We start from the raw sequence: 52,071 nt of genomic DNA on the forward strand, positions 1-52,071 counted from the left end.
TTTATGCTAGCACGTAGATATTAAATGTTTGGAAAGTATTTAAACCACAATATTTTAAGCAAAGCATGAATTAGTATGAAGTTTTGTTTTAATAACTACAATTTTCCACGAAAGAGCTGAGTAAAGTTTGAGCTTTGTGTAAAATTTATAAGCAGGCATGTTTTAATATTTTATGATGATTTATGAAATTTTCATTAACTACATGACTGAGATCTTGAGCCTGAGGCTAGAGATTACCGTGTGCACACTGGTTAGATTTCGTTGTTTACGTTGAGTGTACTCCGTAACAACGATGCTGTCGTGAGTGCTGGGCGGGCCCCACTACGACAAAGACGATGGGAGTGCTGGGCGGGCCTCACTACATCGTAGTGCTTGTAAACGTTGTTGTACTAGGTGTACCCTACACAACGTAGATTCGTCATGTTAGTTAAAATGCTTCGATATACTTGATATGCCTTGCTAGATTTCAATGATGAACATGCTGAGTATTTAAGAAAGCTATTCTTACTATTACACATTTACATTTACGACTTGTATAAACAGATTTATATGTGTAAAGTTTTCACGTGCTCTTATCTTTAAATTCATAGTTTTAAACTGAGTCACTCACTGAGCTCCATAGCTCACCCTTTCCAAAATGTTTTACCCATTTTCCAGGTAGAGATCGACTTCCCGGTGCCTGATAGACTGCCTTAGTCTGCGGAAGCTTCATTATCGATTGCCAGTACGTGTTTTGAGTTGGGCATAAAGTCTGTTGTGTTGTGATGTATTCACACCATTGTATGTTATAGATACTCCACAGTTTGTATAAGCTTTAGGAGCTGTAGTTGTGTAAATTTTGTTGGTTATATTTTGATTAAGGTGTCTTTAGGTTTACTCGTGAAATTGGTAAATTTTGAGGTACACTTCATGTATGTGTTTGACTAGCTGTGTTTGACTAGCCTAGGATCCGATGTGTTTTGTGGCATGTACAATAGTTTATATACTAGATTGGCAAGTTCATCACATGAAAGTTTTAAGCAGAGTCGACAGATACAGGTACAGAATAACGTTGTTCGTCGGCTTCACGCCATCTTTCGGTCTAAGGTAGTAGGTAGTCCGGGAGGGGGGTGTGACAGTTGGAGAGGGGGTGTGACATAACAAACGTCTCATCACAACCAAACTTTCTCAGACCAAGGATACACATTCAACCAGCGCCTCCTTACCACCTCGCCAAGACTTAGGATTCACACTCAACCAGTGTCTCGCAAGTTACCTAAGATTTCCACTAGTGTCTAGCATTAAGAACACATCATAATTCGCTCCAACCTGGAATTTTCCCCTCGCCTAGACCTGGAATTCACATTCGACCAGCATCACGTGAGTTATTTGAGATTTCCACCAACATCTTACTCAAAGTGAATTACTTAAAATCTTTGAAAAATTTTAATTCTTTAGTAACTGAACACTAGGTAAAAATAGCTCTAAAAAATGGTAGGACTCTTATATTTATAAGCCTCTCCAGGAAACTTCCCATGTCAAAATGATTGCTTCTATTGGAATTTATGTCCTAAAACTCGTACTTTGTTATTTGATTCAATAAAATTTATTATTGAATACTATAATCTTAAAACCAATAAATTAAGGTCCCGATGCTATTTTACTAAGTTTGTCAATACACTTGAACTTTATGTAGAGACATAAACATGGATTAAGTTCGAGTTGATAGCCCAAATAGTCTATAGTGTATGAATAAGGTTGGGCGCCTTATTCTGGAAAAATACTATGGATGTGGCCCGCTCCGTAGTTAGTACAAACGATGTAATCCTGAATCGTTCATGTAGGGACATGGGAGTGGGGGCGTCCTATGTAAATGGTTTGCATAAGACTTGAACCACGAAATAGTCACTTTTAGTTATGACACCGTAAACTACATAAACTGGCTATTTCAATTATGATGACCTAGGTAACTTGATCTTAATCTTGAGTTAACTATGAACTTCTGTTCATTCGGTAGTATCCTTATATCTGCATAGGTGATGGCAACTCTTCATCGCTGGCCAATAAGCCTCCTATTTCAGGGATAAGATCGAGTGGATAGCTAAAGACATATGGTGCAAGACGAAATTCACTCCTACCCACTTTTGGGATAGTAGATAGGTTTTTCCCTTAAGGACTGAATCCAAGTCTTGAACAAGGGGCCCCACCTTCTCATTGACCCGAGAAGGATTCAGGTTTATAGGTTGGACCTTAAACCAATTGTTCAATAGTGGATCAGTGGGTCTCAAGGAGCAAGATTTAATCTCGGGGGTAAAACGGTATTTTGATCCAGCCAAGATTACAAACAACCTGTGAAGGATTAACTTACCCATCATGGTTATATCAGGTGGACAAAAATATATCTATAGTGAGGGGAGTGCAACTATGAGTCTTTAGTGGAATGACTCATTAGTTAATGAATGTTGATTCAGCTTGGTCTAAAAGAGTTTAGCCAATTGATCTCAAATCATTGGAGCCCATGATCTATAGGTCCATTAGGTTCCCCTACTAGCTCATATGAATTCAACTAAGAACAATATGTTGAAGTAACTTGAATTGTTCGAATTATGAAAAGAGATAGAAATCGACAAATATATATATGATATAAGTCGGTAGATATAAACTTTAAGTTTTGTGTTTGAATATGATTTAAATAAATATGAATATAGATTCATATTTAAAAGCTTGGAAAGTTTTGAAATGGTCAAAATTGTAAAAGTCAACATGTTAATTTTTTACTTTGAAAAATAAAATTTTGACTTGATTTATATTAAAATGTGATTTGAATTTTAGAAAAATAAATGCGGATTCATACTCGAGAGGTTGAAATTAGTCAAGATGGGTAAAATAGCAAAAAGTCAAAAGTTGACTTTTGACTTTTTGACCAAATTGCCCTTTGACTAATTTCCTTATTAACTAATTGTTAGTGAGAAATGTTGCAGCTTATAATGAATTCAAAAGCCACTAATTCCATTAATAGTTAATGGATTAATTAGGTGTTGAGATTATATGAAATAAGTTGCATGCATTTTGCATGTAATTTTTCTATATATATACTTCTCATTTTAGAATGAAAAGATGATGATGATTCTCATAAAATTATCTAAACGATACACCTACCTCCATCCTTCTCTCTAAAGTTCTTCTTCACAAAAAACGAGTCCCACAACTCGGTTCTTAGTCCTGAGAATCGTAGGTCAACATAGTGGTTGTCCTTGCTCGTGATCTTCAGATAGAGAATTTTTTTTTTTTGGAACAAAGAAGAAGTTGTGAACTACAAAGGTAAGCTCATTGTTTACCTTCTATTTTCTTCATTTAGGTCTATTGTTTATTCGCAGCATGTTAATTTCTAAATTGTTTAGATGCATATAGAGTAATCCATGATCCTAGTTTCCGCTGCATGTTTCTCTGATGTTTTTTTTCCATCAGCTTCTACCCAGCGGTGAGAATCATCCAACATCAAATGCCATGTGTCACTTATCACATCTTATCCTAAATTTAGTTGGGATCATATCTTCGTCGGAATCTTAAGTTTTGTGCAATAGATGGTCTAAAAATCATCTCTTTCATAGTGGTGAAAGTATATTTGGAGTTTTAGACCATTATCCATCGTGTTCAAGTTTGGTTTAAGTGAGAATTATGGTAAGTGATGGGAGGATTTTGGGCGTTCACTAAAATATTGTTTTAATTATTGAATCAATTATGATAATTGTGTAGGTTGGAATTTAAGGTTGTTTGGTTTAATTTATGGAGGAAAACTCAAATTTTGGAACTAGGTATTGAAGCTAATTCTTTGGATTGGAGAATGGAATTTAACTCTTAAATTAAAGATATTAAAGATAAATTAAATATAACTCTTAAATTAACTAGGTATTAAAGATAAATTAAAAATTTGGGTTTTTATGTGTAGGTTTTATTTTTGCACACTTTATCTTATTCTTAATTGTTTGCTTGGAAAGCGTTTTCAATCTTAGATTTGAGGATAAGCGATTCTTCTATTGGATACCTTTGAGTTGGACACTCAAAATTAAGTAAATATTTTTAGTTTATTGTAACATATAAGCATGTTGTCGTATGATGAAATAATTTATGTATGCATTGTAAGGACATTATTTACATTTAAAAACTTTGGACTATGACATTATGCTAAAGCCTCTTGACTTAGAGATGACTACTAACGCTCTTGATATGCTTATGTACACCTTATATTTTTTTTGCTCCTTTAGGACCACTACTTATGTTATGATTTGTGTGCCCTCAAGTGCACTACCTACGTCATGTATGATTTGTACATTATGTCTATGCTGAAACAAGTTTAACAACTCTCCCAAAAAGGTCTGAATAGGTGGATTACCTACCGAGTATTCTTATACTCATCCTTGCTTATTTCATGTTTTCCATGTAACGTAAAAGCAAACTAGCGTGTGACGAATGGGTCCCATGACCGTGTCATATGGAACTAGAGGATTGCTTCCGCTCAATATATGTTTTCAAATTATTTTAAATGTTTTCATATATAGGAAACTTGATGTTAGGATTATTACATTTTATTTTATCTTATTGTTATTCTTTATATATATATATATATATAACTCTCTAGGGTCCCAAACAAAAGTTCTATTTATTAATTAATTATTTATTTCAAAAATTGTTTTTTTCTGTGTCGCTAATCTTGTTTTAAAATAAAAATTTATACTTTAATAGTCAAAATGTTTCTATTTTAATTTTACAGTTATGAAATAACGACCTTAGAGATCTCGAAGGTTGGGTTGTTAAAAGAAAATTTTAAAATTTGCTCAAAATCATACTTTTTTTTCTTCATACAGTGCCTCACGCATGCATAACTCTAAGAGTTTATCATAGGCAAGTCATAACAAACAACATAAGGCACACACAATAGTTAAAGCTCGGATTTTCAAAAGCACTAGCTAAAACACAGGCATTCCCCACCCCCCAACTGAAGATCTAACATTGTCCATAATGTAATAAAAACAAGAAAAATAAAGGACAAATAAAAGCGAAACAGAAAACTTCCCGAGAATTTAGGCATAAAGATGGACAGGTGTTTGGCTCCACAAGAAAGTATTTCTTTCCATTTATTCCTAAGACCAGAAATGATAGGAAAAATTAGATCAAATAAAAGTAAAAATAGTAAAAAGGAAATATACACTACGGAAGAAATAAAAATCCAAGTTGCCTTTAGGTAATGCAATCTTTTAAGGTCATTACGCTCGACCATATTCGACTTCGTCAACCATATCCATCATGAAAAATTGAGTCGTTAACCTCCACCCTCAACTTAGGAGGTGGTTTACTGTAGAATGGAGGAACTAAAACATGCAGGATGAGTAGAAGAATTATCAGAAATCATATAAACATTTCAAACTTCCCTCCATGTTTAATTTGTATGGACCCTTTATCCACATCAATTACAATTTTCGATGTCGTTAAGGAGGGTCTCCCTAATAGAATAGATATATTATAGGGAAAGGAAAAAGAATTCACATTATCGCATAAAAAAATGAGTAAGAAAAATGAGATCATTCACTCACAACAAAACCTCTTTAACCAAATCTAGATGTCTAACCAAGAAAAAAATCAGCTAACTGCACTAATATATTAGCAAAATAAAGGATTTCGAATTGAAATTCATAATAAATAGGGACAGGCATGATATTTACAGCAGACCCTAATTCTAACATTGCATGCTCAAATTTTCTACATGTGAGTGAATTAGGAACCCTTGACTTCATTACTCTTATGATGAGTGTGAGGCCCTGATCACGTACCACCAGCACGTAAAAGGCCCTATGGTAGGAATGTTGTACAAAGATATTTCTGACAATAGAACATGTTTTACGAAAGAATTATGTGATGGAAGGTCACTACGCAAATAAGGTACGTGGCGGACAACTGGACAAGTTGAGGATACTTCACCTAAGAACAGTGAAGTGACCCTGATGTTAGTAGACCAGTGATTGATTAGACCTTGCCGCTCAATACAAATTCAGGATAAGGGTTGGACAGAGACATGTGGCACTTTGAGTTTTCCCATGTTGGAACGATTACCCTTGTTGGGAAACTCACCAGAGAGACCTATAAATAGAAAATTTATTTCAGTTTAAAGTTCCTTTACCTTGAACTCACTTAAGAGAGAATTAATAAAAAAAATTCTAAGGTTTTTAAAAATCCAAAACAAGCCTAAATCAGACAAGAATTACAGGAAAATGCAAAGTAAACTTTTGGCCGAGGAAGCTAGGCTAAGAAGTTAGCTGGCTATGACTGTAAGTTGTTCTTTTTACAAATTTTTTGAAATTAAAAAAGATTTCTAAAATGTGTTTGAATCCTTGAACGTATTTCTATTAAGACGATGAATTATATGATTTCCCTTATGCTTTCAAATTATTAAAATGCATATGACTTACAAACGTAGAATTTATTGTACACTGGAATGATGTGATGAAACGTGTGTCCAAGAGAATGTATGAGAACTAATAAAGGTTGAAATGGAATAATCTTTATACTCTGTACGATATAATGACTCATACTTGTTATGTGTTCTAGTGTGGGATGCCTTATCCTTGTTGTGTGATCTAGAATAAGATGCTCTATTCCTGCTGTGTAATCTGTAATAGAATTCCATATGCATGTTGTATGATCTCGAATAGGATGCCTTATGCTTGCTTTGTAATCTAGTATGGGATGTCCTTTGCTTGATGTATGATTTGGCATTGGAAGACGCGTTATGTGCACTGGAATTGATGAAACTTGTTAAATGTGTCGGATTACTTCGCATAGCTCAACTTGACAAAAGAGTAGTAAACACTTGAGTTGAGGAAAGGGGTATAGAGACATAATTAAACATACAGAATGATTTTGCAAGATGATTATGTGGTATGCAAGAAGCATACGACGCAATAGGACTTACAGCAAAAGAATTGAAAAGACACAGACTTTTATATGATTTGTGATGAGTGATAAAATGAGTGATTCTCTCTTGAGATTTATGAATTGTTGATAAAATGGAACTGTTGAGAAATGCTTAATGCCTTGGAATAAGTGTTTAAACTCAAAGATGTAATGTTGGACTTACATGTTATTTATATCGCGTATTTGGATAAAATGTCTTTTGTGTTTATGCGAACTTGATTTATTAAAGTGTTCATAAAAGATCCCACTCACTAGACGTTTTGGCCTAAAATTTTAAATGTTTTGTTTTATTCCCTTGCCCCCAGGTAGTGAAGGACATCTAGTGTTAAACTTGCAGCTTTGATCTCCTACAATGCCTTCTTGATCGCATCATTTTGGTAGTGGTCATTGTCTGTTTGCATAGCTTATAGTAGATAGGCGAAGAAAGACCAAGTATTCTTTTGAGTCATGTTTAATGGTTTGTACTGAATGTTGTAACATTATTAAAAGTACTTCAATCGAAATATCAATAAAATCCAAATTCCAAATTAAATTTCTTTGCGACTACTTTTCTTTAATTTCGCTTACAATCGTTCAACGTGTTACTTTGCAGAGAATATCACATAGAATGTTTAGGCGGTAGAGTCTCCATTCCATCGCATAGAGTGAATTGGAGCAAGATGTGACAATGAGTCAACTAATTAAGGCACTCTTCTAATCAAATGCAACTTGCAAAAACTTCACCTACTTTCACCCTCTAGCTGTTACTTCCTAACATTAGAATAATGTCACTAATTTGATGCAATCACGATCATATAACATAATGATAACGTGTAGAATTACAAGTTATTATGACCTTTTTGGTAAAACAATGTAGTCAAAGCATGAGATACAGGATCGAAATGTGTAGTTTTTAGTGCAAATTTATAATATTAAGAGAATGCACTTTACATAAGTCTTCACGCCTGATTAATTATGTTTTTAAGTGTTTTATACTTAAGATGGCCAAAATAAGAAATGAAGTGAGGATTGCACACATGAACTCAGTGAGAAGAAGTTGTATGACGAGTTATAAGTCGAGATGCCAGTATATCATTACGCAAGATGAGTCGCTAGAAGATAAGAGTTGTAGTTGGAGATGATGTGACAAGGAACAGCTACTTTCTGCATTAATATTTTGTAGGCAAGGACAAATGTGCAGCATAATGCAATTAATTTCTTGCCTAAAGTATACCTATAAAAAAAGCCAACTCCGCCATGAACAAAGACAGAGAGGGCCTCCCTTAAGGAGGCTAGTGAAAGGATGAGTTTCAGGTTCCTTCACCATTTGTAGTAGTAGTTCTTCCTCCACTTCTCTTTAGTCAACTTATGAATGAAAGCTTAGAGAGAGATTAGAGATAGAAGCTCACCATCCATTTTTTCTAACTTGTAAAAGAGCCAAGGAATGCATGACAATGCATTTTACTGCTCGATTCACCTTATTACTTTCCATTTTCGATATTTTTGTAATGTGTTGTATGAATATTCTTATTCTTACAGTCAAAAGGTCTACATTATCAATGCAATGCATGTTTATCCATTGTCTTTTTTTCATATCTTTACTATTCATCTTATTAGTGTGTTATAAGTATTTTAAGTATGTATTACGTGTTTGATAAGGGTTCTTCAAGTATAAGACTCATCATGTTTAGCTTGAGCTTAACTCATTGCTTGGCCAGTGCTCGTTGCTAGCTGGTCGAGAGAGTAAGTAACAAAGACACAGCTAAACACACGCAAAAGGAGTTTGAAAACAAACTTTGTTCGGGCATTTTGTCTCCAAATATTTGTGTCTCGAAAGGAGAACAAGCGTGGTGTTTAGGCGCCAAGAGGTTGCTCGTCTTAAATATCGAGGTAAATGTGAAGTTTATAAATAAACAAGTCTAAATATATTGCTTGGTTATTTATAATTTGTCCGGAAAAGAGAACAAGTGTGGTGTTTAGGTGTCAAATGGTTGCTCACCTTAAATATAAGATGATTAAGTGATCTATATCGCATCAAGCCGTATATCGCATTTACATCGCCTACAATGCAAAGACTTTACTTCGTTTTTCTCATCGAAAGTTAGTTCATGATCCATCAACGTTCCATTCCATTCCCCTTTACAGACTCCTCTGTGTAAATATTTAGGTTAGCATATTTTTATACTTATATTGTATAGAATTTATACCTCCTGGTTTAGAAGTAGACCTTATAACTAAGGTTTGATAGAAATTTCATATGTTCGACACCCTGGCTTACCTAGAAAACCCCTCGCTTCGCTTACACTTGGACAAGTACTTGTTATATTATGTGCATATACAATGGTTCGAGGATATGTCATGTTTACACTCTAATTGAGCAACCTATTAGACGGCTAGACTGGGATAATACATTAAAAGGAGTAAATCTTGTATATACGTTGCTAAATGTCTCAATATATGCGTGCAATACAAGTTTTTCTCTCTATCGCCCAAGTGTAAGCGAAGAGCGGTTTTCTAGTAAGTCTAGGGTCAGACATAGGAACTTAATGTTCCTAATGATCTTTTCGCGCAACTAAACTCATGTTGTATAATCTATACAGTATTAGTATGGACAGTATAATATCCCTAATTATTTACACTACGGTGCCTTTGGTGGTGCAAGGTGGTCATGGCGATGGGGTTTCTTGGTAAATTAACTCAATTTACAGGCATGGCATGAAAGAATATTTAATTCACTAATCATAATGTATTGTGCTTTAATAGTTCGAGGTGATATAAAACATTTATAACTTTAAAATTAAGGCAAGCTACCTCTCGACGCCTTAGCGATACTTGCTCGCCACTCGGGATCCAAATACTTGAAGTTAAGCTATGATTTGTATCTAATCAGTTTGTTTGCATTACAAGTAATTTATCCTAAATTAAGGCAAGCAACCTCTCGGTGCTTTCGTCGAACACGTTAACATCTCTGCAACTTATGCAAAGGATGAACTCGGCAATGAGATTGTATATCTACCCTCTCTTCATCGCTTGTTTAGTTAAATATGTGCTTTCACTTGTCAGGTGATTGCTATCAATGCAATTGTCCTTCTCTCGAGTGAAAAATGCTTTGACATTCATATTTGACTAAGCAAAACATATAAAACATGCATTCTTATTCTCTAATACTAATAACACATTGCATTACTTCATACTTAATTAAACAGATTGGAAATGGATAGCAACAGAAAAATTAGAGAATGGTAGAAGAAATATACTAATTTTATACCTATAAACTTAGGTCTTTCAACCATGGAGTGCATATCGTTGAAAGCAATAAACACAAAACTGAGGCTTACGTGGAAACCCGAGAACCGGGAGAAAAACCACGATGTTTTTAGTTTTATTATTTTTATGATAATAATACAATAGATACAGAGGGGAATAAATAGAAAAGTACAAATAGATAATAATAAAAATAATAAAAGAAATAAAAAGAGGAAAGAAAGAATGTTTAGGGCAAATCTCCCCGATGGGCTAAGCCCACTAATTCTAACACTCCCTTCAAGTTGGGACGTAAATATCAATGAGGTCCAACTTGCTAATACAAAAATTGAAGTTTGGTCTAAGAAGTACCTTGGTAAGAACATCACTAACTTGTCGGCTCGAAGGGATGTATGGAATGCATATACTCCCACTGTCAAGTCTTTCTTTAATGAAATGTCGATCAATCTCAACATGTTTAGTTCTATCATGCTTAACTGGGCTATTAGCAATAATAATAGTCGCTTTATTATCACAAAAGATCTTTAATGGAATCTCATATTCCTAATGAAGATCAGACATGACTTTCTTGAGTCAAATTTCCTCACATATTCTCAAACTAGCTCTATATTCGGCCTCAGCACTACTCCTAGCCACAACACTTTGCTTCTTACTCCTCCAAATTACAAGATTACCCCAAACAAAGATACAATAACCGAAGGTAGACTTTCTGTCAACAACAAATCCTGTCTAGTCCGAGTCAGTATATGCCTCAATGGTCTTTCTGTCTGTCTTTCTAAACATCAACTCTTTACCCGGTGTCATTTTTAAGTACCTCGTACTTCTTTTGATAGCTTCCATGTGTTTCTCATAGGGAGCCTGCATAAACTGGCTTACAACGCTCACACCAAAGGAAATATCAAGACGAGTATGGGATAAGTAAATCAATTTACCCACAAGGCGCTAATATTGTTTTTTATTAACTAGAACTTGATCATCAGAGTTTCTTAGTTTATAGTTAAATTTAATAGGAGTGTCAGCAGGACGACATCCAACATACCTTTCCCGGTTAGCAAATCAAGGGTGTATTTTCTCTAAGACACAGAGATGCTTTCTTTAGATCTGGCCACCTCCATCCTAAGGAAATATTTCAGATTTTCCAAATCCTTGATTTCAAATTCATAACCCATTCTCTACTTAAGTTGACTGATTTCTTCCTAATCATCTAAAAAAAAAAAAACGATGTCATCCACATAAAGTATTAAAACTGCAATCTTCCCTGTCTTGGAAACTTTTGTAAATAAAGTATGATTCGAGTGTCCCTAACTGTATCCTTGGGACTTGACAAAGGTAGTAAATCTGTCAAACCACGCTATGGGTGACTATTTCAGACCATATAATGATTTTTGGAATTTACAAACCTACTAACCAAACTGGGCATCAAAGCTAAGTGGGGGCTCATGTAGACCTCCTTTACTAGATCTCCATTAAAAAAAACATTCTTAACATCCAACTGATATAGAAGCCAATCTTTGTTTACAGCAACAGAAAGAAGGACTCTGACAGTATTCAACTTAGCAACGGGAGAAAAAGTTTTTAAATAATCAACACCATAGGTCTAGGTAAAGCCTTTTACAACTAACCTTATCTTGTGTCTGTCAAGTTTTCTGTCTACTTTTTATTTGAGATTGAACAACCATTTGCATCTCATAAGCTTGTGTCCCTTGGGTAGAGATCTCCCAAGTGTTATTCTTTTCAAGAGCTTTCATCTCTTCCATGACAGCATTCTTCCATTCAGGACACTCAAAAGCAATGTGTAAATATTTTTTGGTATTGTGGTAGAGTCAAGGCGAGCAGTAAAAGCTTTAAACTGTGGTGAGAGATTCTTGTACGACACATAATTAGACATGGAGTGCTTTGTACAGGACCTAGTACCTTTTCTTAGTGCAATAGGAAGATCAAAATAAGGATCATACTTATTAAGTTTCCTTGTATGACCATGTTCAGCTTCATTGATACCAGTTTCTGTTCTGACCTCAGTCTCATCACCACGATTCTTCTCTTCCATATTTTCAAGAATAACAACATCAAACCTATCATTCTCACTCATTGTATTATTAGTACAAGGTTCAGTATGATTTTCCATATCTTGATCTCGAGGAGGTTCAAAGTCTTAGACTAGAGCCAACGACTGACTAGTAGGAGACTTGACTTCCTTTCTGAGATTCTTCTTGTAATACGTTTTCCAGAAAACTTGGTTTGTGGGTAGGATTATAAGATGATGATCAATGTCAGACACAGTACTGGGAGTAAGTTCGATAAATCCAGAGCTATTGTTAGACTATTCACTCAAACTCTCCTCTTGAAGATGGCTAACAAGAAAATAGGATCGATCCTCACAGAAAGTAACATCCATAGTGATAAAGTATTTCATAGGCGACGATGAAAATATTTATAGTTGCGCTAGTGAAGAGGATACCCAACAAACACACAAGCATGAGCCCGATGGGTAAATTTGGTCTAATTAGGGTCAAAATTATAGACATAAGCGGTACACCTAAACACACGAAGAGGAACCTCATAAACAAGACAAGTAGAGGGGTAGGACTTCTTAAGACAATCTAAGGGAGTATGAAGATGGAGGATACGAGAAGGTATTCAATTTATTAAATGAGTTGCTGTAAGAATAGCATCTTCCCACAGGTATGAAGGAAGGGAAGTGGACATCATAAGGGAACGGACTACTTCCAAAAGGTGACAATTTTTTTGCTCGACCAGTTTATTTTGTTGAGTGTAAGTGCACGAGTTTTTGTGAACAATCCCCTTAAAGACTAGAAATTCACTAAGGTTAAGATTTTGGAATTTCCGACCATTATCACTCTGAAAAATAGTGATTTTTTTTATGGAATTGTGTTTCAATAGTGTGATAAAAGTTTTAAAAAATAGAGGAAACCTCATATTTATTGGTGATAAGGTAGACCCAGGTAAGGTGGGTATGATCATCAATGAAACTTACAAACCACCGTTTCCCAAATGAGGTGGTAACCTTGGAGGGACCTCAAACGTCACTATGGATAAAGGTAAACGGTTGTGTGGGTTTATATAGTTGTGTAGGAAAAGAAACCCAATATTGTTTTACCCGAATGCACACATCATAAGATAACAAGAAGACATCTATTTTAGGAAAAAGATAGGGAAACAAATATATAAGTAAAGTTTGGGTGACCCAATTGAAAATGCCACAACATAAAGTTATGTTCAAAAGTGCAAAAATATGAAGACAATAAACTAGTCCTAGAGATACTACTATCGGAGGTATCATCATCAAGGATGTAAGTGATAGGGGAAAAAAAACCATCAGAGAAACATGTAGCGGAAGACTAGGATCATGCTTTACTCTATATGCATCTAAACGATTTAGAAATTAACATGCTGTAACTAAACAACAAACCTAAACGAAGAATATTGAAGGTAAACGATGAGCTTACCTTTGTAGTTCTCAACTTCTTCTTCGTTCTAAAACTTCTTCTCTGCCTGAAGATCACGAGCAAAGGACAACCACTATGTTGACCTACTAATTTCATGACTAAGAACCGAGTTGTGGAACTCGTTTTTGTCAAGAAAATCTTTAGAGAGATGGACAGAGGTAGGTGTATCGTTTAGAGATTTTTCATCATAATCATCATCTTCTCATTCTGTAAATGGAAGTTTATATATAGAAAAATTACATGCAAAATGCATGCAATTTATTTCATAAAATCCCAACACCTAATTAATCCATTAACTATTAATGGATTTAGTGGCTTTTAAATACATTATAAGCTGCCACATTTCCCACTAACATTTAGTTAATGAGTATATTAGTCAAAGGGCAATTTGGTCATTTGACCAATTAAGTAAAAGTCAAACTTTGACTTTTCTTCGTCAAAAGTCAACGTTTGGACTTTTTGCTATTTTATCCATCTTGACTAATCTCAACCTCCCGAATATGAATCCGCATTCATTTTTCTAAAATATAAATCCGGTCAAAGTTTTTGTTTTTCAAAGTGAAAAGTCAACATGTTGACTTTACAGCTTTGACCGTTTCAAAACTTTCCAAGCTTCTAAATATGAATCCATATTTATTATTTAAATCATATTTAAACGTAAAGCTTAAAGTTTTTATTTATCGACTTATATCATATACGCTTGTCGGTTTCTCTCTCCGTACCTAATTCAAGCAATTCGAATTATTCCAACATATTGTTCTTAGTTGAATCCATATGAGCTAGTAGGGGAACTTAATGGACCTATAGATCATGGGCTCCAACGATTCGAGATTAACTGGCTAAACTCTTTTAGACCAAGCTTAATTAACATTCGTTAACTAAAGAGTCATTCCACTAAAGACTCTTAGTTGCACTCCCCTCACTATAGATATATTTCTGTCCACCTAATATAACCATGATGAGTAAGTTGATCATTCACAGGTTGTTCGTAATCTTGGCTGGGTCAAAATACCATTTTACCCCTGAGATTACATCTTGTTCCTTAAGACCCATTGATCCACTATTGAACAATTGGTTTAAGGTCTAATCTATAAATCTAAATCCTTATCGGGCCAATGAGAAGGTGGGGTCTCTTGTTCAAGACTTGGATTCAGTCCTTAAGGGAACAACCTATCTACTATCCCAAAAGTGGGTAGGAACGAATTCCATCTTGCACCCTATGTCTCTAGCTATCCACTCGATCTTATCCCTTAAATGGGAGGCTTATTGGGCCAGCGATGATTAGCTGCCCTCACCTATGCAGGTCTAAGGATACTACCGAATGAACAAAACTTAATCCATGTTTATGTCTCTACATAAAGTTCAAGTGTATTTGACAAACTCAATAAAATAGCCTCGTGACCTTAACTTATTGGTTTTAAGATTATAGCATTCAATAATAAATTTTATTGAATCAAATAACAAAGTACGAGTTTTAGGACACAAATTCCAACAGTAAGTCTCCTGCTATGTCGGGCAGTGCCAATCATCCTCCCCAAACTCAAGTCCTAAAGCAAACAGATTAAAGTAAGAAAGTAGCTTTACAGTGCAGCTCACAGGTGATTTTACTGATAGATAACAAATTGTAAGAAAGCTTAGGCACATGCAAAACATTTTAGAAAGAGAAACCGTCAAAGAGAACTATTTGTCCTTTGCCAACAATTAGGGCTAAAAAGCCATCGGCTATCTAGATTTTCTCATTACCGACACAGGGGATATAAAAGTTAAATTGCTTCGAAAACCTATCAAGTGATTATTGCCCTTGAGTCCAATATCCAGGGATTCTTCCCATCAACACTAATAAGGCCAAGGGACTGAGATATACCTGACTGAGTAATGGCGCTTTGAGTAAGAAAGTTAGTCTGGCAAGCAGTAGGGCCAGTTGGCTGAGAGGGGCTAGCAATCTCCCTAACATCGGTACACCCTAAGTTTTGTTGCTCGTTGGAGGAATGTTTGTTACCTCTTAGGGACCGACTGTGGAGTTTCCAACACTGATCCTTGGTATTCCATTGTTTCTTGCAGTGCTCACAAACCAAAATTGTTATCCCATTATTCTTCTCATTATCATGGGTTAAGGATCAAATACTAAAGGAAACAGAGTTAATTATATAATTTGAAGGCACATTAGAAAGCAAAATTATCGAGTTCTTAGAATACATCGGTAGATCGATCAATTTAGACTATGTCAAGGATGCACCAACTTCAAAAACAGCTCTTCTGTAGGTTTGGTTAATCTCAAGACCACAAACATATGGTTGTCCATAACCGGAGGGTGCCAATGGCTCGTCCGCTTCAATCCACAATCTGTTATTAAGTTGGTCAGCCTCTTTCCTATTGAAGAAAGGTTGTTGTAAAAGATCGATGGACATATTTGCATTGCTGTACAGATTTGACAGCTTTTCAGGTTATTTTCCGACAATGATAGGCGACGCATATGGTGACGGATGATCGAAAGTGTGAGACGATTGGATAGGCGACGATGCATAGAAGCGGATGGGATGGGCGGTGAGATGAATGGATGGCAGCGGCAGCACTGACGGCAGCTATTGTTTTGGTTTAGGTGTTTCCTAAAAATTTTCTAGCATTTCGTTGTTACTTCACTCTGATACCTTATTGAAAGCAATAAACATGAAACCAAGGCTTATATGGAAACCCGAGAACCAATAGAAAAACCATGATATTTTTTGTTTTATTATTTTTCTAATAATAATATAATAGGTACAAGAGGGAAATAAATAGAAAAGTACAAAGAGATAAAAAAAAAAAAGAATATTTAGGGCAAATCTCCCCAATGGGCTAAGCCCACAAATTCTAACACATATTATAAATTAATACAATAAAATCAAAAACCAGTATACAAGGAAATGTATCGAGCCTCAAAATATGATTTTTCATACTCCTTAGCTCTGATTTTTGCCTGAATGTTGAGGAAAAAATAGTGGGGAAAGAACTCTCTCTCTTTCTTTTACTCTAAGTTGTCACCTAAAACTTAAAAAGAAAGAATGGAAGACAATGAACTTGCTCTCCATCCAAAGGTTGCAGACCCAATTCTGAAGTAGAGACTTCTGAAAAGATGCATCAGTGCCGCACAGACGTCCTTTTGTCAGTTTTTCTAACATTTACACCAACCAAATTTGTTTGCTAGTGCATCATCGGATCGCCTAGCTTGATTGCTTGTCGCCGTGTTGGTCAGACACGTCTCCTCACGCAACGTTCTATTGCGAAGCTCTACTTCTTTTTGCTTATTATTCTGTGATAAAACATGTAAAACGTGATAAAACAGGGATGAAGTTCTTTTGTAACATGTGATATACAAATTAATCAAATTCTATACTTTTTCCCATGTTTTCTTTTATTCTTATGCAATAAGACCTCATTATTTTACATAAAAGGATAGAATAACTTTATTTCTACAAGTTATCAGCAAGCGTGAGAAAACCTTGTACTAAACATAGATCATCATGAATTTAGCGATGCATAGGTAGGACATGCATCTTTTATCACGTAATTCTAACCTAGACGACCGATTAGTCAGATTATTAGAACCTATCATGATATATACACAAATGAGTTTAATAACAAAAACAACAAAAACAAAACAAGCACATAAGCCTTCAACACACTTTCTTAAAGCATGTCGATGAACACAATGCGGAAAACAACAAATACCACAAAGCCTAGCATGCTTAGCTTGGAGCAATTCTATGTTGGATGACCTAGGAATTTTTCTAGGAAGCATGTGAGTAAAAACAAATGATGCTGAAAGAACCGTATTGGTTTATGGAGATAATTTTCACTCTTTGAATCATTTAAGACAACTAGGATGACATAGTCGAGTCATAGAAGACACAGAGGAATAACAGGACCATCAGCTCCCGAATCCAAATTATGAATCATGGCCCTAGGATGCTACAATTAATTGATAATTTCCTGTTGTTTTGGGTGATTTTGTCAACATTTTTGTTGGTGTTACTGTTGGGTAACTATTTCCGTTGGAATACATCAAATATACATCTTTCCTTTTCTGATTTGGATGTCATGTATGACTAAAAATTGTACTATAAATGTCTTCAGTGATTCAAAGCTCTTTTTTAGTGTAAATACTAACTGAATGAAAATTTTGTTTGATTTAAAGTATTGATCATTTTGAAAACCGGAAAATTGTGTTTAGAAAAGTATAAATACTTTGTTTATTAAAGTTCTGAAAGCTTATTTGAACTCTTTGGTTTTGATGAAAATTTGTTTTAAAGTTTCTTAATTTTTTTTTTTTTTTTTTTGGGAAGATTTTGATTTCAAAAGTATTGTTTTGTAGTATTTAATTGAAAGTTCTGAAATGATTTGTTTTACGATTTCCAAGTTCTAAAAGAAGATGAATTTGAAAGCTTGACGTGAAAATTGCTAATCGATTCTTTTTGTGATCAACTTTGTTTTCTAAAATGCTTCCGGATTAAGAATCAGATTAAGAGTCTTTCTGACTTTCTGGCGTAGGACATCAAAGGATGTTTCTTCTAGTATTTAATAGGTTGAATTATATAGTATTTGTAATAAGTTACTTCCTTGAATTGTATAAGCAGTTGAAGAAGAGTAATTCTATACATTTCAACAATAATGGGACTCATATTCTTATAGTCGCTATCCCTTTACTTGGTGGTCTATTGTGATAGACTTGACGACCCATGACCCTATTATTCGAATGATCATCTATAGTGATAGGTTAGCTTGACGACTCATAGCCCTTTTTTTGGACAGTTGTAGTATGGATTTGATGGATATAGGTCTAAATTAATCTTTAAATTTCATAACCTTTTTTTGGATGGTCGTGATTTAGACTTGATAGATAAATGTAAAATCTTCATAGCTTAGTTTTTTAATGGCTTATCTTTGAAAGTCTTGGTGAAGTTGATCTTCGTATGGACTAGATGTCCTGATAAACTTGATGAAACAATTAACATGATTGTGAAAGTGTGATCGACTTCTATGGAATAATTTAAGTGTCTTTTTCTAAAATATTCATGCTAAATCAATGAAAATTTGAGTAATATGTTGTGGGGTCACAACTATATTATTGAGGGGTCACAACTATATTATTGAAAGTTTAAGAGGTAACTTACTCTATCTAACAAAGTTATTATCCTATTTCATTATGCATCAACTCAAATCGTCAAGACGTTGGTGTTTAAGTTTGGTCTTCTAACTTTGCTCAAGAAAAATAAGTTTTTTAAAATATCTTATTGTTTTGTTTGTTATACCAATCATTATTCATAGGAGATTGTTGGAAATTATGACTAAATTATCAAAAGAAAAGACACGAAAAACTAGTTTTATTACTGTTTGAAATTAATTCCAATAATTAGTTATTGCTGATTAATTCTAAGAATTAATTTCGGTTAATTCTAAAATTGTTTTTAAAACTAATTTCGAAATATTTTTTTTTTCAATACTGATCTTATTTTTTCTTTAAATGCTCTTAGTGTTTGGAGAAAGTATAGAGAACATTTGCCTTTCTTCTTCCTGTACTTCTCTCTAGATCTACTATTTTCTAAGCATTTACCATTTATTTTACTTTCAAGACAATAATTTTCAAGACACAACAATGATTGACATTATCATGGTGCCATTAGTGCATAACTAAGATATTCATATGATCTTACTTGTTTCAAAGTAGTTCTTTTAGTATTTTTGTCATGGTCACTCATAACCCTTTGATTGCCATACTTAGGATTTTTTCAAACCAATCACACATGTATATGTTGACTTTCCTTCCATAAATTCACATTATCCAAAAAAAAAATAGAAATAAAAGCTAAAGGTGGAGTAAATAATCCTATGGCGAATAAGAAGAAAAAGAAATAAGGGTTAGGAAATGGAAAAGGTAATGTGTTTGGTCGACCCAAAAACCAATTGAACGATGAGAGAGTGTTTAATAAGAGTGTCAATATAGAGGTAAACAACTTTTGTGGAGCTTCATTTATCACTCTCCACATATGGACTGCCCCACCATTATATTCTTCTTTATTGCTCCATTAATTTCCACTCTTCTTTTCTTGTTCTAAATTTGAAAATAATAATAATAATAATAATAATAATAATAATAATATACATCTGATTTCATTATTTTTTTTCTAATTATTTCAACACTTACCCACAAAGATAGGAAATGTATGAATGATGACATAAATTTGCTAAAGAATCAGCTGCTTTATACAATGGAAATGTTATTTTCTTAATTACAAGCCTATATTTTGAATTTGAAGAAGTAATTTTAATATGGTTTTTCTTTTTCATTCAAAGTCTATAATTGCATTTAAAAATTACTACAAAAATTTGAATATTTTTAAATATATATATATATATATATATAATAAAATGGCAAAATATTTACACTATATAAAACAATTTCGAAAACGGAAAAAGTGCACAAGCTCAAAATGAAAAATATCAAAAATGTCCCATCAACAATGCTCGCAATATATTTGGTACACGATCGTTTAAATTTGGTTATACAATCATTTAGATTTGGTTATACGATCGTTTAAATTTGATTGTTTAGATTTGAATAGTCAAATCAATACGATTTTTTTCAAGATTTTTGGTACACGATCGTTTAGATTTGGCTACATGATCGTTTAGATTTGACTAAACAATTTTTTTCAAAATTCTTTTGGTATACGATTGTTTATTTTTTCTACACAATCATTTAGATTTGGCTACCCAAATCTAAACGATTTTTTTAAAATTTTTTTGTACACAATCGTTTATATTTGACTATTTTTTTTGTACACGATCATCTAAGTTTGGTCTTTTAGATTTTGTTACCTGAATCTAAACGACATTTTTTTCAAGATATTTTATGTTTAGTACACGATTTCTTGAACAACCAAATAACTCTTTGAAAAAAAGTAAAAAAAAAAATAGATCGTTTATATTTAGTGCACGGTTTTAAATCAAATAACAGTTTGGAAAAAAATTGAAAAAAAAAAGAAGAAAGACGATGGAAATAAAAAAATCACAGATAAGGAAGAGAAGAAAGACGATGAAGAGGAAGAGCAAACCTCGAATATTTTTAGAAAATTATTATCTTCATGAACTTTTTCATTTTGCTACCCGAACTATAAATATTTTGGTCGTTTGTCATATTTATGAAAATTTATCAAAAAAAAGAAATGACATTTTGAATTAGAATATTGGTTTCCTTGTTAAAAAGAAAAAAAATCATTTTTCATTTAAAATGTCGTATAACCACACAATATTAGTCATTGAAGAACCCTAGGAAGATTTAAGGATTCTATTTATTACTCTACTACTTGGAGCAAAACCTAGAGCCAAGATTTGTAACATTTTAGAGAACCTTAACAAATGCTAAAATCAAACAGATCTAAAAATACACTTTGCTTCTGAATATTTAATTCTGAGGCGACACCCACATTTGAACTCTGAGAAAAAGGCATTTGCAACTGCATGATCATGCCACCAAAACGATACAACCATTTAAAATGATAAAATAGTCCAATAACCTTTTAAACATATTATTAAAAACACTTGAAACAAAAAGTTGTATTTTGAAAACGTAAAAAACTAATACATCAATTTTAAAAATTCAAAAACTAAAAATTTACATTTTAAAAACTCAACAACTAAAATAAGTCTTTAAAACTTAATTATTGACATAATTAGAGTATTTTTAGGAAATATTATTCTTAGGAAATATTATATTATTCTTTTATATTCTTTTCTTCAGTGTGTTTTAATATGGTTATATATAGGGCTGTAATCTGTCATTATTATCAATGAATCATCAATGAAATATCGATATTCCATACAATTTAACATGGTATCAGAGCTTTAGGTTTTAATCGATCTCTATTTTCGTGTTCGATCTCTACCTCCGTCTATCGTCAATGACTAGCCATAGACGGAGGTAGACCCAGCAGCCCCAAATGTAAATCTCTCACTTTCACTCTTTGTTTTTACTTAAAAAAAAAAAAAATCTGCCCCCACAATTCCCTAAAAATCCATCCGCCACTAGTCGCTTGCGACCCACGTCCGTTGCCGCCCCCAACTTCAGACGCCGCTGCCGCTGCCTTCAGATCTGCCATTCCTCGCCCGTTCCTTTGCAAACCCACGTCAGCTGCACGAAGCTTCTCGCATCAGCCGCTGTCGCCGCCCTTCAAATCCGCTCCGCCCCACCTCCGTTCAGATCTCCGATCCAAGCCGTCAACTCCAAGTCGTCGTGGAACAGCCGGAATATCCTCACCACCCTCTTTCCTCTTCAGGATCAAATCCCATTACTTGTTTATGCTTCATGTTTGCATTTAGGGTTTGGCTACTCTCCACTGACGTTCCCTCCTCAACATTATAACACTCCGTCTCTATCTCGATCCTTTTCTTCGCTATCTCGATCTATATATATATATATATATATATATATATATATATATATATATATATTTATTTATTCTGTTTTCAAATCAGTAATTATTTCTCCGACCCAGAAGTTCAGTATGTTCTTCGTAGGTTCTGTTATAGATCGAGGATCTATGTCTCCATCCCATAAGTTCTTCCTTTTGTTCTTCGTGGGATCTATCTCCATCCCAGAAGTTCTTCGTTTTGTTCTTTGTGGGATCTGTCTCCAACCTAGAAGTTCCTTGTGTTTTTCTTCTTCGTGGGTTCTTGATATCCTAGATTTACTGATTTGTTTAGTAAGTTTTTCTAACAAACTCAAGTTTGTGATAACCTTGAGTTTGAGGAAGGATATTGACATAATTAGAGTATTTTTAGGAAATATTATTCTTAGGAAATATTATATTATTCTTATATATTCTTTCCTTTAGTGTGTTTTAATATGGTTATATATAAGGCTGTAATCTGTCATTATTATCAATGAATCATCAATGAAATATCGATATTCTATACAATTTAACATTAATAATTAAGATCGATTCTCTTTATTTTTCTTTTTTAGAATATATGTTACTTTTTCAACAATTTTAGAGAGAATTTGATTTCCTTTCCTAACTCAATTTGTTTTATCATAAATTTAAGGACAATATACATTTTTAATCTTTAAGATTCAGAATTAATATCTATTTGATCCTTACAAAACAAACATTTTAGCTTCCGAGTTTGAAAAATACTCTCAGTCTCTGATTTAAAATTCACTAACCGATGTGACAACTATTTTATTTTTAAATTAATTTACGTGGCATTTTCCCCTTCTCTCTGGTCATCTCCTCCCTTCCCTCTCTTCACGTCGTTCTTCCCCGCCCCCGGTGAGTACTTGCCTAAGCTGGTTCAAATGTCGGAACATTGATTCACAAGCAATTCAATAAATAAATTGTAATTAACAGAAACGTCAAATTGAAGCAACAACAAAAACAATTGAAGGATTGGCTAAAAAGAGATGTAAAAGAAAGAATGATTGAACGTGAGAATTAGAAGAGAAATACACTTAAAATGATGGTTTTATCAGCTGCTTCATTGTCCAATCCAAGATTTGTAGGAACAACAAAGTAGAACTGAGATTGTAAGAAAGAAAAATGTTGGGGCGATGGTAGGGGATGGCAAGAGAGAACGGTAGAGATTTCCCTAGCTTTTATCAAGAAATACAAGCAAATTGATGTCACTCACGTTCAGCGACAGATCCGCATACCACGTGACCCGTCAAATTACAGATTTTTGTATTTTTACTGTAAAATATAAATAATACTTAATAATATCTATCAATAAATACATTTTAATGAATGCAATATTTGTGTGGTTCATTAACACATCCCATCATGGGATTTTGGATTCAAATCTCATCCGGCTTATTTTATAATTTTTTTTTTATAGAATCAAAAGAGGTTATCGTAAAAATAGCAAAAAAAAAATAAGTTAATAACCATCAAGATATCTAATTATTTGCAATATGTAAAAAAAATATGTCATGGACTGCTTTTTTTTTAAAAAGAATTGTCATCTAATATAATTTTCCTATTAAAATGATTACGATCATCTAACAAAACTCATATAGTTAGCCGTTTTTTAAATATTCTATTTCTATTCTACCTTTTATCATCTTTTACCGTCTTTCATCTCTTCGTATGCAAATTTTATCGTCTTTCTTTCCATCATCTTTCTTTTCATCATCTTTCTTCTTTTCTTTCTCTTTTTCTTCAAACTGTTATTTGGTTCAAGATTGTGTATCAAATATAAATTTTTTTTTCAAACTTTTATTTGATTGTTCACAAGATCGTGTACTAAATATAAATATAAAAGATTTGAAAAAAAACATCCTTTAGGTTTGACAAAATCTAAACGACCGTGTACAAAAGAATAGCAAAATTTAAAAGATCGTGTATAAAAAATCTTGAAAAAAAACTCATTTAGATTGAAATAGTCAAATGTAGACAATCGTGTAAAAAAAAAGTAAACAATCGTGTAAAAAAAAATAAATTATCATGTAGACAAATCTAAACGATCATATATCAAAAGAATTAAAAAAAATCGTTTAACCAAATTTAAACGATCGTATACCAAATTTTAATATAAATCTAAACGATTGTGTACCAAATTTTGAAAAAAAAAATTTGTTTAAATTTATGTTTAAATCTAAACGATCGTGTAACCAAATTAAACAATCGTGTACCAAATAATAGTCAAATCTAAATGATCGTGTATTAAATATATTATGCGCACACGTTGTTGATGACATGGTTGTCGAGCCATTTTTAGTATTTTTCACGATAAGCTTGTGGGTTTTTTCCATTTTCGAAATTGTTTTATACGAAATAACAAATATATAATATTTAAAAAATAACTAACTTTATTACGCAGATCGTAAATAATTTAGTTTTTTATTACATTTATGAAAGTTAACTTTTTTCTTTATATACTTTTTAGTTCTTATACGGTTATATTTATTAAATATTTTGTTATTTTAAATACTTGGGTAGAATTAACTCTAATTCAATATAGAAGGATATTATAAAAGGAAAACAACAATATAGTCTAGATATAAAAACAATAAAGTATTGATTTTCAAACAAGAGGAGTACATCTAATTCTAATAAAGAACGGTTGTTGTGTACTTACATTAGTTAAAATATGAATCAATAAATATTATTTTACGTTTTCTTAACAAATAAAATTTTCAATTACATTTATATGTACAATGTCGTGTACATAAAAAGAAAATTGCATCAAATGACAAAAAAAGTTTAGCAAAAACTATAACACCTCTTCTTTTGCATATTGCAAATATGACAAATATGATAAGTAATTGATGATATCAGACAGCTATCAGATCGTTATCCGCTTTTAAATTTGTTACTTTTTTGCAATTTAAAAAATGTAGTGACATAACTCCTATTATTATAAAATTTTTTTACTACTTTTACAAATAGCCCTACATAAAATTCTTCGATCTGTCAGCTAAAGTTTCAAATGTTACATTTTTACCTTTTGGATTTCGAGTCTAGTTTTCATTTGACTTTTAGGGTGCGTTTGGGGGAAGGGTTGATTTAAGGAAGGGTTAGTGTTATGATAAAACTAGTGTTATGATAAAACTAGTGTTATCATAACCCTTGTTTGGGGGAAAGGTTTAGAAATGTAGTTTTATGATAATATATGTTTGGGGGAAGGGTTAGGTGGGAAGAGTTAATGAGGATTTTATGATAAGATGTGTTTGGGGGAAGGGTTAGGTAAGAAGGGTTAATGAGGATTTTATGATAATATGTGTTTGGGGGAAGGGTTAGGTAAGAAGGGTTAATGAGGATTTTATGATAATATGTGTTTGGGGGAAGGGTTAGTTGGGTAGTTTTATGGAGATTTTATGATAAAATTTATTTGGGGAAAGTGTTATGTGAGTTGGATTATTATTATTATTATTATTTTGTTTTATGTAGTATAATTTTTTTTAAATGACATTGTAAATATGAGAAAAAATTATTATTACATATTTTTTTACGAAAGCGTCAAACCCCTCTTATTGTAAATAATTTGTTAACAAATTGTACATGATTATATGGAAACTAATGATGTATATTTCTTTTCTTTTTTAGATAAGATAATAATATATATCTTTTCGAGATAGGTAACATCTTCATTTAAACATTGGAGGAAAGTTTCTTAGACTTCCATATAATGATTATATCTTTCTTGGCAATATTTCTTTTTTTTTTTTTTTGGACAAAAATTTAGAGGATGTTTGGACATTGTAACGAGATTGGAATGCATTGCAATTCAAAATTCATGTTTGAATCAACCGTTTTGAGTCCAATATTACACCAATTTTGTTAATGCAATTTTAATTAAACTCAATTTTGCATCATTTTCATTTTTTTTATGATATCATTTACTCATTATTGTTCTATTCAATTTTCACATATGTTTTAATACTTCTTTGATTTTTAACAATCCTAATTACATTATAATTCGTCAAATATTGACCATTTTCATTGATTTTCTTACGTGTATTCATTTTGATTATTAGTCCTCCCTAAATCTTTTTTTCTTTTTGTAAATATATAATGAAAACATTATTAATTAACTAAAAAGAAAAATATACTTCAGGCTGGTCAAAAATAAGAATAAACGGACTTCAATGAGTCTAATTAGGCGTACCAATTCAATTTTTTTCTCTTAATTAATTAAGATTTGCAGCAGCAATTCCCTATTTCAAGATCAACTACCATTCAAACTTTAAACAATCGATAATAAGCAGAATAGAATCAACCAAAATATGAAAAATAAATTATGTAAATTACAGAACTTCAATGTACTTCACATAGAGCTACAAGAAAGGTGATGAGTTCCACAGAATTTAAGTTCAAGACACACAACCACCAATCAGAATTTCATCAAATCCCCAAACCCAGAAAATCAAACCAAGTGATATTACACTATTTAGTAAATTGGAATGTCATTAAAAAGGATATCTCATAACCTAGTTAAAAATCATACAACTTTTTCTCTAACCGTCAGCTTTTTGGCTTTACTAACTGCACTAACTTCATTCTATAAACTTCATTCTTCCAACATTCTCAACCATGTTGTACAAACCATCAAAAAAACCACTTCCTATACACGATACCACTACTTAATAATACAATTACCTCCTAAAAAAACCATATCAGACCAATTGTTAAGGACTTGATGATGATGCAACTTGTCTTGGTTATCTTATATACCTAGAAGTGTTTCTGCCTGCAAAAATTAACAATTTTTCATCAAGGTGTTCATTTCATAGAATCAGCTAACCAAATCGTGTAATAATTAACGACTAATCAGTTTCTGGTAATCACCTTATGCTTTGCTTGAACGCTTCCGGTCTGAGAAAGTGCAACTAAATGGGGAATTCCACCTTCACTCACGAGCAACCCTCAATTTCTCACCTCTCAACACACAATTGCAAGAGTGTCAACATTGCAAATTCTTTCCCTTTCACCGACCCATCTTCAATTGCTTCTACAAGCGCAACAATTCCACCCTCTTCCACAATCGCATTCTTTCCCTCTTGAATCCTAGCCAGGCTACTCAGAACCACCATCGCCTTCTCTGCTAAACCAGTACCTTCCGGTTCCTTTTCAAATTATCCAACACTCCACCTTTGCAGGATTCTCAATCAAAGCACAACTTTTCAGGTCTATTATCCCACAAACCACAATCCGGATTCGAAAAACTTGAAACATTCGCCGGTTTTTCCCACTGAGTCGGTGCCTTGTACGTGAAATTACACTCATCTGCCGGTTTGCAACACCCAAACTACAGAAAAATTCACACACAAACTCTCGTTACTTATGAAATTATTTATGGGGTGGTTTATTTAAAATTTAAATTGGAATTAAATCGTACCTGAATTGAAGATAAGTGTTCTTGGTAGAATTGCGCAATGGTTTCAGAAGCGATTTTCTAGTTGAATTCGACACACACCTTGTCGTCGACAGTTTTTTATTCTGTTCCAATCTTTGTTGTTCCTGACGCGATTCTGTAGCCAGTTGGAGTAATCACCGAGTCTGTACTCTTTATATCCTTTGTTTGAGAGAACTTTTCCGGCGGCTTTGTTGGTGACGGTGAACGCAGAGATGGTGAAGACGAAGAGAAGAAGGATGAGAATGAACATAACGAAAAAGGTAAATCCAGAGAAGCCATCTCACGCGACAACACGCGCCGATGAAACTCGCGAATGAGACAAGTAGAAGAAAAACACCGAATTCAACCAGAAAAGAAGGAGGCCTGAATCGAAAGAAATACACATAATAATGTTTGTTCGGCGGAAGTGAAGGAAGAAGATTGACGAACCTTGGGGTAAACAAAGGAAGAAGATTAACGAACGTTGGGGTAAACACGGCGGAAACACGGGTTCAACGAGGAGGCAACACGGGTTCATTGGAGGGACAACGCGGATTGAAAACGAAATGCGGCGGATAGGGTTTCATTTTGAAGATGGCATTAAACCCGGTTTATGAAAACCCTAAAACTAGGGTTTCCATAAACCGTGGGCCAAACGGGGGTTAGGGTTGGGCTAACCCAAGCCCACAGTAATAACCCTAACCCCAAACAGCCCCTTAGGGTTTTCCAATGTCTTACACTTTTACCTCATGTGTTGGCTAAAGCTCATTTTGTACTGTCTCACTCACTTGCATTTAATTAATTCAAAATAACCATGAGGGTAAATGTTGTAATTAATTTTAATGTCAGTGAAAAATTACTTAAAAATTATTTGTGTGAATTTTTTAAATTGATTAATTGATGTTAATTTTAAGTACCGAGAATGTAAACGTGCATAGTAAAAAAAAACTAACTTAAAAATGTAAAATTTTGAAGCTTAGAGATCAAAAGCAGGTAAAAGTATAATATTTTATAACTTAGAGGTAACTTTATGTAACCTTATATACAATTTTGCCCCCCTAACCTGGATATCTGGATTTACCACTACTCAAGTTGAGATTTATTGTTCGATATCACCGATTTCCCTATTTTTACTATTTTAAGTAAACAGTAGAGATTTCCATCATTTTTGTCCAATCTCCATGACAGTGGGACGAACCCACCGGTGGGAGAAGGAGAGAGGGAAGGAGGAGATCACAAGAAAGAAGGAAAAAAGCCACACAAGCATAAATTAATTTAAAAATTAGTAAAAAATTATCACTTTAATATCATCTTATTTATTCTGATGGTTAATTTCAAATCAATGACTATTTAAAACTATTTTCTAAATTTGGAGACTAAAATGTTTATTTTGAAATTTAAAAAATAATAAAAAAAAAACATCAACTTCAAACCTCAAGAATCTTGAAAAATCAAAAATCTTGAAAAATCAAAAGAGTATTGTATCCTAAATTTAAAATTTTAAAAAGAGTACACTCTTCGTTGTAAGAGTCGAGAGTTAGCATTGAATGAAAAATATAAAAAAAAAAATTAAGATAGGAAAAACATTTATGAAATAGAAATGAATGTTATATGTAATGAAATTATTAGATGGTTTTACATAGCAACTTTAGAGGAGGATGAGAAGTAATTAATGAATAACTACAAAAACAAATGGGGAGAGCATTAAGCAAAAGAATTGATAAATTGTGAAGAGAAAAAAAAGTAAAGGAAATTTTCGAAGAAAGTTCTAAAAATTGAAATTCCATGGCTCCGTACCAAAGCACATTTTACTTTTTTTTTTTATTAAAAAAAATATTATTCTGTCTCTCTACTAGTTATCAAAAATACAGCGGTAGACATGATTTTTGCTTCAAAAATTAGGTACCAAAGAATGGCCTGGGTATTTGAAATTATTAGTTGATATTAGGAAAACTTTCATAAATGTAACAAAACACCTAACTATTTACAACCCGTGTAACAAAACCTACAAAGTTAGTCATTTTTTAAATATTTCAAGTTTGTCCTTCTATCTTTCTTCTCTTCCTTGTGATTTCTTTCATCGTTTTCCTACGATTTCTTTTATCGTCTTTCTTCATTTTTTTTTCCTATTGCGATTTATTTCCATTATATTTTTATTTTTCATTTTTTTTCATCGTTTAATCTTTCGATCGTATTTTTTCTTTTCTTTTCTCGCTGTGATTTCTTTCATCGTCTTTCTTCTTTTCCTTTTTTTTACGTCGTTTAGATTTGTCGTTTAAATTTGAGTAACTAAATCTAAACGACTATATACAAAAAATAGCAAAATTTAAAATATCGTGTATAAAAAATTTTGAAAAAAAAATTATTTAGATTGGAAGAACCAAATGTAAACGATCGTGCAAAAAAAGTAAACAATCGTGTAAAAAAAGTAAATGATTGTGTAAAAAAAATAAAAAGATCGTATACAAAGAATCTTAAAAAAAATTCTTTAGATTGAAGTAGCCAAATGTAAACGATCGTATAAAAAAATAAAAGATCGTGTATAAAGAATCTTGAAGAAAATTATTTAGATTGGAGTAGTCAAATATAAACGATCGTATAAGAAAAAGTAAATAATCGTGTAGAAAGAATCTTTAAAGAAAATCGAGTAGCCAAATGTAAACGTCATTTAAAAAGAAATTATCATTTAGATCTCTAAACGATCGCGTACCAAAAGAATTGAAAAAATCGTGTACCAAATTTTGAAAAAAAAAGTCGTTTAGATTTTGGTCCCCAAATCTAAACGATCAAATTTAAATGATCGCATAACCAAATTTAAACGTAAAAAAATTAAACAATCGTGTAACAAAATTAAATAACAGAATTGAAAAGATATTAGTCATATGTAAACGATCGTATACCAAAAGAATTAAAAAAAATCATGTACCAATTTTTGAAAAAAAAAAAATCGTTTAGATTTGGGGACCCAAATCCCCAAATCTAAACGATCAAATTTAAATGATCGCGTAACCAAATTAAACAATCGTGTAACAAAATTAAACAGAATTGAAAACGTAAATTGTAGTCATATATAAATGATCGCATACCAAACAATAACAAAGTCTAAACGATCGCAAATACATTATGCGCACGTGGTTGACGAGACATTTTTTATATTTTACACGGTGGGCCTCTAGGCTTTTTTCGTTTTCGAAATTGTTCTGTACAGTGTAGATACTTTACCGCTTTGTTATATTTTTTAAAAGACCCGTTGATATTAAAAGGTCCAAGGATATGTTTGGATTTACCGAAAAAAAATCATTTTTGTTTTTTAAAAAAAAAACTATTTAAACTAAATTTTGAAAATGTTTTAAAACCTATGTTGTTTAAAAATTTTAGACCAAACTCACTTTTAATCTATTAGTTAGGCACATAAATCATTAAGTGGTTGTTTCATATTGCAACATCAATTCGCGAGTATGTTCTAGTTAGGTTCTAAGTATGGGACTAAATTTGGCGACTAGGCTAGAGTCATGCGATAAAAGGGACACAGTTCTACCTACATGCTGCTAACTACATTGATTCATCATTTTGAGTACGTAAGTTTTTTTCTCTTGCTCAAGTGTAAGCGAAGAGAGGTTTCTTAGGTAAACTAGGGTCGAACACAGGGAATTAGGGATCCTAATAGGTTAATCATACATCCTAAAATCATGTGGTATCTATATAGTATAAATTGATATGCACATTAAAATTTACCTATATACATACACTAAGTGCGATGGAGTAGCAAGATGAAGATGGAGATGGAATAAAATGAAATATAAACTCATGTATTCAATAATGATATGCAGGAATGTCTAAAAATTAAGTGTAAAACAAGGATAGCTAATGCGATACAAAGCATTTATTAACTTCAAAGTTAAGGCGAGCAACCTCTCAATGCTTTCACCATTCTTACTCGTCTTTCAGGATCCAAATACTTAAAGTTAAAAGATGATTTGTAAATCTAATATTTCTGGATTAATTATATGCAACAACTCATCCTATATTAAGACGAGCAACCCCTTAATGCTTTCGCAGCATACACTGCATTTCTGATATTTATGCAAAGGACTTTGGCGACATGATTGCATTGCTATAACCCTTTCGCTGCCTGTTTTAGCTAAATTCAGGTCATCACCCGTCAAGTGACAACAATTAACACTTTATCTATTTTTTTCGAATAGACAAGGCATTAATGATTGCATTTAATCGAACAAGACAAATAACGCAGACATCTAGATTCTCTAACATTAACTATTCTTACATTATTTACCCATACTTACTTAGACGTAAATGAATTTGAGATAAGAAAATGGGAGAATGACTAAAACTTTAGGTCTTTCAGTCATGGAGTTTACGTTACAACTACAAGCAAAGAAAATGCAAATGAAAGTACAGGAAAACGAAGCGAGCAGCTGAGTATTTTGCTTATACATTGAGGGCAAGCGGAAGGGAACTCTCTCATCTATGTTCTAAGTTCCAAAAAATGTAGATTTTTCATTTGGTCTCTTATTCACATATGCTTAAACACTGTTGAGGTTCTTCAAAGAAAAATCCCAAGTCTTCGACAGAATCCAAACTAGTGTATCGTATGCCGAAACAGCTCCGAAGACCTTGACCATATTTTCATTAACTGGCGTTTTACACAAGTGTTTTGGGCAAAGGTTGAAAGTCTACTATTATGGAAAGTGCAACACTACCGTGTCTCCACTATGTGCTCTGACTTGTGCAATATGAATTAGAAAAACAAAAAGGATATCATCAAATTCAATACCATCTCAACTATGCTATGGGATATTTCGTTAGAGAGAAATAGTTGTATTTTCAATGAAAATGACAGCTCTACAATCAATCTTTGGGTGGACATTTGCACTCTATCGGGTTTTTGGGTCAACAGATCGTTGCTATTTTCAAATTATAGTGCTAGTTCTATTGCTCTCAATCTTAATGCTTTTTACTTTCTTGTATTGCTTGGGCTTGCCTCTAGCCCTTCAACTGTTGTTTTTGTTGGTCCTCTTCCTTGTTTCTCCTATTTTGATCTCATATATTAATGAAGTGAAAATGGTGAGAATGCTAAAAGGGTGTCCACCTAATGGAGATGTCTAGGTGCCTGACCCATCGTATCTCTTTTCTCAAAAAAAAAATTTGTATATGTGCAGCGTGGAGATCCACCTGGAATGGGTTACATTTATGCTTTCTCAAAATTTGTAGGATTGTATGACCTAAATTCTTCTTTCTTATTTTGGTCACATTTATGTTAATGAATTTGTAGGTTGCCTCTTTAATTTATTCAGTTGTTTTAATTTAACACATGGTTTTTCTTGTTCAACCAGAAACAAACTTTTTAATGGGTGATTTAAAAGGAAGTGGTATTTATATGAGACTACAACCATTTTATAATTTGAAATGGAACTCGTAGCTAAGAAAGTTTGTTAATTTTATTAAACAAATCCTAATATATGTGCCTTCAAACAATTGCCAAAAAAGCTTGTTTTGAAGGCTTTGAAAACTCTAGCTTTGGGCATATATACACATACAAATACACTCATACATGCGTATATAATAATATTAATAATATTATGTTTCTTTTTTGGGATAGCTATTTGGAGTGTTATGTGAAGCACAATATATTGAATGTGATGCGTGTTGGTTTTCATTGGTTTTCAATTGTGATCAGTCTTGGTAATTAATGTTTTTTCACTCATGCTTCATTTGATCTTTTAGCTAATTCGAATGCTTTGAATGGTAAATGTTTTTGTTTCCTTTAGTTTAGTTTGATCGTAGTCTAAGCATTAGTCTGTTTTGATATACTTGTAGGTTGCGTCTACTTTTCGTAAATCAATGAGGTTATCCCGTGAGGATAGCAAGAAATTTGGTAACTTGATGACTTCCGATACTGCAGCACTTGAGGTACATCCTCCTCAACCCCCCCCCCCCCCCACCAATATCCATCCTTATTAATTAATTTACAACTATACTAACGAAGATATTCACATACCTTCATGACCCTCCAAATTGCTACAAAAGAATATCGAACTGTTATCTACTTAAAGTAGTGACATACAGAAATAAGGACTAATTAGTTGATTGAAGACTAATTTCCAAGTTTAGTATCGAATCAAAGTAAACGTTAAAACAAAAACGTCACGGAAAATCTTCAAAGAATGTAGTACGAGAGGTCATGAGTCATTTACCAATGCTCGAACTTGAGGTGAAAGTGAATCCCCACGAGTTTCTATAGTCAAAAATACACTTTAACAGATGTGCTTTAGCTTGTGCTCTAGCTTCTTCATCTTTGTATCGGTCAATTATAGGATCCACCAACTAAGAAAAGTGGAAGAATAGAATAAGCAAAGAGAAGAGAAATTGAAATGGCAAACTTCTGGTTCAGAAAATGTTATACAACATTGTATCATACAACAAAAATAGAAATAACCTTCTCTGTCTCATTTGATCTAAAAGTTGGTGTGTGGTAGCAACTGAAATAACAACATTGTATCATATAACTGGTACGTCAATCCACCTTGTGCCCCTATGTAACGCCCCAAAAATTAAGATAATTTATTGGGCGTTATTTTGAATCCATTTAATGAGAATTATTTGTTTTAGGTGGGAATCGAAATTAATTAAATATTTCTTGGATGAATATTTAATTAATTAGAGGTTTTGGCACGTGGTGTTTGTTAAGTTTTTGTTTAAATGGTAGGTTAAGAGAATTAAGTAAAGTTGTGGATTTTTAGTGTTGTTGAAGTTGAATTTAATTAAATAATTATGGACGTTATTTAATTAAATTGTGGGGTGGAAAGTTTGTTGGAGATTTAATAATTATATGTATATGTGGAAATATATATATAATTATTATGTTAAAGGAAACGATAATTATATTTGTTGAAATATAATTATTTAAGGAAAAATAGTTGTGTTTTGGGGAAAGGATATTTATTAAAGGAGAAAAAGTAAAATAATTATATTTTGGGAAAATATAATTATTTGTAAAAGGATAATTAATTATTTTGGAGAAAGATAAATAATAATTAATTTTTTTGTGGAAGATAATTAATTATTTTGGAAGAAAGGTAAATAATAATTAATTATTGTGGATGATAATTAATTATTCTGCAGAAAGATAAATCTTGATTATGGAGTGAAGTTGTTATGGTTGGGTTAAGATAATTCATGTTGTGGAAGTTATAAGTGATTTATTGGAAAAGATTTGATTGATTAAATTAATTGAGGACTTAAGTTAATTTGAGATTTTGGAGAGAAAATGTTAGTTTTGGTGGAATTGTAATTAATTGAGTATATATATGTGGATATATATATTTAATTAATAATATGGAAAAGTGAAGTTAATTATATGATGGAATATAATTATATTTGTTTGGAAAAGAAGATAATCCATAAGGAGAGAGATGGTTGATTTGATTGGACAAAAAAGATATATATTTATTTGCAAGAGAGAATAATGGTTTAAATAAATATATATTTATTGTAGATTTTGGTGAGAGAAAAATAATAATAATAAAGAAGTATTATTATTATTACTAATAGTTATAAATGCCTAAGATTAAGGCATTGATTTAGGAAAGATAATGGGAATAAAGATATATGTATATTTTTTGGTATTATATATATATCCTAAAAGGAAAAGGAAAAGAAAATAATAATAATAAATATTATTGTTATTATATATATCCTAAAAGGAAAAGGAAAAGGAAATAATAATTATTATTATTATTGTTATTATTTGGGTCTATAAATAGATTGGAATGCTTAAGTTGGAAAATAAAGGAAAAAGAAAAAGGTTCTTCATCTTCTTCTCTAAGATAACCCTCTGCTGTCGCTGCCTCATCAGTCCAAGTTAAGATTGGTCTCTTTGGAAGCTTGAGGATTTAAAGTGATGAATTTTTCATCAAGGATAAGAAGATTTTCCAACCTCCATCTGAGTAACCTTGGTAAGCTAATGAAATTAAATTAATATTTTATTAATTTAATTTTGGATCTATTTGGGGTTTCTGTAAAGGTTCAATTGGCTAAACTTTTTAAGATCTAAATCTTGGATTTTTCCCAATCAAGGTTGAATTGGTTTCAACCCCTTTTTTTTTAGAAAGTTAATTAATTTGGGAGAATTTTTGGATGTTAGCCAATTGCTAATTTCATTAATTAAGATACTAAGTTTTCCTTTTATGATTAGGATCAAGTTAATTGGAGAATTTTTACTGTCAACTAGGAACTACCTTTGTTTGGCTAAAATCTCCAGGTAAGAGATTCTCCTACTAGACCTTCGAACTGAAGTTAAGAGACCGCATGTAATTATGATTATGCATTGATGGTAGCTAAAATGCATAACTTGATGCTACTGATAATGACTGTCATTGTATTGATGTTGATGATGATGACTGAGATTATTATGTTGATGATTGATGATGATGACTGATGTTATGTTAATGACCGGTAGTATGTTGTTGATGACTGTTGATGATTGTTAATGCATGATATATTAATCACATGATTAAGGACGTTAAGATTAATATTCATGCCATGTTATGATGTTATGTTATGCTACATGCTATGGATAGGGTGTTCTGTTAACTTTGTCTATTAGAGTCGTACCTGCATGGGTGTCCTTCGGGATCACCACCTATTTAGGACTGTGTGGTCCGACGGGACGCCAGTCTAGCATGTATATAGATATGATTCGAGTGATTCGACGGGGTCCTCGCATCCCGATTGTCTTAGTGTTACCCCCGGGTTCACTACAGACCAGCATGTCCTAGGTGCTCCCCCGGGACACCGAAGACCAGATTTTCGTTCCTACGGGAGCGCATGTTGCACGTGTTCGGGAACGTGCCAGAGATTGGGTACCATTTTCAGGACTCTAATGGGAAGTTAACAGACACCTAGTGGGACTAGTAGTAGGTCCCTTACTGAGTATATGTTTATACTCACTCTTTCTATGTTTAACATTTCAGGCGAAGGTAAAGGTAGAGGAAAGCTGGCGAGCGACAGAGAAGGATCCGTGACATGCCATATGGGGACTCAGTTTTGCTTCCGCGTTTATGTTTCAGTGTTTTAATATTCCGTTTTTAATGAAAATTTATTCTTCCCTCGTTTAAAAAAAGTGTCTCTTGTCATTGTTCCGTTTTAGTAACGACCTCAGCTTAGTATAAAGAGTTGGGTCGTTACACCCTAGCTTTTCTTGGAACATTAAACTGGACAAATGCAATAAATCAATTTATTTAAAGACACCAAAAATTTTTGTGAAGTACCCTGAAAGAGATGAGAGACAAATTTCCAGGGAAAGAAAACGTTGGGAGATAAGAAACATAATATGAGCTTTTTTAGATGGTATTGGCATGTCTCCCGAGAGAGAGGAAGGGAGGGAGGGGGGAGAGAGAGTATAGGCATTTCCAAAAGTGAAAGATGTATATATTACAGAATTAACCAGTGCTTTTAAAGGCTCAAGGCGCACTAAGGCGCAATGGTCCTCTGGAGCCTAGGCGTAAGGCGCACAAAAAGGGGCGGGCTTTTTTTCATGAGGCGCACTATATATTAATATATATATCCACAAAATTGAAAGGAACAACAATATACAAAATATAAGTAAATAACCAATGTGGAAATGAGAATTAACTCTAATGTATAAAATATTATAATATTAGTTTTCTACCCAAAAAACAAAACACAATAGAAAACTAGTCAGAATTCAACAACAATCAAAATAAAAGTTCATTCCTAAAGATCAAACTCATCATCACTAAATTGATTCTCATCTTCATTCACTCCTTCATTGAACTTATAGTCATCGGTATCTTCTTCGTTGGACTTATAGCCATATGTAAAACACCTAATAGGTATAATATTTTTTTTTTAATTATAGCCTAGCCCAAATAATAAAGCCCGCGCCTTTGGGGCTTTTGCGCCTACTGTGCCTGGAGGAAGGCGCGCGCCTCTGCCGCACCTCTTCATCTGCGCCTCGCCTCTCCACAAATAAGCGAATCCATATTTCTGATGCATATAAAGCTTTTTGAGTACCGAAAGGAATGTCTTCAATACCTCTGAATGGAAAGAATCAACAAAATCGATCTCCATCTTCTCTATGTTCGAGTGAGTAACATCTCTCCTTGGAATTTGTTGATCTATAGTATCCTCTATGGTCTAAATTCATAGTTCATATAAATACATAGAAATTTCTAGTAAACAGTGGGAAATCTGACAGAAATATTACTTACTGTAGCTGATTCAACAGTAATGATGCCATTCATATTTAATCGAACTCTGACTTTAACCCTTGAATTCGAGTTGTTTGAACCTTGGAAAGGACCAATCTACATCTCAAATGACTTAACATTTAACAATCAATTCCAATCCAACATAAGAAAAATTAAAAAAAAAAGAAATAGAAACAGGTTAACACACTCTCTAGAGTAGTTTCTGAACACTGCAGCAATTTAAAAGCCTTCCGGCTCGACAAGAACTACTTCATTAATAACAATAATAAATAAAAAAGATTAAAAGTGAACATACTGTAAAGCAATCAATTTTTGAAGACATGCCAGGAGGTAGTTCATCCGGGTTACTATAGACTGCTTCTAAGTGGAATAAACTATTGCGCAGGAATGATAGAACTTTAGTATTTGGAATGTGCTGGCCTTTGGGAAATAGTACATTATTTAATCCTAAGCTAATTGGGTCTGCATCTGATGAGAAGCCAATTGAGAATGGAAATGAATCTTGCACCTGTGTTCCATCAACCATATACCATTTAGCATCCATGCAACTAATAAGCCCAGAAGAAGGAACATGTCAAGTAAGTAGATGAAGAAAACACATAATTACAAGTTGCAAAATCGCCTAAATCATGTTATACAAGAACATGAAATATCACATTTCACCCATTTGTAAAGAAAAATAATAGAACAGTTTCTCTTCAGGTCAACAAATTTATTAAGGTCAATGTTGGTAAAAGGAGTAGGATTCAAGAACCCTTCTTTGTCCAAGTACATTACACCCAAGAACCCAAAAGAAGCTAGAAGAAAAAAAGGAAAAAAAGCAGAACCATGAGAGTTTTGTGTTTTATCCAGATCCAGTCATTGGCATTAAAGATTCAAGTTCATGCTAGGAATATAATCTTTTCTCAACTCCCCATTAAATGCCAGCTAATGCAAGTTAAAAAATCCAAGGGAAGTGTATTTGAGAAATCTGGGTATCAAATGATACAATAGAAACCTGGGTATCACAATGACCAATATCAACAAATGCAACGGATATTGGACCTGTATTTGAGAAATCTGTTTTATAAATTCCATAGCTAAGTGCAGTTGCAGTACAGTCATGCATGAGTCTCAAAGGCTTAAACCAGCAATAGCAGCAGCATTCCAATATCGTCTCTGCAAATCTGTAAAATACGATGGAAGACCAATAACACAATCTGAAAATGGTGCTCTCAAATTTTTCTCAGCTACATCCTCAGATGTGCAAGGAACATTCCCATAATCTGAACTGGAGTAAATGTATGAGTCTCCCCCAAGTATTTCACATGAACCAAAATGCTCCCATCAAGAGCTCCAGATGTTTTGAAAGGAAACATTTTGAGATCGATTCCTGGCTCACTGAAGTTACGTCCAATCAATATCTTTACCTGAGATATTGTGGATCTAGGGTTCAGTGTTGCAGAAGCAGCAGCTGTAGAACCCAAAAACCGCTGCTTTTGCCCAAAGCATATCACTGCAGAGGTTTCTCATTATGATTCCTCATTCAGAAGAATATCGATACCGCGTTGCCTCGACACAGCAATAACACAATTCTCATTTCTAATATTGAAACCTACTACGCTCATCTCTGCTTGCCTAGTTAACTAGCTTTCAAAGAAAACAAAAACTGAAAGAATTAACCGTCAACCAAATTATTAGCCAGAAAAATTCATGACCTATTCCTGGACTGTTCTTCAAAATGATGCTTCAGAAACCATGGCCACCTAATATAACTGCATAAATATGAGATCAACCAATCAGCAATTATATATCGGTACAGGCGTGGAACGTGAGACGGAACGAGCAGCGGACGAACGAAGATCGGAGCGTGGGAAAATCGGGAAGAAGACGGATCGATTGGACGAACGAAGACAGAAAGATCGGAGAAAATCGAAGAAGAAAGGGAGAATATTGGGGGAGGGGAGAGTTAGGGATTTCTTGGGAAATTGCCAAAAATAGGTTAAAAAAAGACATTTAAATGAATTTTGGGACAAGTTTTCAAAAGAAAGACTTTTAGGACAATTTGGGTGTGAATAGACAAAAATGCCCTTCATTAAATTTCTATCGCTCTCTATTGATTGTTTCGCCTACCCACGTTCGCTTTCCCTTCTCTTTCGCATAGAACACCTGAAGTAAAAAAAAAAAACATCTCCTTTCTTTGGCTTTTCAAATTTCCCGCTCTGCTCTTCGAAGATACTCCGACTGTTCGTCTGTCGTCGGTCCTGCAGTTCATTTCGTCGCTTCTCCTTTTCGAACCTAAGAATCAACTTTGAGCGTGTTCTCTTATTTCAGTGAGTTTTATCTGTAACCCATTTTCAATATATTTGCTTTTTCTTGGCTTGAATCATGACATCGACTTCAACATCGACCGACGGACCCTTCTACAAGATTAATCCTTCCCATCATTTTTATTCCCTAGTAAGCTGTTTGTCTCATTTGGAAAAGACAACACATAATATTAAGGCCAAACTCAAACCCGATCAATTAGCCTTATTTAGGAAAACAAAGTTTGGGCACTTTTTGGACCTAAATATTGTCTTCAATGGGCCACTCATCCACTACTTACTGTTAAGGGAGGTGGAAGATGAAGGAAAGGATTCTATAAGTTTCCTACTAGGGGGCGTTGTTTGTACTTTCGGTAGGAGAGAGTTTAACATCGTAACTGGACTATGGGGTCCTAAAGAGGACTATATTCAGTTGGGTGGGAACAGTCGACTGTTGGAGAAGTTTTTCAAAGACAAGGACTGTGTTTACGTTAGCGACTTAGAAGATATATTTTTGGAATACGAGGGTGATGACGATGATATCGTCAAATTAGCTTTAGTCTACTTTATAGAGATATCTTTGTTGGGAAAAGATAGGCGAACCAAAGTGGACATTGGTTTTTTGAAGATTGCTGATGATTGGAATTCATTTAATAATTATGATTGGGGTCGGATTGTTTTTGTACGCACGCTAAGTGCATTGAAAAGAGCCTTGGACAAGCAATATGCCAAGGGAAAGAAGAAATCAACACAGACAAAAAAATATACTATCAATGGATTTCCGCATGCATTACAGGTATTTGACTTCTTACTTCTTACTTCAAAACTTTAAAAAGATCGTTTAGTTATTTGAAACGATCGTTTAGTTATTGTAAACGATCGTTTAGTTATTTTAAACGATCGTTTAGTTATTTAAACGATCGTTTAGTTCTTTTAAACGATCGCTTAGTTGTTGTTTTAACGATCGTTTAGTTATGTTAAACGATCGTATAGTTGTTTTTTAACGATCGTTTAGTTATGTTAAATGATCGTATAGTTGTTTTCAAACGATTGTATAACCACTTGTTTATATATCTATATATATCTTGTGGCACTTTCTAAACTTGTTTGTCAAATGTGGAATAGGTTTGGGCATATGAGTCTATACCAACCATCATTGGATGTGGTGTAGATAAAGTAAACGATCATGCCATACCACGAATGCTGAGGTGGGTGTGCCAACAATCACCAAAGTCCCAAACTATAAGCCAGGTGTTTGACTCGCCAATGGTAAGTAGCAAGCAATAGTAACTTACTTAAGGATCGCGTGATTTTGTGCTTATTTCTTTGTCCTAAATACATTTGCCTTTTTCTATTTGCAGTTTATAATTAAGGCGGTCATTGAGATGACACCTGAAGAGGAGCAATTGAAAATTGCTTCAGGTGAACTTTTTGAAAACTTCCGCTCATCTACCATTATTCAGTCGAAGAATGGTGGTTCAAAAAGAGTACGAGAAGTTGTTAACGATGAAGATGAGTTGAAAAAGAGTAAGAAACAGAAGTCCAAGATTAAGATGAAAAAGGCTATTCGAAATCTCCAAGATCGAGTAGCGGTTGTTGAAGGCCAACTTAATACTATAAAATCCGATATTGACGAATTGAAGGGCCTGATGTCAACCATATTGAAGCACATTGGACTTCAAAGAAAGGTTAGGAATGAAACTGTTAAGTGTATTCACGTTAGTTGTTTCATATTTGGTAACCATGTTCTCGCTAATTAATTCATTTTGAGGTTCCATAGGGTGACGAAGGGGACCACAAGGTGTCCGAAGGCTTGGAGGATGAACACATTGAAGTTAAAAAGAAGGTTTGGTTCCATGTTCATGCTAATATTGATGTTTAATTTCTATCATTATATACACTAATGCATTATGAGCTTCCATAGGGTGACGAAGATGTGTTGGAGAAGAAGGTTGATATTTAGAGGAGCCAATAGATGTCGTTGACGATGAGGACGTCATAGAGATAGAACCATTTCTCACTCAACGACCACACGTTCGGCCCGCCCGTAGGAAGCGTGCAAGTGTTTACCTATCAACCCCATTCACAACTCTACCTAAACGGTCTCTGACATCAACCACCAGCACCTCTGAGTCTGAAGCAATTGTTTATGATCCTATGCACAAAATACTTGACGTCCATTTAGATAGACTTCGAGCGTGGATTACAGACAAGCGTACAGACGATGAGCTGCGTGAAACCTTTCATGGGAAAAAATCGAAGGCTTTTTTCAGAGACTTGTTTATGTGTCGCCGGTGGTTGTCGGATGAGGTATGGGATTATCTTATCATTTATGCAATTATAATTTTATCATTGTTATGGTTCTATACATTTACTGCTTACTTTTGTTTGTATTAGCATTTGGATGCACTTTTTCTTTTCATTCGCTTGAAGATTAAGGCAGCCGGGATACCTTCTTCTCAGAACTTCACAACTGCGGACACAATCTTTATGGTTTGTAATCGTCTCGTTACTTTATGTATGTATTTGCGTTTGATATTTGTCTTTCGGTCTGATATTTGCGTTTGTATGTTTTTCTTTGCAGCGCATTTTAGTTTCGAAGTGGCCCCTATACAAAGAATGTATTAAAGAGAATCGCCCGTTTGACTGGGACGAAGAGTATAGGTTGGTTGACTATGTTGTCGGGTCAAAAGTGGACTTCCAAGATCCTTGGGCAAGTGTTGATTACGTTTACTCTCCATTCAATGTCCATGGCAACCATTGGGTTCTATTATGCTTGGATTTGGTAAGTTGTGAAGTGAAGGTATGGGATTCGCTTCCGTCACTTACAACTGCCGAAGAGATGACAAACATATTACTGCCCATTCGACAGTTGGTGCCAAAGTTGTTAGATAGTACTGGCTTCTTTGATAGGAGAGGTAGATCATCGACATACAAGGAACCTTGGCCAGTTGTCATTGTTGACCCAATTCCACTTCAACGAAATAATTGTGATTGTGGCGTATTCGCAATTAAGTATTTTGAGTACATAGCTGCTGGTGTTGGTTTAGATACATTATGTCAAGAAAACATGTCATACTTTAGAAAACAATTAGCATTTCAAGTATGGACCAACACTCCTATGTATTGAAATATTAACATAAATCACAAGTATCAATTGGCTGTTCTATTATTGTGTATGTTGCATTTCAATTAGTATCAATTGACATTTCAATTAGTAGTATTGATTATTCTCTATGTTGCAAAACTACTTGTAGCTAAACGATCGCTGAATATTTTTATGATTTTAAGAATATCGTTTAGACTTTACCAAACGATCGTTTAGACTGTACCAAACGATCGTTTAGACTTTACCAAAAGATCGTTTAGACATTACTAAACGATCGCTTAATATTTTGACGTTTATTAAGAAGATCGTTTAGACATCGTTTATTAAGAAGATCGTTTACACTTACCGAACGATCGTTTAGACTTTACCAAACGATCGTTTAGACTTTACTAAACGATCGCTTAATATTAACTCAACGAATACAAATATTAACTCAAATATTCTTTCTCAATTTTGGTCGCGTTTAATTGAAAATATCACAAAGTATTTATTTTATAACAAAGTTTAAAATTATAATATGTTATTCTCTCTATAAAAATTACATAAAAAAATGATATAAACGAATACAAATATTAACAAAAGTATTTATTGGCCCAAAGTTCCAGCACATATTGTTGTCTAAACAGTTTCATGTTTGGCACAGTTAGACAACCAAGGTCACTACCAGTTACAAGGCATTCAACAAATTTGGTACAGAAAATTCCACAATCCAATGAACGCCCTTTCTGTAATGTGGCCTTCGATCTGCGTATTGGCCAAGGGCCATATGTGAAACGATCTGAATGGAGGTTGACTCCAATTGCAATCGCGAGTGAGGCAATGCATCGTGCAGGCATTTGAAGAGCTTCATCAACAAGTTTCTGCTCAACATAATTTGGCATTGAGTCGAACACGTAGATCCTGCATTTTCTCATATCAGCTGCAATAGCCAACCAGTGTTCTTTTATGTTGATGCAGGTAATCACGTAGTTGACATCTCCCCACCCTGGTATGTCGTTGTAATCACCAACAGCAGTGTTGAAATAGTATTCGACATCTTTTTCTGTCCATATAGTTAGGTGTGCTGTTGGGTCTGTCCATTCAGCTTTCTTATTATCTGGTGTCACCAGATGAGTATCAAAAATATGGTTCCAAACAATGCAGTCTGGTTTATTGATTCCAAGCTTCAAGAACAAGTCAAAATTTAGTCAGAATATAATGATGCAGTTTAACTTGTATACAAAAAAAAAAATTAAAGAATAACAACTTACCAGAAAAGAGGAATGTAATATTCTAAAAGAACGCTTGCAATGGTGCTTGAGATGCAACATTTTATTCTGCAAGTGCGATAATAGCAAATCCAATGTCTACAAAGAAAAAATAAACGATCGTTTAATGAATGAAAGGAGAGGATAAGCGATCGCATAAGAAATGTACATGTGATCGTTTACGTAGTAAGCGATCGTGTAATATTAACTTAACGATCGTTTAGTTAATAGAAGCGATCGTTTAGTTAATAGAAGCGATCGTCTATCAAATATAAGCGATCGTTTGGGAAGAGTACTTACGTCTCCATGTACCCATGTGTTTTCTTCAAGCTGTCTGAAAAAGTCTTTCTTTCTGGTTGTTTTGACTACTTGCCTTTGTTCATGGGTTGTTTTTCTTGATCTTTTCCATTGCAAGTATTCCTTCCATAATTTTGGATCCACTTTCCACATCGGATTATATGGATCTACTTCTCTGATTTCCACATCTGGGACAGGTGTTGTAGATACTGATATGATCTGAGCAGATGTTGTGGGTGGATTACCTTGTTCATCTTCAGGTTGCACCTCTTTATTTGCTATTTTACATAGCTTTCTTCTCTTTATTGGTTTTTCTTCCACATCTTTATCAGGCACAGTTACTGGTTCTTTTTCAACCAAAGTAACTGCTTCATCATTTTTTTTCATCTCAACCTGTTTTTTTGTTGTTTCCTGCAATGTAATCGTATTAAACAAGTAACAAACTATTCATTCAAACGACTAGAAATTTGTTGTGTATACATACCAGTTGAGATTCTTCATTTACAATTTGTACAGTTTGATCCATTGGAGCCAATTCACAAAGTGCAAGAGGTTGGCTCACATATGGAAGGGTAGTAATCATCTGTGGCAGGTCTGATTCTTTCTGAATTTGATGACTTAGACTATCCGATATATCTCTTATAGTCATTAGCAAGTCTGCATCCCTACCGTCTATGCTTATATCACTACCACGTTCCTCTTCATGTTCCCTAAACAAAATGAGAAGAAACATGAGAATAAGAAAAAAAAATACAATTGTTAGGTATTTATAAACTAGTAAACAATGAATGAAATGTTAACCTTTGGGTTTCCTCTTGACGTTCAGTATGTTGTTCTTCAGTAGGTTGTTGTTGAGTATGTTGTTCTTGAACAACATACTCATTGTCATTCTGATCAGTATGATCATTCCCTTGATTTTCAGTTTGATTCTAACAAACAAATAAAAACGAACATAAAATTAAAAAAATAATGTATTGTTAAACCATCGTGTATATAAAAGTAAACGATCGCGTAACTTTGATAAACGATCGTCTATCGAAGTTAAACGATCGAGTAACTTTGATAAACGATCGTCTATCCAAGTTAAACGATCGTTTATCTAATGTATGATGAAAACAAATTTTACCTGGACCAATCTCTCCAGCATCTGCTTCATTTCATACAGCTCCAATGACTGCTTTCTGATTGTGTCATCCATCCTACAGACTATAGAAGTCAGTGTGGATAAATCCTTACGAACTTCTTTTATTTCCTTCTTCAGTTTCTTGTAGGATTTTGAATGACTTCGTTCTTCTTTGTCATTGGACTTCTTTGATCTGAAATGTTTCTTCTTGGTGATTGGATGCATTTCAGACTCCTCAGCCACTGTTTGACTTTGTTCCCTTTGGGGTGAGAGTTGTTCTCTTTGTGGAGATGAGTCTGATTGCTCCAATGATTTGTTGTTCATTGCTCCAATGGATTCATCATCCTCCATTTGCATGTTATCATCCCCTCGAATTCGACTCTCCATGAAAGCCTTCTCTTGGGTTGACATCTTCAGTTTAGGTTGAACAACAGTCTGCAATGTAATTGTATTATTGGATTGTGTAATTATATTAAACGATGACTGACAGGTTTTACTTACATTTTTGTTGTCGAATATGTTATTCTGCAGCATTTTGTAAGATGGAGCTTGTGTACAATTCCATCTCAATATCCTTGGGATTAATCCCTTACTGTTTCTTGTGGCCAGGTGCTCATTTGCGGTTGAGAGTACTTCATAAGCCCACACCTACAACATTTAAACAAATATGTTAAACTTTGATGTTCAATTGGCATTTACTTAAAGTGTATGAAGAAATAAAAATCACCTGAAAAGCAAGGACGTAGCCTTTGATGTTATAGTATGACACTGCTTTGGAACTTCGTGTCTTCTTCAGCTCGTATGCTTCTTTTTTGCCTTGGAGACTTGTCTTTAAACTGTTGAGCAGACGAGTGTAGAAGAAAGTTGACCAATCGAAGCTTTTAAATGCTTCTTCATCATCAACTCTTCCCAAAATGTCCATGTCAAACTGTGTTTTCTTATCCTTCCCGACCATCACAGTTTCTATAAAGACGGCCAAGGCGACCTTCACAGCATCGTCATCATTTGTAAACTCAAAATTCTTGAAAATTTCCTCAATTTCCAAGCATGTTATTACTTTCTTATTTTCTGATCCGAATAGAAGACTTTGCAGTCGCTTGCTATCGCAATCTTTCTCCAATGGATTGTTTGTTGGCCACAATCCAGTTATGATGTTGAATTCCTTTTGGGTAAAACGGACGTTCTTCCCTAAAACCGAGAAACAGATTCCATCTGCGTTACCGTCTTCAGGTATCTGCCTCAGCAAGAAATGATGGATCAACTGGCCGTTGAATACCATGTTCACATTCAGCAATGGACCAAAAATTGTTTTTTCGAACATTTGCAGCTGGTCCTTGGTCAGTTTATCCTTAATAAGACTGCCGATCTTGTGCACTTGGCATGACACAGTGGCAGGGAAATACTTTTCGCTAGGTACAGCCATCCTGAAATGAATATAATATATTGAAGACAGAAGTCGAAAACCCGAAACCCTAAACGCTTCACAATAATAATATAAGAACACAATGATAGTTTTTGAAGACAGAAGTTGAAACGTTTGAAATATAAACAAAGGAAAAGTGTAACGTTATAGTAGGAAAAGTTCGGGAAAATACCTTTTAACGTTGACGAAAACTATGGACTGAGACAAAAATGGTCTGAGAGAACAATGGACTGAGAGAAAACGAAGGTGTGATCAGTGCGGTTGTGTATTGCGTAGTGACGAAAAACGAAAAGTGAGAAGGCGGAACGTATATATATATCGGTCGTTTTTAACAAAGGGGCAATATTGTAAATTCGCATACTTTTTTTGAAATGTTGAATCGCGGTTGTAAACAATTCGCGGGTGTCTTTCGTTGTTTCAAAAGATCGTTTAGTTTATGTAAACGATCGTTTAGTTTTTTATAGTCGATCGTTTAGTTAATTTCAAACGATCGATTGGTTGTTTTAAACGATCGTTTAGTTTTGTTCGACCAATCGTTTAGTTTTGTTTAACTGATCGTTTAGTTAATTTCAAGGTATCGATTGGTTGTTTTAAACGATCGTTTAGTTTTGTTGGACCAATCGTTTAGTTTTGTTTCACTGATCGTTTAGTTGTTTTCCAACGATCGATTGGTTGTTTTAAACGATCGTTTAGTTTTGTTCGACCAATCGATCGTTTAGTTTTGTTTAACCTATCGTTTAGTTGTTTTCAAACGATCGTTTGGTTGTTCTTAACCGATCGTTTAGTTATTTTTAAACGATCGTTTACATATTTTTAAACGAACATTTAGTTATTTTTAAACGATCATAAAACCAGTGTTTGTGTTCTTAAATGAATAAGTCAATCGTTATTTTCGTCTTCTTCATCCATTTGGAAGCACAGAAAGTAAGAATGTTGGGACAAATCATTAAGAAAACACATCATTAACAAACATTCATTAATTAGTGTAATACTTAGTACATTGGTAGGGAAATTTCTAATCTTGTATGCTCGACTTGTCGGTATATGAAATTGGATTGGTACACGTTAATCTGTTGTGACCTATTTGTTTACACCGACCACACTTATGCAATTTCGGAGCTTCACCAACACTTGGAATCCTCTTTTTCTTCGGTCGACCAACTCTTTTGACTACTTTTGGAGGTAAAACAGTCATATGTACGTAGTCTTCGCTTGTCTTCCAATCTGACTGATTCCCAACTGGGTAGACGGCCTCCGCATATGCAGCCAACAAACATTCATTAGTGTAATAATTAGCACATAAACTATAAACATTTATATTACGAACCCGTGCTGCAGCAATGGCATGTGAGCATGGTAGTTGCTCAGCTTGAAACTCCTTGCAAGTGCATTCTTTAGTCTGAAGGTTTACGACCTCCTCCTTATCTAAATCTTTGACATGAAATTGGTAACAGTCAATTGGGTTGACCTTCATTGTCAAAGCTCCTTCTTGTTTCTTTTGAATAACTAACTCTGCCCATTTGGTCAATGTAGACGTCACTTTAATGCCTTCTTCTCGACGCTCCCAAAACCAACGTTGTAGCAAAGCTCGAACATTTTCAAGGAATGAAGCAATAGGCAAATCTCTAGGTTCTTTCAGTATAGAATTCATGGACTCCGCTATATTTGTTGTCATCATGTTATACCGTCTTCCTGGGCAGTGAACACGAGACCATCGTGCTATTCCAACATCATTTAAATATTTCCCTGAACCATTAGGAAATGAAAGAAGATGTCTCCACGCTTCAACAAACGTTGATTCACGATATGTTCTCGATGCATTATAAAACAAAGTAGCAACCGTGTCATTCTTATATTTATCATGCAAATTTTGACTCAAATGTTGGACACAAAGGCCGTGGAATGCAGATGGGAAAACTGATGAAATACCCTTGGCGAAGCATGTTTTCCGATCTGTCACAAAGCCTAGATTAGGCACCTCCCCTATTGCACCTTTCAATTTTTCTAAGAACCACTGTATTGAGTCATCTGTTTCTCTATCAACTACTCCAAAGGCTAGAGGATAGATCTGATTGTTACCATCTAAACAAACGGCCACTATCAACTGACCCCGATATTTGTTCTTAAGAAATGTTCCGTCCATGACTATGACCGGTCTAATGCAATTTAAGAATCCTCTAACACATGCACCAACAGCCATAAAAAGATATTTAAAGAAACGATCATCTTCGAGTTCCATGTGAAATATTGTACCTGAATTTGTAAATTTGAGTGCTTCACCATATCTACGCAAAAGATTATATGACTCTTCAGGAGACCCTCGCACTCGTTCATATGCATTTTCTCTGGCACGCCATGCTTTCTCATAACTCATATTTATGCCATAGTCTTGCCTCATGTCTTCTATGATATCACGTGGTTTGTATATGCGACCGGGCCCCTTGAATTTGGACTTGATTAATTCTCCAACAACCCAAGATTTTGCTTGCCTATGGTCACGATTCAAAAACTCAAGAGAACATGAATGAACTTTCACATACTTTTTAATCTTGAATATATTTGAATCCTTCAGTCTAACCGCTCGCAATCTCCAACCACACTTGTTGTCGATGCATCTAACGAAAAGAACCTCTTTTGTAGACTTTTTTACTACAAACTGAAAATTTTTTTTCATTGCCAACACACTTAATCTCATTGACAAATCTCTCTTGCAAAAAAATATTTGTCCTACATCCAACTCTTCACTTGTAGAGCTTTCTTCCGACCAGCCACTTCCTTTTGTCTTCAACTTCCGACTAGAGGACCTGTAGTCAACTTTACCTTTTCCTTTGCAATCTTTTGTAGGAGCATCTCTTTGTTCTGGGATGTCAAACAATTCATTGTACATCTCAACTGACTCCAATGTAAAAGTATCATCTATTGAATGATATGACTCATATGATTCCCATATAGCCGAATTGGTCCCTATCATGTTATGACACAAGCCACCCTCGACTTCACCAATATCAACTTCATTCTCATCTAATCTATCCATTCCAATTGGAGGAGGATGAGGGTTTAAATTTTGAACTTGGTTGCTCCCAGATACTGAATTGTAATCTTTGTTTAACACTTTCATGCTTCGATTGCTTGTAGGCTCAAACGATAGGTATAGGGGGACCTCCAATGGATTTTCACTAAGAATATAAAACTTCAAATCACGGTCATTGCTTAACTCAAATGGAGGAGCTTCCTTTTCCCCTTTGATCTCATATATACATCTTATCTTTATGTCAAACTTTGTAGGGTCAACTTCTGCAAGGTCATATAGTTCAGACTGTAAATCTTTGTGTGTTATTTCTTTAGGGACAACAATGCCTTTTAACACTCCTCCTTCATATTTTCTTCGTCCCTCATCCCATTCACCACCGTGACGCACTAAAATCCGAACATGTGCCATCCTTAAACTACCTTAAGTACTTTTGTATCTTAAAAAATTGATTTGAACTTAAGAACCTACAAAATGCTTGCAAGATGTAAAGAAATGAATTAGGAGGTGTACCAATTTGATTTTGAAATAAATAGTGGAAGTTTGGAACGTGCGAGATGTGTGCGAGATACGTGCGAGATGTGTGCGAGATACGTGCGAGATAAAGCATGAGGGCCTAAGAGAGTTACTAAACATGCAAAGAATAGCTCTAAATGGATTAGGAGGTGTACAAAGTTGATTTTGAAATAAATAGTGAAAGTTCGGAACGTGCGAGATGTGTGCGAGATACGTGCGAGATGTGTGCGAGATACGTGCGAGATAAAGCATGAGGGCCTAAGAGAGTTACTAAACATGCAAAGAATAGCTCTAAATGGATTAGGAGGTGTACCAAGTTGATTTTGAAATAAATAGTGAAAGTTTGGAACGTGCGAGATACGTGCGAGATAAGTGCGAGATAAAAAAAAAATGCGAGATAAAAAAAAAAACCTTAATTCCTTCTATTCCTATTGCTTACTCCTCCTCTATTTGATCCAACTAAATCCTCATCCTCTAGTTCAATTCATTTTTCACTAGCCATTGAACATTGAACTTTCTAAGAACCTAAAACCAAAATTTGTCTAAACTAATTTACGGCAAATAAGTCCAATTCCAAAAACCAGACAATTACGGATGAAAATAGCACCAAATACCCTAACAAACATTTACTTACAGCAGATAAATTGAAAATCGGTTATACATGAAACTCACCTAAATAAGACGCTCGAAGTTGATTGAATGGTCCGAATAGGAGCGACGAAATGCACTGGACAACGACCGACGAAGGGCAAGCGACGAAGGGCAAGCGACGAAGGGCAAACGACGATGGGCAAGCGACGATGGGCAAGCGACGATGGGCAAGTGACGATGAACAACTGACGATGGCCGGAGTTCTACACGAAAGAAAAGAGAAGGGAAACGGAACTATACGCGAAAGAGAACGAATCGATGGTGGAGAGAAGCAACGTGGAAGAGGGAAAGGAAAGGAAGGGCATTTTTGTCTATTCACACCCAAATTGTCCTAAAAGTCTTTCTTTTGAAAACTTGTCCCAAAATTCATTTAAATCTCTTTTTTTAACCTATTTTTGGCAATTTCCCGGATTTCTTTATAAATCGAGTAAAAATGAAAATTTTGGAAAATTAGAAGAAGGAAAAAGTTATTTTATCGTAAGAAAGTGAAAATATATTAGTTTACAATTTAAAAGAATATATTTTTTTTAATAATGTATTTTTAAAAATTATGTCAACCAAATCGTAGACGAGTACACGACTACAATGCATGGACCCTACATTTACATTTTT

General features: G+C 34.0%; 2 protein-coding genes and 1 long non-coding RNA gene across 3 annotated transcripts; 1 reads left to right on the plus strand and 2 right to left on the minus strand.

Annotated features, from left to right (window-relative positions):
• Positions 1–26,419: 26,419 nt before the first annotated feature.
• Positions 26,420–28,065, minus strand: LOC103504310 (uncharacterized). The gene is made up of 2 exons (XR_541026.2): positions 27,531–28,065; positions 26,420–27,440 (listed from the first exon to the last, which is right to left on the minus strand). It is a non-coding gene; the product is annotated as an uncharacterized LOC103504310 (long non-coding RNA).
• Positions 28,066–36,762: 8,697 nt separating this feature from the next.
• Positions 36,763–39,742, minus strand: LOC103500876 (heat shock 70 kDa protein 16-like). Its single transcript, XM_008464325.3, has 4 exons — positions 38,825–39,742; positions 38,076–38,288; positions 37,781–37,876; positions 36,763–37,706 (listed from the first exon to the last, which is right to left on the minus strand). The coding sequence occupies exons 1-4, from the start codon at positions 38,882–38,884 to the stop codon at positions 37,419–37,421; spliced, it is 657 nt and encodes a 218-aa protein (XP_008462547.1). The 5' UTR covers positions 38,885–39,742; the 3' UTR covers positions 36,763–37,418.
• A 1,750-nt stretch (positions 39,743–41,492) lies between these two features.
• Positions 41,493–43,237, plus strand: LOC127144208 (uncharacterized). Its single transcript, XM_051079836.1, has 5 exons — positions 41,493–41,753; positions 41,846–41,911; positions 41,990–42,375; positions 42,463–42,558; positions 42,650–43,237. Exons 3-5 carry the CDS (start codon positions 42,223–42,225, stop codon positions 43,193–43,195), a joined length of 795 nt encoding a protein of 264 aa, XP_050935793.1. The 5' UTR covers positions 41,493–41,753; positions 41,846–41,911; positions 41,990–42,222; the 3' UTR covers positions 43,196–43,237.
• Positions 43,238–52,071: the final 8,834 nt, after the last annotated feature.

Source organism: Cucumis melo, chromosome 12, assembly GCF_025177605.1.
Source record: "Cucumis melo cultivar AY chromosome 12, USDA_Cmelo_AY_1.0, whole genome shotgun sequence".
Classification (NCBI taxonomy): Eukaryota; Viridiplantae; Streptophyta; class Magnoliopsida; order Cucurbitales; family Cucurbitaceae; genus Cucumis; species Cucumis melo.

Bases quoted from the DNA above. Each gene is read 5' to 3' on its own strand.
- LOC103500876 (XM_008464325.3), bottom strand. From the start codon at position 38,884: ATGACTGTACTGCAACTGCACTTAGCTATGGAATTTATAAAACAGATT. The intron at 37,877-38,075 runs GTATGTTCACTT...TTTGAGATGTAG, and splicing joins CAAAAATTGATTGCTTTACA to ATTGGTCCTTTCCAAGGTTC. The intron at 37,707-37,780 runs GTAAGTAATATT...CTATGAATTTAG, and splicing joins TTACTGTTGAATCAGCTACA to ACCATAGAGGATACTATAGA.
- LOC127144208 (XM_051079836.1), top strand. From the start codon at position 42,223: ATGCACAAAATACTTGACGTCCATTTAGATAGACTTCGAGCGTGGATT. The intron at 42,376-42,462 runs GTATGGGATTAT...TGTTTGTATTAG, and splicing joins GCCGGTGGTTGTCGGATGAG to CATTTGGATGCACTTTTTCT. The intron at 42,559-42,649 runs GTTTGTAATCGT...TTTTCTTTGCAG, and splicing joins CTGCGGACACAATCTTTATG to CGCATTTTAGTTTCGAAGTG.